Source organism: Nannobrachium achirus (genome assembly GCF_963921795.1).
Source record: "Nannobrachium achirus genome assembly, chromosome: 7".
Taxonomy (NCBI): domain Eukaryota; kingdom Metazoa; phylum Chordata; class Actinopteri; order Myctophiformes; family Myctophidae; genus Nannobrachium; species Nannobrachium achirus.
The window spans coordinates 25533430-25605518 of record NC_137816.1 but is presented as its reverse complement, the minus strand read 5'-3'; the positions used below and the strand labels follow the sequence as shown (position 1 = coordinate 25605518).

The following is a 72089-nucleotide window of genomic DNA, read 5'->3' as shown; positions in this document are numbered from 1 at the left end:
TGTGATCCATGTATTCAGGGAGTTTGTTCCAGATATGTTGTGTATAAAACCGCCTATCCAGGTTTAGTGACCTGTACCCAGTAGATCTGGATGGTTTGTAATGAAGAATATTTTGGCCCTAAACTGTTCAATGCTTTATAAACCAACATTAATATATTCTTTTATAAATTATTTGATAGAGTAAAGACCTGTAAAATGATCCACTTTCTTGGTCTTGTGAGTACTTGAGCAGAAGTGATCTGACTGACGTTTTCCTCCCAAAATAGTGGTGGGACGGTTACTTGCAGACAATGAGTGTGTTGAGGCATTGACATTGGCGAATGTGTGAGAAACGACCGTGGAACTTTTTGTACAGAGGACAGTCAACAAGGAAACATAAGGTAAAAGAAAGCAAAAGGGTAAAAACAAGAGCTGCAGACCTCCTCCAAAGTGACAGTTTATCTACACAGTGTTGTTGTGCTTCTGACACCATCCCATTTTGGACAATATAACTTCATGATGCATTAGCCAACACTGTGGGCTGACATTCAGTGGCTTCTGGAGGTTGACAACAAAAAGCATCCATCCAATATCCATCATTACTCCTTTTCAGGATGACGAGAATTAGCTCTAATTTTGATGTCCCTAAAAAAATCTAATCGAAGCAAACCACTGATTTTGACATACAAAATTAACATTAATGACAAGACCCTGGATTGAATATAGTTGTAACTGCAAAATATGCACACATTCCCATTGATTATAAACTAGCAATCAGGCCCCAAGATGGGACTTTCTTGATTTTTGTACTGTCTGGGTGAAACATCCTATAATTAACCGCTTTCACGTTAGCCTACCCTGATTTATATTGATGGTGCAACTGTGTCGCTTGCCAAAAAAAAGAGAGATGTAAGCGCACAAAGTGTCACCCTTGTAGACCCACACTGAGCTTGTAGACCTGCTATTTTATTGGTAGGCTACGCGGCATCATTGCACAACAGAGCATGAATTAAGGATTACTGCAACATTTTGCGGAGTTCAAAATTGCCTCTAGTGCTGAAGCAGTGGGCTAACAGAAGGGGGAGGGGGACAACAATAGTTAGCTTGACAAAAGCCAAACCTCATGTGTTTTAGTTTAGAGTCTGCCAAGCCTGTTGTTTACAATGGAGAGGAGAGAGAGGCACGCTCTGCTGTGGTTCTGTCTAGCAGGCTTTGACAGCTCTGCCATGTGGCCTGAATGTAGCACACATGCTGATAAAAAAAGAGAAAATATGAAAATATTAACGTTTTTTTTTCTTCTTCTTCCATTTAATCCAGGGATACCTTTTTACTGTAAATGACCTGTTTAAAAGTTAAACATTTTCACACATTCATTCACAACTGGGTATTTGCCCGTACAACTATTTGCCACTCAGGGGTTGAAAAAAAGAAACCCTCACAAAAATGTGTCATAATCACTTTAGAAAAACCCACTTTAATTATTAGCGGCTCAGGATGTGCTCTGTTTCCAGCCTGCTTGGGTTTACTGGGTCCAGCTGTAGTGTCGTGAGAACTAGAAGTCTGTTGATGTGTTTACATGCTTTGTGTGCGTGATCCTCCGCCCTTTACAGACAAACACACGCGCCCAGCGGGCCTGACCGCCCCTCTCGTCTACTCTGATCCTGCAGCCGTTTGATCCGCTAACCACCAAGGTCGAGCCCCTGTGACCAGGCCCAGGCTCCTTCTATGATGTCGGGGCGCTGCTTGGAACCCGAGCCGACTAGGTTTAGACGTTTGGGACGGGCTGGAGGGTGACATGGGAGCTGGTGTGGCCGTGTCTGAGCATTCATTAATCTTTGTTAGGCTGGTTTCTCGTAAAGGAGAAGGGACTGGGTGGGTGAGCTATGTGGCGTTGGCTCGGTCCAACTGCTGTGTTCCTCTGCATGCAAGAGCCTCCTCCTAGACTCTCCTAGCTCAGCACCAGATGTTGAGAGCGGGCTGACAAGTGGGAAAGTTGGGGTGTGCAATGCATGCGAGTATGGACAGGGGACATACATAGGGACGGGCATACTACACACACACACACACACCCACCCACACACACACACACACACACACACACACACACACACACACACACACACACACACACACACACACACACACACACACACACACACACACACACACACACACACACACACAGTCAGTTTCTCAGATAATTCTAAGGCACATGAGGGAGGCACTCAGCGGAATCAAAAGCAGGATTTTGCCTCCAAAGCCCAGAGAGGCAGAGTGTATTTGTTTTGACACGACACAAACTATATCATTATTGTAATGGAAACCTGCACGCTTCAGGACAGAGAGGAGATAAGCTGTCGGAGGCACCTGGCAGCGCTTACGTACCACAACAGTGTAATAGGAATGAGGTGCAGCATACAGTACATACTCGCTGCACCCAAATGAACCGGCTCAAGGGTATGGCGCTTTTACTTTGTGATTCATCAAAAGACAGATCTAAACAACAGCATTCTGCTCCACAATATTGAATGTGATATGCAGACAAACAATGCTTCAACTGCACTTGGCCACATTTGTTACATTGACCCCATGACCTGTGATTCGGACCTCTTCTGCTTCACTTGTTCGTTCGTTCTTTCTTTTGTATCAGGTGTTGCCTACACTGATATTTTCACCTGACTGATGATTTATTGCAGGTGTGATCATGCATCACTGGTATTATATATCGTTGTTTTCTTGTGATTTTCAGAAATTATTTTATTAGTGGAATGTGTTTATTGCATTGGGTGTAGGCTGAATCCTTCTGGTACATTGCATCAGTGTAGTGCGTCATTTTGTAATCATCAAACATTTGTTTGTGAGGCACATTCAATTATGTGGAACAACATTCTGTTTCTGGTCCTCTCCATGTTCCTTCTCCTTCGTTTCCCCTCCTTGTTGTTGTTGTTGTTGTTGTTGTTGTTGTTGTTGTTGTTCTTCTTCTTCACCAATTTGCTCTCCTCCTACATCTGCCCCTCTACCATCTCCTCCACCTTCTTTCTTTTTTCACTTTCCCATCATCATTGCCTTTATTTATCTCCCTCTCTCTGGTCATCAACACCCACAAACAAATTCCATATTTGATATACATTTTATTAATTTATACAACACAATAACTTTCGAGAAACATGCTCATTGCAATGTGTTTTGATGGTATAAAATCTAAACACATATGTTTTGTTCATCCCTAATCCTGACCTTATCAGTCATGCAAGTCATGTGTGGAAATTCACCCTGTTCATGAAGTCACAAACAGAAAATCTGAAAAACAGGAGAAAACATGAAAGGCTGCCAATTACCTCTCAAAAGCAAAACGTGTAAGCAATATTTCATGCTATCGAGATATGCGAGATTGTGAAAGTCGTCGTGGTATGGGGTAATTGACTCTGGGAGAGGGCTGGACCTCAGCTTGATTGGTGGAGACTGACAGGCAGGTCTTTGAAGCTCCACGAGTACATCCATCAGAGAAAGCTGCGGTGTCTGGCAGGGTGACGCGAGCGTGGATTGGTGCTCAGCAGAGGTGAGGGCCCTGGGGAGACACCGGAGCCCTGTGTTTCCTCCTGGCAGCACAGCAGGAGCCTAGAGATCCACTGAGGGCTTCATTTCACACAGTGTGGCTGTCGGGGCAGAAACCCCTGATCTCCATACTCTGACTTTATGTGTTTTTTCGTAAATGAACGCCCTACTTGGTCATACTACAGCGTCACACAAAGGCATCAAAAGTAGCAGATCCACAAGTTCGAAGCACGGCGTGAATCGACGTCTTTTGAGATTGTAGATCTGCTACTAGCCTATCCTGAAAGGAACAGTTTTGGACATATGAGGTTTCCACTCGACAGAGACGATAGTCAGACACATGCACACAATCTCACACACATCTGCACCGTATAGATACATGCACACACGCACACGCGCGCTCTCTCACACACACACACACACACACACACACACACACACACACACACACACACACACACACACACACACGCACACACGCACACACACGCACGCACGCACGCACATGCACGCACATGCACACACATGTTCAACCGATCTCTGGTCTGTTTCTGGTCTCTAAATCCACCTGATGACAAAATACACTGTGAATTGAGCCCAACTTGTAGGAGTTCAAGGTCTCTGTAACAGCAGAATGACTGTCTACTGTTACAGTGAGCTGCAGGTGAGCCGGCATGGACGCTTTTAACTCGTGGAACCACAAGAGGGCAGCGGTCAAATGTTTTTAATTGCATCAGATTCAGGGTCAAGGTTTTGCTGTTCCCACAGTCCAGCCAGGATGTTACCTTTTCCCAAATCTGAGGTTATATTTTGCTGCAATGAAATATAGAAATTACAGTTCATTCAGAAGTCCAACAGAGTTAAGACCTAAAATATGATATCCATCATTTTGGGGAAAAAAAGGGGGGGGGTGGGGGGTGGGGGAAGAAAAAGAATCAGGTTATATTAAACCAAATCATGACAGTTTTTTAGGACATAGTAGACTTGTGTAACTCATGTTCGTGATCCAAACAGTAGTGCTTTTATAGGCTGGGGCTGCTATTTTATTAATATATTGAATGATAAATTGTTGATCGTATGTGAACTCTTCTTGAGTATATAGTCTGTGATTACAGCCGAAGGGAATTCATTTAAAGTACTTTGTCCTATATTTTAACAATTCTGGTCTATTCTAAAACTACAGCATTTCTCCCATAATACAATAAAATAAGACATTTACGAGTAATTTCTCAGTTGTGTGTCAGGAATGCGTGCTGGGCCGCTAAGTCAACCCCACACTATCTCCCTTGCGCTAAATTTTACTTACTTCTCCTGGCATAAAAAAGGCTATTATTTATTGTGCTTATTATTATTGCTGTCACAGAAAGTCAAGTGATCTATGGGCCGTCTGTAAGAAGGCTATGAAACGTACCCCCAGCCCATTCCTCACTTACTGCTTTCTCTGTATGCCTATACAGCAACCATCTCAATTATATTTCAGTTCACACTGTAAAATCATAATTTACAGTCTGATACACTCCCTGAGTTAAAATCAGAGAGTTTACAATGGATCCAAATGGACCCGCATGTGTCTGAGGATTTTACTGAGCAGCTATTACCACTCTGACGCACAATGCAAAGTGTAGACCAGTGTTTTTGTATAACATGAGTAGGAGTAGTGTCACTCACAACTGATGTTACTCATTGTCATTACAACACATATGTTCTTTCCAGGCTCATACAAATTAGTCTGCCTCTGTAATTTATGTTTGCGTATCTGTCTTTTGTTATGCTGCATTCACACTTAGAGAAGCCAAGCTAATGGTTGGCTTGGTAATTCAATGTAATGTCTATTAGCTGCAAACCAGCTTTTAATATTTCCAAGTTTTTTTTCGAGCATGGAAATTTTAAAAGCTGGTTTGCATAGAGATTACATTGAATTACCAAGCCAACCATTAGCTTGGCTTCTCTCAGTGTGAATGCAGCATTACTCCTTTGTTTTGATGTGAGATGTTTTGTTGTTGTTTTTTAAGTCTCATTGGCAAAAAGTAGAAAGGCATTCTTTCATTCAGGGTGTTTAATGTGTAGTTCTCCCCAAAATTTTCCATCACTTTCACAATGTATTGTTTAACCTTGTGTAATTTGTACATAAATCTAAACATGGTTTATACTGTGGCTATGGCGGTATTACTTAGTCGATTAGTCCTTTCTTTTATGAGTCATAATTAATTCTGCCTGTGAGACATCCAGCCAATTCCTTCTCCTAGAGAAAGAGCCTGGGAGCAACAGCTCAGTTTATTATTAAGGTATTTATGCCTTTTACATGGAGCAACAAGGGCCATTAGCAATGATATGTGTGGCTTATTAACTCGAGGAGCCACTCGGGCACCCCAGCCAATAGCCATTTGAACTTCTCCATCCACCTTGCTTGTTCGCCAGTAGCTTTCATCTTTCTTTAGTATCGAACGTCCAGATTATGTTGGTGTGGGGCCACATTATTGATGCTCATGTGTTAGCTGATTAATGCTCATGTGTCATACTGTACCAGCCATTCTGTTTGCTGGCTGGGAGATGATGGTGCCAGTGGCAGAGACTGACCAGCATCCTTCTCCCCACTAAAGTACCATGCATAGTCGTACATAAGGACCGCAGGAATACACAAGAAACGGAGGGGGAGAGAACTTTACTCCGTTTGGTCCGGTTTGACTCCCAGTACGTAACACTCCGGATGATTTATCTCCGTATACGGACGCTTATGGACAGCACCCAACTGAACGGACTGAACGGACTGAAGATGTATCCGTAGCAAGAAGTACCCACGGCCACCGTTGTCAAACATAGGCGGAGTAGTGAGGAAAATTACTTTTCCTCTGCTCTATGACAGCGGTTCTCAAACTATGTGTCCCAATGATAAATATATTGTATCAAGAAACGGTAAAAAGAAAAAAAAGGAACGTCGCAACTCGCAACAGGACGGCTTGAACCACACACACACACACACACACACACACACACACACACACACACACACAGCTCACACTCTGCTCTAACGGCGGTTCTCAAACTGTGTGTCCCAATAATAAATTTTATCATGAAACGGAAAAAAGGTCGTTACACAACCACTTGAAGAGGACGCCTCGACTCCTCACTCATCACGCATCAACAGTCATCAGCTGAGCACAGACAGCGAGGCACACAAGTCACAAGAAGAGATGATGATGCGGCTCATTTATTACTTGGGAATTATGTTCAATAGGCCTATATGAGCGGTTGTGTGTACGTGTGTTTTGTTATAATTAGCCTACTCCGGGTCCGCATCCATGTGGTTAAATGTGTACCCTCGCGGAGTTGCATTTACCGCGATAATGTTGCCGACAGCAGATCCAGTCCAGACTGTTACCACGTATTTATACTGTACCAAACATCACGGCGGGTCAAAAATCTGTGGTTCTACATATTTTGGCTAAATGCTTCGGTTTTTACACGTGTGAGAACCACCTTCATGTGGCGCGCGGACGCAAACGGGAGCAGAATTGGAGCGGAGAGCGGGTCGACACATAAATAGCGTGCAAGTCTACTATGAATGGCGACGCAGTAACCGTACGTAGTTCCTCACCCAAAACGTACACAAAATCAACCATAGCCTACGTAACTATAAATGGCCTTGGTAACCCCCCCATACAGATGCTTGTTGGTAACATATTCGTTCTGGTTGATGTTTAGTTCTGCACACAGAATTCTGGTGTAGAATCCATTCGGGTCCAGCATTCACAGCCATATAAGTCATTGACTACGTGACACGTCTAGGACAGTGCCTCCTGTTATTGTTGGAGGTGAATAGCCAAAGACCAACATTGGCACGCTCAATCAATATTTGAAATTTGTATTTATTTATTATCAATGCAATCTATTTCATCACGCTAACCTTCCAGGAAGAAAAAGTCTATAATTTCTATTAGTTTGTAATCCCCATTGTAGGCACTAGGCAGGTTTCTGAACTGTCATAGCCCACCAATGAGATGCAGAGTGAGTTTGGTGCAATCTTATAATGACCATACTGAGACCCACTGTTGTAATATTACAACATTTGTATTTTATCCAAAATTAGTTTTGCTCCCCCTACCACCTAAACATCACCATTGGATTCTATTGCTTAGTATTACAATGCCATATTGGCCACAATATTTGCATATAAATACCCCCCACAGAGGCTGACATTCACATCTCCCACGGAGGCTGACATTCCAGAGTCTGGACGAATAACGTTTATGATTTATGGCTATAAAATCATAAAAAACATTACATTTTCCTATTTTCTATTTTTGGGTCTTTATAGATTTAAGGCCAAGATCAGGGCTACGTTGGATCTCCACTCTCAAAAGCCATTTTTTGGTTCTCTCTCAAAAGTGTGGGTTGATGGCGCCACTGTATGCTGTTTAGTATCAAGTGGTTAATGATACATGATACATCATGACGCCACCACAGTTATTTGGTTTTGAGAGATCTCCAGATTTAGGCACTGGGATTATGTTTGAGAGAGACCATATATCAGGCTTGTTGTTTTTCATCAGAGCAAGGTTGCAGATATCCAGGATGATGTCGTCGAGATCATAGTTCTATAAGACCTCTGGAGGAATTCCGCCCAGCCCAGCAGTTTTCCCCTGCTTCTTTGCCTGAGCCCATTTTCATTTGGCAGCTGGTTATCGCACGATAAATGCAAGAACCGCTAGCTAGTAAACACGCATTGTCTGGAGCCAATTCATGAAATCATTCGTATTAAAATGGGCTGTGCCGTCAAAAGTCAACAGACCGATTCAGTCCCTTGCATTTTTTTCTAATTGGGCCACCCATTAAAGGGCAAGCATGTTTGGTTTAGGAATTAGGATAATGAGTATAGGCCTACACCACTGGAATTTAGGCCTCACTTCTTAATATAGACTCATCACATGATTTGATTAATGCTAAGGTTCAAGGGTTTTATTGCCATGCACTTACAAATTAATACAGGTGTAAACATTGCATTGAGTGTTTTGTAATTAGAGCTTTTCTTTATATTTTTTGGGGGTCTTTTTCTGCCTTTATTGATAGATATACAGTAGGCTGACAGGAAATGGGGAGAGAGATGGGGGGAGACACGCAGCAAATGTCGCCAGGATCGGGACTCGAACCCTCGACGCTGCCAGGCTTTTAAAAACATGGTTAGGCTATAAAAATGAGTAAATATATACAGTATACTGTATATATATAGCTCAGTCACATGTGACCTCCTCCTCCATTATAATAGGGTATGCGATGGGATGCCCTCCGCTAAGTGAGGGTCATAAAAGCATGTTGCATGTTGCTCGACAAGGACCCAACTGACAGGTCAAATGACTTCAACCTGTAAATACCTGATGATGATCATTCAGCTCAGTCATGTCATTGTCCACCTCAGTGAAGCTCAACTCTACCAGCCCTGGGCAGTTAGGAGAGGTTGGCAATGGCAAGCAAAACTGTTGCAGTGGCATTACTGGAGACATTGTCAGAGTAAAGTTGACACAGGGCCTGGCCCCCTGATGGCGCCACTTGAACAGTCCCATCGATTCACACAAGGAGGAGGGAGAGGGAGGATGAACAATCAATATACTGCAGCCCTTAGTGAGGTGGGTATGACATGAGACAAGTGATTCAGCTTGAAGGTGGAAGAAACTTTATGGAAAAGGTGGAAGACTGCCAATACCCCCCCCCCCCCTCTCCCGACACACACACACACTCACACAAACTCTCTCTCTCTCTCTCTCTCTCTCTCTCTCTCTCTCTCTCTCTCTGATGCCAGGTTGAAAAGAATTAAACTTGATCGCAGTGAGTGAGTCATAGATGTGCAGTACCTTGCAGTGCAGTGTGAAAGATGTGGGGACACTGTTATGCCGCTTGGGTGATCATTGCTTCCCCCACACTCCCACAACCACAACACGAACAGAGAAATTAATGGCTGCAGCATCACTGTTCACATTGGCAGCTCAATACACCAGCCCAGACAAGATGTATTATACTTAAAAGCCCAGAATTGTGGACATGTTTATGTGAACTTCTGCCCCTAAAACAAATTTTATTTTTAATAAATGACTGAGATTAAGTAGTGCTGGCATCTTGTGGGACTGTTTGGTGTTGGCAAAGCCAATTTCATAAACTGTCAGGGTATGAGTGTGGAGTAGGACCCAAATGCAGGATGACCAACAACGATGTCCCAAACATCAGGGCTTACAAAACGTGAACTTTTGTGTCCCAGCCTTATTACTTACTCCCTATTAACACACACTAACAGTAAGAATTAGGAATTGATATATAAAGGTACAGGGGAGTTTCAATAGACACTGCACTAACAAGACACATAGGCTGGGGTGAACAAGGAATAGCTGGGGCGAACAGGACACAGGTGACTAGGGACTAGACAAATCAGGGTGGAGAAAAGACAGGCGACAGCAAACATGGGTAAACAGGAAGCACAAGAACACTACCACAAAATAACATATGCAAGAGCACCTTTGGAATTAACAGACTAACTAAAGTCAGACCTAAAACAGAATGACTGGGGTTAAATAGTGCTGGCATTGTGTCTTTGGGTTTTGAATTGTGGCATAGTTAATTTCATACTTTCACCTATCATTTCCTGGCAGGCAAATCTATATCGCCATAGTTGGAGTTAAATTGAACAATCTCCAGCTTGTCCACCCAGGGAGTAGACGATTAACTAGAACACTGAGGATGGACCCCAAGCAGAGATGACAGAGGCAGAGCAGGTGCAGTTCAATAGGTTTATTATTAATATTAATCAAATAACAGGATGTATCATTTGTTGCAGAATAATATGTTGGTGCAGGCAGAGGTTAAGAAACTGTTGTCCATGAAGGCAAACAAGTCCATAACAAGGAACAAGCACATGGGAATAAAGAGTAAAGACTATACAGTCTTGCTGGAGAGTGATGAACACAGTGTAGAACAAATACAATCTGGTGGTCAGACCTGGAGTCAAATGGGCTGGTATTTATACAGGGGCAGTGCATGGTCACACATTCATCATACAGATTCTCTATCTGCAGCGCTTTACTCAGGTGATAAATTATGTGTTGGTTCCTAAGCCACATAGGCCACATAAGCCCATAGTAGGGCAGTTTCTGGAGCGTGAGGCGGCTTGATGTAGTGCATACCCCAACCATCTATACATACATTTAAGAACTGCAGCCAGCGGTTTTTGTTTGGTAGGACCAACAGACCAAATGCAGCACTCCAATTGGCTAGGACTGATCACGTGGCACACGGAGTTCCTAACCGGAAGTGCGTCCGGCGGTCAAATATGTCCAACCGGAAACGTGCGCTGCAGCACAATAGTTCCGCCACAATAGTCCCCCCCCCAATTTTTTTTTTTTTAACTTTTTTTTTAACCCCCCCGAAGGTAATGTACAATTACACCCCCTGGACATGACTGCCAACAGTATGTAACAGGGACTTGAGTGCCATGCAGGGAGGCATTATGTCCATTTGGCATGGTATATGACCCGGCCGAGGGATTGAACCCGGACCAATGGATGGACAGGGCACTTTAACCACAAGGTCACAGAGCATGTTTCTCTACTTATCAAAGTACAAACTGAACAGTGCTTCCTTTGCTTGATGTTTTTCACATTAAATTGCCAATTGTTGAAATATGATATACAAATACAATAGTATTGCCTTGCCTTTGCCTTACAAACTACCAGCTGTCTAATGTGTTCTTGTTTGTTCTTCATGGATTACTTGTTCTTAAAAACCACACTGGAGTATATCACATCGCTTTGACCAACTGGCACAGAGCTTGGCAGGTTGGTACAGCTTGTCCCAGAGATATTGGTAGATGAGGACAGAGGTTTATGGTCTGGGTTCGGGGCTGCTAGATGTGGATTCTGAATAGAATGTGTATTCTGTTGTCCTGCCCTCAGCTCCAGGCAGTTGACATAGATGCTTTCTGTCTCGCCACAAACCTGAAATCCACAGCATACATGTCTTTACCTACAGATAATGTCTTCTGATTTTAGTATATGATTGATAATGCATGAATAATAGTACCTCATTTGAGTCATTTCCTTCCCCAGCTGTCAGGAATGGTCTCCTATCAACATTACTGCTCATCCCTGTGACTTGATTGGGTGGATTGTTACGCTGCATCTGATGAGCCCTGGGAAATAATACCGAAATTCTAATCAGGGTAATCAATCAAACAATCAATCATGGTAGAATTCATCGGAACTAGAATTGTGGATGTTGTGAGAAAGCCACAGCAACATGTGGCTGTTACCTTACCTTTTAACAAACACCAGAGCACACACCAGTAATACTGTCATAACAGCAATAACGATGAAGAACAGCAGTGTTGTTGGTTGACCTACAGTGAAACTGGACAAGATACTTTCTCTTTCTGTTTCTGGAAAAAAAAGGAAAATTATGGAGCTTGCACAAAAACGAATTTCACAATCTTCACAAGATAATACAGATTCTGATTCAATGAGTAATGCAAGATTATTCCCTGCTTTACAGAATACCAAGAATGTCTAATGGCTTTTAAAGGCCTTAAAGATAATATTCATATTAACCTTGAACCTCCAAGCACTGAACACAGAAGTGATGACTGGCAGATCCCAAAGAGTTGCTGCTGAGGCAGACCACAGTGGGTGACCCCTTCTCCTGTGGTTGAGACGGGGAGATGCTGATGATGCTCCTCAGGCCTGTGTTGTTCAGAGGTTCCTGCCTGATGGTAAACTCTGATTGGTTTACAGGCCGCCCATCCAGTTTCCACAGTGTTGTGGGAGAAGGTTCCCCCACACTGTCACAGAAACAGCTGATCTGGTCTCCAGTTCTGGTGCAACCAGAGGAGGACAGGATGTCAGGAGCGACTGTAAATAATATAAAATCTGTAAGGGCACTGGGACTGATGCCTTTTATTTCTACTACAAAAAAACTTTTATATTTCACACTTGCCTGCAAATGTGAATATCATTCCCCTAATTTACCATTATAACATCCAGCTTGTTACTTCTACACTAAGTTGGCTTCACTGTTACAATTCAAGTCACTTCCTGTAGTTGTATCAAAGGGATTAGCTGACATGTAAGCTGATCAAATCGACCAGAGACAGAGTTGCCTAGCCGGGGAGCCACTGTGCCAAAAGACCTGTGATGTCATGACATACTCCAAATTTTAGTTTTTCCTATTAATTTGGTCAATAAGGTACACAGAATGAGAGGCCTGCTCTGCCGGAAACACTGCGAAAAAAAGTTTCCCATTGACTTCACTATACTGGAAAAAAACACACCAAAAGAAGTAGCATGTGAGGGGTCAAACTAAGGGTTCTTCATGATTCTGAATCCATTGCAAGCATTTGTTTTGCATGAAAAACATTCCTTGGGCTAGATTTCAGCCTCTCAAACCTGTGAAAAGTGATGAGTCATCACTTTTCACCGTTATTTTGGTCCGTTTTCTAGCCCAAGGGATGTTTTTCATGCAAAACAAATGCTTGCAATGGATTCAGAATCATCAAGAACCCCTAGTTTGACCCCTCACATGCTACTTAAAGCATATTTTTTTTGGTGTGTTTCTTTCCTGTATATTGAAGTCAATGGAGTGAATATACAAATGGCCATAACTTTTTTTCGCAGAGTTTCCGGCAGAGCAGGCCTCTCATTCTGTGTACCTTAATGACCAAATGAATAGAAACTAGACCAGGTCAACCTGGTTGTGCCAGACCCCGGTTCTGCCAACCCCCTGTCTGTCATCATCATTTATGACATCATGCCTTTTGTAGGCATGTCATCATCATGTCATCATCATATATACCCTTTATATAGAAAAGGGACAGACCGACATTTGCTTATGTAGGCCTACCCATTTCATGGGTCTGGCAAAAACTAAAAAAAAAAGTATGTCATGACGTCACAGGTAAAACCCTATTCTTTGAGCTTTTGGGCATGTGGCTCCCCGGCTAAACATATAACACCAGCTTCTATGGATGACATGCAGTAGATTACTTACATTCAATGTTAAGCATGGCTGTTGCGTTAGATATTCCATGTGTGTTCTTCACTTCACAGTAGTACAGCCCTCTCTTTTCCCTATGAGTCTGGCTGAAGGTGAGGATGCTTCCAAAACCAACTACAGTTTTATTCCCTTTAATAAATCTATACCAAGTATATTCATTTACAGCTGGGTTGGCTTTACTGCTACAGGTCAGATTCACAGTTCTGCCTTCCTGTACTGTAGCAGAGGGACTGACTGACACTGTGGTGTTCTTTGGAGGATCTAGGAAAAATAAAATACATTGATTAACTCTTATACCGCTTTGGACGTTCCTGTTCGCCCCAATTCCCAAGAGACCTCTGTGCCAATACGGCGCTCGTTCGGTTCGTTCGTCTGATGACTGTAAGCTGATGAGGGGTCGCGCGGCCGTGTACTGTAAACACATTTTCCGCGGTGATGGTGTAAAAAATCCATTATGCGTTAACATCAACGGAGAACAATTCACTTCCTTGTTGATTTCCTCTGGCTGTAAGGCTCTGTGGCCAGTGACTGGTCTTCTTCTTCTTCAACACATAACAGGCAAATTCACATTCATTCTCGCATGATGCCGCCCTCTGCTGCCTGGCAGACCAAAGTGCACTATTGCACAATAAAAAAAATAAAAAAAAAATGTCTGTCTATCTACTATAACGTCGCAAAGGTAAGCCGCTTTTTGATGGCACCAGACCCAATAAATAAATAAATAATCTGGCAGTAGGAGAGTTAATCATGTAGTGTATACATTCAACACTATAACCATGATTTCATTCATAATATTGTATACAATGAAATGTGTATGTGAAAGAATTGCACGCTTGCATGCATGTTGACAAACTGTACCCTGTCACCTGACCTCCATTAACTCTACCAGAAGTATGCATTTATTGTTGCATTTATTGTTGCAGGTCAGAGTTAGTGCTGCTCTTGTACTGAATCAGTGTCATGCATATTATTGGTAAGGAATATGTTGGAGGGTTGTAGGCTATCCTGTATGCCACATTGCTCATACAGGTCTAAAATCGGCTGAGTCAACCTTCTATTGATACAGAAATACAATATGGATATGCTAAATCTTTTCTGGTCATTTTAAATATTTCATCCTTTAATCTGGTTGTGTATAATGTTACGCACTATAAGACTTAATGTAACACATTTAAAGACATTGTAGTGTAATAAATGTACTAAATGAATACAGTACAGATTACTGTAACTCACATTGAACGTGGACAGTTTTTTTCTGTGTTTCAGATGTCAGAGTTGTGTCTCCTTGTTGTTTGTATGAAACAGCACAAGAGATCTCCTTTCCATGGTGAAGATGAGAAGCAGTGAAGGTCATACTAGATACCAATATTTTAGTTTTATCCCGATTTTCCACCAGTTTCTCTTCTGTGTCAGCCAGTTTGGGGGTCCATGTCAGAGTTGGTGGCAGAGAAGAACAGGGGGCTACGGCAGAGCATTCCAGTTTAACTATGGTGCCTTCATTCACATCCACTTGGTCTGGTGTTAATGTTGGTTTGGGTGGTGTTTCTGGTACGAAGACATATACGGTAAGTATTATAGATCAGCACATAATTCCCTAATTAGGGCCCGAGCACACACAGTGTGTGAGGACCCTATTGTATTTGCAAAGATTATTATTCTTCCGCCGAATGAATCGTGTTTTTGAGCCGCAAAACGTATTCCAAAAGTTGCGCAACTTTGCACACACATCACAAGTGGCGAAAAATTTAGTATTTAAAAATAATCAAAAGGGGGCGTGGCCTAATGGCTCAATAGCGCCCCCTACAAAACTTCGTGCCTCAAGCCCCACCATACGGTTTCACCTACACGTACGAAAATCGGTACACATCTGTATTGTGTCCGGACTCACAAAAAAGTCTCTCGGCGCCACGTCCGAAACCAAACAGGAAGTCAGCCATTTTGACTAATTAGTGGCGTTTTGGTGTATTTTTGGACGTTTTCACGTGTCGCACTTTAACGAACTCCTCCTAGGGGGTTAATCGGATCAACTTCAAGTTCGCTCGGCATACTCAAGACACCTTAACAATGAAAAGTTATCAAAATCGTGAGTTTTCGTAAAACGGCGTGCCCGTGGCGAAGGGTCAAACTTCCTTCACCAAACAGGAAGTGCCCCCTCTTCTGATTGGTCCATACTTGATTGTTCCTTTTTTTGGCTGTAAAGCCCTTTTAGTCCAGTCATTTTAGGCCAAAATTAGGCCAAACCTGGAACAAATTGCAATAGTAGCAAACTCAACTGATTTTGTATCCTCAATATGTCCTTAGTGAGGGAAAAAAAGTCCCAAGGAATCCCACCGGGGCAAAGTTTTGAAAACGACCTATCTACCTTCACTTACTATACACTACAATATAAAGGAAAAAATTACTGAAAAAAAATCTGCTTTAAGTGGGATATGAGGGGTCAAACTAGGGGTTTTTAATTATTCTGAATCCATTGCAATCATTTGTTTTGCACGAAAAACATTCCTTGGGCCAGAAATGGCCACTCAAAACGTCAATTTTCATCAATTTTCATCAATTTTCAGTCTTTTGGGGTCCGTTTTTAGCCCAAGGAATGTTTTTCATGCAAAACAAATGCTTGCAATGGATTCAGAATAATTAAAAACACCTAGTTTGACCCCTCATATCCCACTTAAAGCAGATTTTTTTTCAGTCATTTTTTCCGTTATATTGTAGTGTATAGTAATTGAAGGTAGGTAGGTCGTTTTCAAAACTTTGCCCCGGTGGGATTCCTTGGGACTTTTTTTCCCTCACTAAGGACATAATGAGGATACAAAATCAGTTGAGTTTGCTACTATTGCAATTTGTTCTAGGTCTAACCCTAAAATGACTGGACTATTTGCACACAGGCGCGTTTAACCGCACGGATAAAACGGACGATATCATTTTTTGAAAAGAAAACAATGATTCTCTACGACCTCATGCACACCGGCTCCGAATTAGCCGTGCGACGAGTGGCTGCCGCCGTGCGTTTTTTTCTCGATCGAACCCAGTTCGATTCATGCGTCTTGTCGCATGCGGTAAAAAACTCATCACTCCTTTTATGACTCATTTTTGGATCCGCAGCGCCGATTCCGCACAGCATTGCACACCAAATCCAATGCGTTTTATTCATGCCGCAAACGAAAAGAACGCAACTGTCCTGTGTGCAAAGGGCTTTAAGCCCTTTGCACACAGGCGCGTTTAACCGCACGGATAAAACGGACAATATAATTTTTTGAAAAGAAAACAATGATTGTCTATGACCTCATGCACACCGGCTCCGAATTAGCCGTGCGACGAGTGGCTGCCGCCGTGCGTTTTTTTCTCGATCGAACCCAGTTCGATTCGTGCGTCTTGTCGCATGCGGTAAAAAACTCATCACTCCTTTTATGACTCCTTTTTGGATCCGCAGCGCCGATTCCGCACAGCCTTGCACACCAAATCCAATGCGTTTTATTCATGCCGCAAACGAAAAAAAACGCAACTGTCCTGTGTGCAAAGGGCTTTACTCTTCAACCGTTTATCCTACAGAGTTGTGGCTGGTATCATATGACTTGATTAAGAGTCCTTAACCTTAATTGACGCTTCCTTCGCCAAACAGGAAGTGCCCTTCACCAAACAGGAAGTGCCTCTATAACTCATGAACCGTTTGTCGTACAGACTTGCGGCTGGTGTCATAATTTTTTTTTTCTCAAATTTTTTTTTTCTCAAAAATTTTTTTTTCTCAAAAAATTTTTTTTTCTCAAATTTTTTTTTTTCTCAAAATTTTTTTTTCTCAAAATTTTTTTTTCTCAATTTTTTTTTTCTACATTTTTTTTTCTCAAAAATTTTTTTTTCTCAAATTTTTTTTTCTCAATTTTTTTTTCTCAAAATTTTTTTTTTCTCAAATTTTTTTTTCTCAAAAAATTTTTTTTCTCAAATTTTTTTTTCTCAAATTTTTTTCTCAAAATTTTTTTTTTCTCAAAATTTTTTTTTTCTCAAATTTTTTTTTCTCAAGTTTTTTTTTCTCAAGTTTTTTTTTCTCAAAAATCTTTTTTCTCAAAAATTTTTTTTTCTCAAAAAAACGTTTTTCTCAAAAAAATTTTTTTCTCAAAATTTTTTTTTCTCAACATTTTTTTTTGAGAAAAACTTTAAACTATCGTTAAAGTGCGACCCGTGATAACGGCCAAAAATGCGCCAAAACGCCACTAATTAGTCGAAATGGTTGACTTCCTGTTTGGTTTCTGATTGCCTGCTGGCCTTGTGACGTGGGTAGAGCTGCGAGGGCCCGGTCATTGCTGCTTGCAGCTTTAATTTGATTTACAATTCAGTATATCCATAATAAATGCAGTCAAAATATAGGTTAACAATTTTAATTATACTGTATGCTTACCTTTAACCGACACCGTCAAGTGTTGTTTGCCAAAATTATATTTAAGAGCGTTTTGGCATTCTAATCTGAAGTAATAATCACCACTGTAACTGGAATTCATGTTGTCCATGATTGTGGTGCAGTTCTTATCATTTAAGTTTCCAGTCAGAGTTCCAGTTACCTCTTTGCCATTTGGAGCACCTATTTTCCATATCCCTTTACAAGTGTGATCTAAATGTTTATTGTGTTTCTGTTCGATTGTAAAGGAACAAGGGATCGTCAGACAGGATCCACTCAGAACCTCCATACTCTGAGGCATAAAGGCTCCAAACTCTTGGCACAGCGCATCTGAAACATAAAACACAAAGTATTTCAATAGGGACTGGTGATGAATACATGATAGATTGACAGTTATTTACATAACACTGATTGCATCTAACCTTTTACTTCATGGTACATCTAGCTATAGGTCCTTCCGAAGTTATGTTTTGTATATGCTCAATGAAAATGTACCAGGCACTATAAGCAGATCCCTCATTATACTGTATCTAGAATAATTTCCAAGTCAGGTTATAATGCCGTCAGTCATTATGGTCATACTCTATGGATCTCTCTAGTCTCTACCTCTTGAATTAGCTGCTACAACAGTATCTTTTTTTAAAAGAAATTACATACTACCTATTTTCATACCATACCATATTATATATTTAACATATCAATTTTCACAGATTTTTGACAGCTGCAACCAATGATTGTCAACCGGCCTGGTCATATACTGTACAATATGTAGTTGTTGTTCTCATTTTCAACCGTCATTTCATGCAAAGCATTTCTGAGAATAACTTGTGGGTTGCCTGACCTAGATGTCATGAATGTATTTTTCAAAGACAACACTTCCCTCTGCTACGGCCAACACTCCTCAATTCAAAAACCTGTGCAATTATCACTCACTACATTTGTACGCATTGTGTCTTGCATGTTTAAGTATTTTTAAGGTTACTAGTGCTAAGGTTACTAACTACACTGCAAATGTGGAGTGTTAATTTCTGACAGCAATCCCAGAAAGCAGTAACCATCTAACATATAATTTAGCGAATGTCTGTCTGAGTGTCTGAGTGTCTGAGTGTCTGTCTGTCTGTCTGTCACAGCGTTTCTCCTCAGTGGCTGGAGCAATTGATCTGAAATCGCATCACCATTAGCATATGAACACACCTGACACAACTGTGAAGCCCTTTTTTCACTTTCACAAATCGTTTAATTGATATTAATTTATTAGTGAATTAATTTTTCCCATTGACTTATAATGGGAATCGCAAAAACTCACATTCAATATCTTTTTTTTCGCAAACCATAGGGGCTACAGTTACAAAACTCTGAGAGGAGATTTATAATGATATCAAGGATTAAATAAAAAATAACTTTGTCAGTTGGCCTCATGGTGGCGCTATAACAGTCCACTTTACGTTTCGGCCTGTAACTCTTGAACCGTAGGTCGGAAAATTAAAATTATTTTTTCCCTGGATTCCGTGGGTCGAGACGCATCTCCCGATATAGGCCACGCCCATTTGCGCCAGGCTAGATTTTCCGCCATCTTGAATTTTCTCCAAAACACACTTTTTGCTCCTTTTCCTACATATTTTCTTCAAATGTCGCAAAAAGCGGTATACATGATCTATGAACCCATGCAATGAATATACTCAAGGGATATGTCGATAGTCTGTACCGTTCGTTCGTAACGGGCTTCCAAAGTTATTAGCAGGATGGGACCGCAAACAATAGCCGTAAAGCACAAACAAATTGTCGAGTCAACACTGAATTTTAACCAAGGGTCGCGGGTGGCATACTCAACGAATCCCCAAAAGCATTTCCACTCTGCCTCATGGTGGCGCTATAACGGCCTACTTGCCTTGTAACTCTTGAACCGTAGGTCGAAAAATTAAAATTCTTTTTTTCCTGGATTCCTTGGGTCAATACGCATCTCCCCATATAGGCCCCGCCCATTTGCGTCAGGATAGATTTTCCGCCATTTTGAATTTTCTCCAAAACACACTTTTTGCTCCTTTTCCTACATATTTTCTTCAAATGTCACGAAAATGGGTACACATGATCTCTGAACCCATGCAATGAACATAGTCAAGGGATATTTTGATAGTCCATACCGTTCGTTCGTAACGGGCTTCCAAAGTTAGCGGGAGGGGCCCGTTTTGCAAACAATAGCCATAAATCACAAACAAAACGTCGAGTCAACACTGAATTTCTGCCACAGGTTGCGGGTGGCTTACTCAACGAATCCCCAGAAGCATTTCCAATTCCACCCGTAGAGGGCGTCACAAACGCGCAAAACGTAACCGTTTCGTTCCAAAACGCGTTTTTCAGGCGGACCGACCCTCTCAAAAAGAAACACAGACTACTCTGCGGATGGTCTCACGGTCCAAACCGCTGCACACACACACACACACACACACACACACACACACACACACACACACACACACACACACATAGCCATTAAACGAAACGGGTATTTCTTACATTGATGCTCCTACATATTATCATGCAAGTACCAGTTAAAGTTACTTTCCATCCCTCATATACCGTGTGCACAGTGCACATCCCATAACCCACACACTGCACATCATTTCGGAGCTCATATCTTTGAACGGGTAAGGACTAGTATAGTATATACAGTAACTTACCATGCAGCAGGCATCCAACAAGGAAACATATCAGAACTCCAGACATGTTTATCTGTCACAAACAACTGAAGCTTGAGTTTTTGAACAATTCTGGAAAGAGCAGATAGATGAGGTTACATTTAACACACGGTTATTATGATGATGTCATCTCTCTGAAAAGGAGGAGCTGAGAGTAAAGAAAACAGATTTAGACTATCACTTTGACTCAGAGGAAGGGGCTGATCTGTGCGAAAAAGTAAAACATGTATATTTTATTAAAGTTATCAAATCTTTTTTATTTTGCACAAGAAAAGACATGAATGTACACAAATACAATATGAATAAAATAGGAAAAATAAAAAACACAGGATGAAATAACGAACATACAACACAAACAACAATGACAAGACAAGAAAAGAAAGAAAAACAAACCCATCCACCCCCTTACCCCTGGACCAACATGAAATTTATTAAAAAGTGCGTGCTTGTGCTAGGCTGTCACGACTCACCACTATGTAGTGATTTCTTGGATTATATCCTTGAGTTTATCTGCAATATCTGACCATATATTAATGTTTCCCTCTTTCGCTCCGTGCAATCTTGCTATGGACTGCTCTAAATATACTATATCAAGGAAGGTTAGAGCCCACTGACAAAATGATAAGGTATGAGGAGGTTTCCACCGCGTGGCAACCATCTTCTTAGCCGCTGTTAATCTAATTATACGCCTTTACATATTATTAATGTTGCATAATTTAAATGTCTATAGATTGTCTTTTGTTAGTCTTTAGTTCTGCTATGTATGGATAATCCAGATACAATTGTGTCCAATTTTGAACAGTTATAACAAAACAAAAGAAACCTATATTGTAAAGCATAATTTTGTATCATTGTTAGTTTTCTGTGTAAGTGATGGTGTGTTTAAAAACGGGATCAATACCGTTTTCACAAACAAGGGAAAACCAACAAATTCTACAGTAGCTTACCGGTATACCATGTGTAACTTTGTAAACCGTTAAAAGGGTTGAGCAGTGAAAACATTAGAGAACTTTTAGAGAACAGTGCCTCTGACCTCTGACCAGGGAAGCCAAAGTCGCTAGATAAACAAATAAAGAAGAATACATCAGGCCAACAGGAAATACTTATTGGTACTATTTGAGTATAAGAGGAACAAATGCTAACCTTAGTGTCTTAAAGGAGCTAGAGTCTCAATACTGATCTCAATACTGTCCAAGGTGTAGAGTGGAGATTGGCTCTCTGATGTTCTGGTCATGCTCGAAATTGTCTGGATATTGGAAGGGGGTTCTGGGGGCACTGTCCAGGATCGTAAGAATAAACATTCCATATGATCCTAGGCTCACCCTTCTAGGAGACACGTCATTGATGCCAGGATGTACGAACCACATTAAGACTCGTAAAAATAGCACTGGCAACAGCCAACAAATGCATTGCTCTTAAATGGAAGGACGAGACCCCACCACAAACCTCTTTGTGGTTCAGGGAACTAACCTCATGTATTCCCAGTGAACGAATAATGTATAATCTCAAAGAAAAGCCAGAAGACTTTGAGGGAATCTGGCGCAAATTAATTGACTTTAATGAGGCTAATGACGTGGAGGACTGGCTGACTGGTCAACCTATCTAGGAGGGTGTGCTAGGGGCCCTGCATATCCTAGGGGGGAGGGTGGCGAGAGGGAGGGAGAGAGAGAGAGAGAGAGAGAGAGAGAGAGAGAGAGAGAACCTAATAACGAACGTTCATTACTATTTGTGAAAATATTTATTGTTTTGTATTTGTCATTTTCTTTTTGGTCCATTATTTTTTTTCTTCTATTATGTTTTTTTAGTTGCTTTCTGCTTGTACTGCATTTGTATTTATGTACTTATTTTGCTTTATGTACCAGTAAATAAGGGGGGGGGGGGGGGGGGGATATATATACATATGTAAGCTGATGCCATGCCATGCTCTACAAGATGTTCAAGCTTAATAAATATAACATTATAGTAATAATACATTAAAGGAGCTATAGTCAACTTTTTCTTGAAAAATGGATGCTAAAATAAAAATAATGTTTTGAAAATATTTTATAAAAAAAATAAGCTTCATATGTGTTTCTATTGAAGAATTACCACAAAAAGCGTAAAATAAAGATAAAATAATCATTTTGGCCATTGTCAGACCGACACTTTGTTTACATTCTAGTCTATAGACTAGGATGTAAACAAAGTGTCGGCCCTACAATGAAAAAGTTGACTATAGCTCCTTTAAGACACTAAGGTTAGCATTTGTTCCTCTTATACTCAAATAGTACCAATAAGTATTTCCTGTTGGCCTGATGTATTCTTCTTTATTTGTTTATCTAGCGACTTTGGCTTCCCTGGTCAGAGGCACTGTTCTCTAAAAGTTCTCTAATGTTTTCAGTGCTCAACCCTTTTAACGTTTACAAAGTTACACATGGTATACCGGTAAGCTACTGTCGAATTTGTTGGTTTTCCCTTGTTTGTGAAAACGGTATTGATCCCGATTTTAAACACACCATCACTTACACAGAAAACTAACAATGATACATTATATGCTTTACAATACAGGTTTCTTTTGTTTTGTTGTAACTGTTCAAAAATTGGACACAATTGTATTATGGATTATCCATACATAGCAGAACTGAAGACTAACAAAAGAGAATCTATAGACATTTCAATTATGCAACATTAATAATATGTAAAGGCGTATAATTCAAGCACAGTTCACTTTTATAACAGGTTCACTTTATTTTGATTTAAATATATATGTGATCTTAAATAATGAATTTCCATCATGTTGAAGTATTATATTTTGTACTTACGTTAGTTCTGTCGAGTAGATGAGTGGTTGAATTGAGAAATGAAGTTCCTTAGAAATGAAGGTGCCTTTTCAACTCCCATGTGTGACACAGAATGAGGAACTCAGAAATGTCATCATCAGCATTCGATTTGTAGCCTATACACATCACCATATGACAAATAACGAAACTAAGATGCAATTGGAAATTGCAAGTGTGGTTGCTGTGACCCGAATCACACCTGCAGTTGCAACCACACTAAATAGCTGATCTGCAAGCTCACACGTCGCATTGTAAGGCATTATGAGCTTGTACTGTAGATCTGCTATTTTAAATATTTCTGAAAATAGCCTAGGGGAGAGTGGGGTAAACTGAGACACCGGGTAATGTGAGACACCCCCTGTATCTAGGCAATGGAACACATGTTGTCATGTGACCATCATATTTTCAAGCCCCTTGAATGTCCCCCTTGACATGAAGGAGAGGATAGTGCTGTGGAAAACATGCTTCTTTTCACAAAAATATGTTTTTTGCCTGTAAAAGTACATTTTCTTGGGGGCACGGTGGCGCTGTGGGTAGCACTGTCGCCTCACAGCTAGAAGGTCCTGGGTTTGATTCCCGCTGGGGGACGCTGTGGGCACTGGGGGCGTGTTCTCTCCTCCACGTCATCAGCGCCCACACCCTAGGTGGGGTTGGCGAAAGGACCTTACTGTGTGGAGTTTGCATGTTCTCCCTGTGTCTCCTATTAGGGTAGATACCCTCACAAAAATATGCAGTAATCCTGGTCTCTATACTGCCTCCCCCTGGCCAGTCGGGGCGCCTGATGGAGGGGAAAGGAACTGGTTGGAATAACGTGTTCCTTCCACGCGCTACCGGGGAAATCCCCACTGTCAGGTGAAAAGAAGCAACTTGGACTCCTCATGCATAGAAGGAAGCATGAAGTCAGTCCATTTTCTCCCCAGGCGCGGCAGAGGGAGAGCAGAGCCCATAGGCAATTGGCACTGGGTGAAAAAATTGGTTACAAAATCGTGGGATAAAAATGATAAAGAAGCAAAAGTACATTTTCTTGCTGTCAACATAATCAGCTGTTGTGTCAAAGCAAATTGATTCGGGAGAACATTTTATATCATACATGTTGATGAACTACATATTACTAGCATATTTGACTAAATATGCTAATTAGTTTGGAAAATGGATTGGAAAAACTACATAAGGATCAAATGAGAAAAGTGTGGTAAACCCTTTTATATTTTTTATTTATATTTTTCTGCCCGTGACACATGGGTGGAAATGACAGTACAAACCCTATTAAATTTTTTTTTTGCAAACCATACAGTATGGCAGAACACAGTCTTATGAAACAGCTTTTTTCACTATAAGGGAGAAAACTGAAGACAAAAGATAAAAAAGAGAATAGAGAAGTATGACTAAGTTCAATTTTATCACCAACTTCATGTCATGGGTGGAGCTGGAATTTAAACAAAAGTCAGCCTGGGAATTAATTACAGCGGCCCTCATATTTGTTATTTAACAAATAATAAAAATAAGTAGTGAAAGTTAATCTGTCAAACAAATAATACAAATAAATACAGTAAAATAAATACAAATTAAAGGGCCCCAGCACAATAATCTATTGGGTAAGATGTTATGGGAGGAATGGCTGCAAAAAGATAAAATAAGAGAGAAGTGACCAAGTTACAGAAGTGGTCAATTTCATCATCAACTTTATGTTGAAATTTGTGGTGGTCCAGTAGATCATATCTCACACTTGATTAATGTCATGTCCACATATGCAGAAACAACAAGATACATACAGTAGGAGGAAGTATTGTTTAAACATGTTTGGTGTTTAAAGTTGTTTAAAATGTATTTAAGACATTTTATAGGTGGCTTTGGCCAAATCCTTTATTATTACAAAGTCTATTTACTATAACTGTAAAAGTTATCAGCCAAAATGTCAGAATTATATCACCTTTTGCGAATTGTCATGGGTCATTTCTGGCATCCATTTTAAAAAGCCTTTATGCGTCTAAATTTGTGGGTACCCCTTCTGAATGGTTAGATATAACCCTACTATATCTAACCCCCATGTAACGGTGACCAAAGTTGAGCTTAATTACCCTACCAGCAGTTTTGTTTCATTATTGAATTTTAGTTGACCTGACTCACAAGGACTCACAAGGACCCCCTTCTGATTTCGCTCTACACTAAATATATATTTCGCAAAAAGCCAATCTTGTAGATCTACTATGTTCGCTGAATGTTAATCCCAGTAGTGATGCTTTCATGTGGGCATGTGTTTGGTGTAGTTATGGTTAGGGTACAGTCAGGGAGTGTCCTCAGACTCCATTCAAAAGTTGACCAGTGTGTTCCAGAGGGCTAGCTAGCACAGCCAGGGACCGAATTGTACTGAATCAGCAAGTGAAATATACTGGTATAGGCTATACAACATGAGCAAAATAAACACAAACGGCTTCCCTGTTTGGCCTTTCATTGTTAGTCAGATACAATGAGTGCAATTAAGCTGCTCTGTGTTATATATAACATTAGTGTATAATACAGTAACATAAATACAGACACCATTGAAATTATATTTGATATTATATTTTGCTTGCTTGTTTTCCATGCATAGAATTTCAACTGTGACCCAACGTTCCCGCTCCAGGTTTCGCAGTTACTTCAGGCTTTTGTGTCTCTCTGGAGGAGGTGCGTTTGTTGTGTGAGGTCATGCACAGCATGAGCTGTGATTGGTCTACTCTTAGGGGGACATAATGCATGTACATAGTAGGCTACGTAATACAGGCCTACACATGAACCATGTTCTAGACAACTTGGCCTATGGCCACGCTGTAAAAAGGATTAACCTAGGAGCCAACCCTATAATGAAAAAAATAAGTTGCCATAAATCACTTTATTTCAAATTCACATGACATCTGCGAAACTGTTTTGCTTAAAAGCAAAGGCACACATCTACAAATTGGACAATATAACCACCAGCAGGCAATAAATAAAACAGAGCCTCATGTCACAATATCTGTACTAGAGATCTTTTTAAGATACATTTTACAAGCAATTGTCTTTGCTCTCTCTGCATAGCTACAGTATACTGTACCATATTGTGAGAATACACTTAGCTGATGTTCATTGGTCAGTGAAAAAGGCTCACATTTGGATGCTGTATTCAAGGCCATATAGCAACCATTTTCCTCAAGTCATTGGGTAAAGGAGTTCATGTTGATTGACATACCCTAATGAAGGTGAAAGGCCTAACCCAGTATTGGAACAGAGTACCCATGTCATCTTCATATTTGCAAACCATGTCTATACAACAGGGAAAGCTATTTTCTGTTATATACTGTATAGGCTACAGTACCCGGAATAAGTAGTGCACTGATAGCTTTCATTGTTCAGCCAAAAGTTCAGTACAATATTACACTGTCAGCACAGCTGGTCATGTTCTAGCCTAAACTGAATCCCACCAGAGCCTCTTCCCAGTGCCTAATATCAGTCTGTCTCAAAAACAGAAAAGTGCCAAGGAGGATTCTTAAAATCAACACAATAATGGGGTTTGCATTTAACAATATACAATACCCAGGGAACAACAGTAAATGGTTAATGCAAGATAGAGCATCGCACTTTGCAGTCATGTGACAAACACAGACCACAAGAGCACAACACAAAAAGCACAGCCTACAAGTGAAAAGCTGGTAAGGGATGTTCACATGAACACATACCGTACTTGCACACAAGTAAATCACAAGCCATCACACAAACAGAAGGACACTGACATCAGAGTCTATGTCCTGTACCAGTGCATCTCAAATGATATTACACTCGTAAACAAAAAGTACATTGATCAGGACCCAATATAATTCCTTACATAATACCATTGATCTGATGTACAGTAGTTGTTTGTCAGCAACCGTGTTCAGGTGATTCTACAACCCAAATTCAGGTCTTGAATCAATGGTTGAGAAACCTTTTTTGCAGCACAATACTTATAACACCACCACAATCCTTAACACAAGTTCATGTACATGGAATGATGCAGTCTCGGGATTTATGTTTTGGAGTCAGTGAGAAATGCAGTGAAGTATAATGGCATTAGTGTAACGTCTTCCTCCTCCACATAATCAGTTCCAGTGTTAATTTACGGTAAGCCCTGTTTCAGAAATTGCAGAAATGGCAGCTCTAGAAGCTCACAACACATTGCAACACGTGTGAGCTTGTACTTCTGCTATTTGTGCTACTTTAAAAAACATTTTACCTATAAAGCCAGGCCCAAAATAGAGATGCAGGTGAAAGTGGTTAAAGGTCCAAATGCTTTTATGGGCCATTAGGGCACCTTGTGAGTTGTGAATATTACAACTAACTAAATGCTTGCTCTGTTTATGCTGGTCAATAATTGGCAAATAGGTAAACATGGTCATCATAGAGCTAACAAAACAGATTGTTATTTTCAACATATCCTAGATCAAAAAATACTTTTCACCAATAACAGTGAGTCTGTGTCACCAAAACAAATACATAGGTAATATCTCTGAAGTCATAAAACTCAACATAGTACTGTACTTGCTTTTAGTGCTTTGTGATAAACCTAGACATTGTAATCTTTCCCAAGCAAACTTTATGTAGCAAGGTCAAAGCTTTTTCCATCTCTGTGTCTGTGCATCATGTGCATTGCCTTGTTTACATGGTCAAAAGACATGCCTGCTTGGTACTGGCATTACAACTGGAGCTGGTCCTCACTGATGAAATACACTGACCAAAACAACAGTACTGGTTTGGTACTTGTTGTATCACTTGTATTGTATTTGTTTTGTTAAGATGGACCACGTTTAAACAATTCCAAGCTGATCTCTATCCCACCCAAAAAAAGAAGAAATAATAAATATTTAAATAAATAAAATTATCTACAAAAAATGTAATAATCTTTCAAAAGAAAGCTGACAACACATACTGTAGCTCACAAACGCCACAGTGAGATGCATTGTGAGCTTGTAAAATCTGAGAGTTTCACAGGACACTATTTTTAGAAATAGGACTTTAGTGGGTAAGTAGGTACAGTACAAGATTTTGTATTTATTGATTTTTTGGGTGTTGTTTGTACTTCTCGTTGGCTATGTTGAAAATAACAAAAACATGTATTTATTCTGTCATAGCACCTTGGTAGCACTTTAAATCTTTAGAAAAAGATTATAGTTTGGATGGGAATTTGATGATGTATCCGCTAACATATCGTCACTGTCGGGCAGAAAGCTTGTATCTCCAAGTTTCAAATTTGTATGTTTTTTTTTTCTCGCAAAGTAAAGCCGTGTTTCATCATACAAGGCCGTCGCACAAAAGTAGTGAAAACAGCAGATCGGCTGTTTTCACTAGTTTAAATCATTTCTAAAATGATAAATACAAAATGAACGGTTTTGGACATACAAGGTTTCCACCCAACAACGATGATACCGGTATTTTTTATCATGCTTTGCCCCACCTCTCCATGCATATCTATACAGCATACTGTCGCCAGCCTGCCTTGGACACTCCTTTGGAGGAGAGACATTGAACGAGTCCCTACAGTCTGTTGATGAGCGCTACAGGACGGCTGATTGGATGGTGTGCCAGCGCGCTGTCTCCATCTGCCCTCTACTGCACATGTCCTTCCAGTGTCCCTGTCCTGCTTCCGGGGCCTCGCCGCCAATCAGCACACGGCCCAGCACGCTGCTCATTGTGTAGAGACGCCCCTGTTGGCACAAAGACATCTGACTCAGTGGATTGAAGTGAAAAATGTAATAATAATGGAATGGTTCTTTACTTGATTCAGTCTGGCACCCATATTGAAAATAACAAAAACAACATATATCCATCATACATTTAAACTTTGACTTGTCTCAGGTAGTTTTCCCAGGGCCTGGAAGACTGCCCAAGTGACTCCAATACATAAAGGAGGCACCATTCCTCTCATGTAATTACATTCTTAGTCTTCAATCTGGTTTGAGATCAAATCATAGTACAATATCACTGCTGTCAACTTTGTTACAAATTACATCTTAAATGCTTTAGATAGGAAGAAGGATTGTGTTGCCCTGTTTGTTGTATTTTCTAAAGCATTTGATACAGTAGAATAGATTAGATTAGAGTAGAGCATCACTCTTACAAACACTTTTTAATATTGGTACTGCATGGATAATATTGCTTGTTAATTCTTTCAGAATTATCTATGGAAGAGGTGTCAGTGTGTGAAGGCATAAAGACTATTAATGTGAGCTATGTAATCTCAAAATGTGTATTGCGGGCTTAGATTTTTGGTCCGATACTTTTCACTTTGTACATTAATGATTTTGCCTCGGCTCTAAAAACGGTCATGCCCATTTTTATGCTGCCAATATTGTCTATGGTGTAGCAGATTGTACAACTGTACAACTAACTGATATATTGCAGATTGGGTTTATTGCTCTGCAAGAAGCACTCTTCAATCTTAAATTACCGGTAGTTCCAAATGCAAGTAAGACAAATGTTATTTAATGGGCTAATGGGCAAATGCTTTCAAGTTAGAGTATACCAGACCAGTACTGTTGTTTTGGTCAGTGTATTTCATCACTGTTATGGACGTTGTACAGTAATTTTACTTGATTTGATGTTTTCTAGTGGATGGTTTCTCATTGTCCAAACTCTTAATTTAAGATTTATTACTGTATGTATTATGGATGTTTTTATTTGAAAACTGACTATGATGACTTGACTATGACGGTTTATGGCATAATGATGCTGAATTTCTTTGTTGATGCTGCAATTAGATTTTAAGTGGCTGCACTAAACAGAATTTCATTGTATGTTATGCCGGGACAATAAACATCACTGATTAATCAATGGGATGGAGAGATCATAAAATATTTCAAATAGCCTATTGATAACCTTGCCATTCAGTAGGTTGGCTTCTTACAGAATCAAATCCTGCTTTTCCTGCTTGTTTTACTGAAAGATTATTTTGGAAACAACTTTCTTGTCTGTTTTGGATTATGGTAATGTCATTTACAGTACAGTTATGCTGCACCCTCAACATTAAAGCAGTGGCATCAGTTCAGCAAAAGCTAGGGTATGGCAAAGATGGGAGTCCTATGCGCAAGCCCGCAAAAACAGGGTTTGACTGTTTTTTACCCGGGTTTCCATGGTTTCTCGGGCTGGATATGGCAGCCTGAAACGGTTGTTCAAGTGCAGCTAAACTTGGCATGTTAGTAAACGTGCCACAATAACCAATAATGCATTGCACCTGTGCAGCTGACCTGTGGAACCTGGGAATATACCATTTTGTCAAGATGGGGAGAATACAAGTGTGGAGAATATCATTAAAATACCTTGTTAAAGTGACCATTTTGTAAAATGTTGCAATTGTAGTTATTTTTCTGCAATTTAACAACATAATAACCAGCACAGATAGACAAAGAGACATTCATGAATTTACCCCCCCTGGTCCCAGGTTATGGCAGCTGCATACCCCTGCCATACCCAATTGACGCTACTGCATTAAAGCTACTTGCCGTTTATCACGCCACCCTCAGTAATCAGTATGTTAATCCTTATCCTTCTCAATCAAATGATTGGCTTTGTTCTTGAGGTCAGTTGTAGTAGGTCAGAACTTGACAAAACTGGCATTTCATTTGCAGCTACAAGTTCCTGGAACTTGCTTCAAAGCACTTTCAAATTGGAGTCTCTCCCATCTCTTAATCAGTTTAAGACCAAGACCAGAGACTTCTGTGTATCTTCATGTGTCTGTTTAATTTGATTTCTACTGTGATTCACTGCTTTGTAATGACCTTTTTTTATTATTATCAGTTGTATTTATTTATGTTGTGCACTCTGTCCCATTGGAATGAGGGCCTCCCTCAATGGTCTCAGAGTTTAAAGAAAGAAAGAATAAAGAAAGCGATGCACAGGGCAACAATGTTTTGGTATAATCTATTGGACAGTTACCCAAACACTTGCCACGTGGCCAAGTTAGTGTTTCTCTCACAATCAATCATATGCTGCTCATGCACTTCACTCACTCACTCACTCACTCACTCACTCACTCACTCCAAGCGGCTTGGTGAGCCCACTCGCTCTCCGGTCTTGGTTCCTTCCAAAGCAAATGATCATTTGGGACACAAACTATTTCCGGATTAAGCAGGACCGAATGTGTAGCAAGTGAGCAGAGAATTGGGTATTGGAATTTGGCTACTCACTCACTCACTCACTGGTGATGCATGAATAGCCTGAATAATAGTTACAGTATGCGATCTTATTGATGCCATTAATCAGTCCCAAACTATATTCTATCGTAAGCCTAAAGATATACTGTAGGTTTGACATTGAATATTAACATGGCCACATCTCACGTCTAGGCAAATAAGTGAAATTGGCCCATTCACTCAGCCATTAGGCGCAGTACAGACATTTGCGTGAAACATCTTCTCCGTATCGTCTGAGAATGGCCACTGGGAGCGCCGTACTATTATCAATGGAAGGTTGTTTGGTGTTCTGTTGTTGCCGTGTCTCTTGGCCAAAAGACAGGCTGCGGTTGAGCTTGAGACACGGCAACGACAAAAAACCAAACAACCTTCCATTGACAATGCATTAGTACGGCGCCCCCAGTGGCCATTCTCAGACGATACGGAGAAGATGTTTCACGCATATGTGTCCAGCCTAATGCCTCATTCACACTACAGATATATAGTTGAACGTTTTGCTTGGTAATTCAATGTAATCTCAATGGAAACCAGCTTTAAAGGCTGGGCGTGTCGGCTGTCCTTGGAATCCAGCCTTTAAAGCTGGTTTCCATTGAGATTACATTGAATTACCAAGCAAAACGTTCAACTATATATCTGTAGTGTGAATGAGGCATTAGACAGATGACCTTTGAAGCTCATAATGTACCTGCATGACAATAAACTCCAGGACCAATGGCAGCTGAGTTATGTCACCAGAGGGCAGGTCGAAGAGGAAGGGGGCGTTCCATACAGGGTTGGGGCTCCCTGCTCCTTTTGTCTCCTTGGTGCCAATCACCTTATCACCCTGACGCAGGTTGATGATAACATAATGGTCTGTGGGAAAGAAATATCAGACATTATTATCAACCCTCATATGTGTATATATTTGTATATTTAAATGTATTTATTGTAAATAATGATCCTCTATATTTGAAACAGCTTTTAGTTACGTTGAGATCAATATATCCACAAAGACTCAACAACCATTTTGTATTGTACCTAGAATTCACAAAGAAATTGAGAGATGTTCGTTTAAAGTCATCCCCAAAATTACTTTTTTTCTATTGATTACTCTGTCCATGGATACTTGAATTTATGGATATTTTTTAGTTTTTGTCGCATTACTATGCCAATAATTTGATGACCAGCAATGGTTTCCTACTGAGACACTGCTTACGAATTAAAAAGTAAGTAAAGACAAACAGAAAAGACTTTGATTTAAAAGAACTGAGAATGACAGTTTTGTAGTTCGTTTGGAGTTTGTTCCAAATGTGTGGTGCATAAAACAGCTTCTTCATGTTTTGACTCTAGGGACAGAAAGCAGACCTGTCCCAGATGAGCTGAGCAGTCTGGTGGGTTCATGGTGTATAGCTTTAGTACAAGATCAAAAATGAATTTTGGCCCAGAAACCATTCATTGCTTTATACTGTTTAGACCGACAGCAGTACTTTGGAAAAACATTATTTGACAGACAGACATCAGGAATAATGGTGATGTTTCGAATGTTTTGGAATCTTGGAGCTGGTGGATGAGCTCCTTACTGTAGCAACTGCATGGAACTTGGAGACAAAAAGAGTAGTTGTCGTCCCGAGTGTGCCAGTTTACAGCCCTCACTAGAGGATTAACCACATGAACCCTGGTAGGCTCCTCCTATCCCTATTCTGGGGATGTCAAAATAGACAAACGTTAAGCAAAATTTAAACGCTCTGCGAAAAATAAGACAATTTACAAGCTGGTAGAACGTCTATTTTAGCTAATGATGTAAAACAAAGTACCAGTTTAAGTATCAGGTGGCATGCTGTTCCTTTCACCCAACAAGACTAAAGTGGTTACTTAGGACAGATCAACCAACCTAGAAATCCTTAGATCCCACACGCTCATTAGCAGGGATAAAAACTGCCTCCAATCAGGCAGGGCCCCGCATTTTGTCAACATTTGGACTGCGGATTGGGCATGTGTGGAAGAAAAGGATAAGTAAGTGAGGAAAAGAAAAAGAAGGTTTGAGTGCCACAGGCATGTTAGTCTTCCAATAGGAATTCATATGCACAACACATTAACTGCACAACAGCACACAAAAGCAGCCAAAGGTACGGCTCCTCCATACCTCCAAACCTGATCAATCCCTACAACCCCACCCGTTCACTCAGATCAGCCAACACAGGGATGCTGACAGAATCCTCGCTAAAAACCCCAGGACAAAAATCCACTCGTCCTAGACAATTTGCCCTCCTGGCCCCCAAACTGTGGAATAAACTCCCTACTTCGAACTACAGACTCACTCCCTAGCTTCCGCCGTGGACTGAAGACTCACCTCTTCAGACTCCACCTAAACTCTCCTTCCCTCGATGACCACACGTGAAGCTAGATAGCATTTTTAGGTTTTAGAAAAGTTTTTGTATTGATTAGGTGTGTGGTCTACCTATGTTATTGTTTTTCTATATTGATATTCCTATGCATTTGTTGTTTTGTTGTTGATGTACTGACATATTATCTTGCTTATTATATTGATGTATTACCTGCTTATTGTAAACCGCTTTGGATTAAAAGCATCTGCTAAATGCCTAAATAGTAAATTGCACAACAAGTCTTGAATAGGATGTTATGTAATCCCTTCTGAAGCAAGACTCTTATCTTCACTGCATGAAAAGGGCTTACCAGGGGTCATGCGGTGGAAAGTAACTAAGTACATTAATAAAGAATTGGACTTATAAGTACAAGTTTCTTGAGGTACTTAACAGTTTTACTGCCAGATGTTGTTATTTATTTATTGGGTTTTGTGCCAGCAAAAGCACCTTACCTTTGCGATGTTATAGACAAAGATGTATTCATTTTTTTTTTCATCATTATTATTTTCTTTTCTCCTTAAATAGGTGTACCTTGGCTATACGAGCAGTAGAGGGCAGCCTCATGCAAGAATGAATGTGAAAATGGCCGCGGTAGGCTCCCTTCCGTCAAGACAGCTCAATCGCTACAGAGCAATAGATCGAGAGAAAATAACAAGGAAGAGTGTTGTTACTCCATTGATGCTAACGTCCAGTGGGTTTTTGAGAGCACTTTTACGGGAGCTGTCTCTATGGTACACACCCGCGCGACCCCTCATCAGTTTACAGACATCAAAACAAGGTACAAAAGAACAAGCAAAAGAACGTACTATTGGCGGCGCGCCGCCGGGCAAAATGGGGCGAACGGGAACGTTCAAAGCGGTAAAAGAGTTAAGGACTTCCCAAGAACTGTGAGCTTGTAGATCTGCTATTTTTGAATAACCAACATACAAAATATGGAAAATGTATTAACATATTTGGCTTGGGACCCCCTGGAACCCCCTCAAGGAACCCCTTTGAGAACCAAAGAGAAAGCGATGGATGAGGCTGTGAGGGGAAAGAGGCGCACCACCCACGTAGTATATTTTGATGGCCTAACTTTTGTACTTTTACTCAAGAAACATTTTGAACACAGGACTTTTACTTGTAACAGAGCATTTCTACATTACTTATTTTTACCACTGCCGGGGGGAAATGCGATTTATACCTGGAATGAACTAGCCATTGGAACCACATTGCTCTCGTAAACCTCACCCAATGTCCTCCTTGATGACCTCCATTCTTTAGACCTTTCTCATATATTCTCATTATATTCCGACTTAAATCCTTTTGAATACCCAAATAAAAAAGGCAATTCACGGTTGTTGCACAAATGCCATGAATCTGCAAAAAGGATGTGTTTCCATATTGCAGCAGTTTCCAGGTTTCACTCAACACCATTTAGTACTTTCAACCCTAAATAAACAGAACAGCCAACGTTTCTTTGATGTTCTGTTTCCTGGATCTCCAACGGCATGATAGGAGCAGAGCTGTATTACACATATGGTGAGATATGATACAGGGTGTAAGGGAAATGATGCCCGGCTGTTCAGTTCCTAATCACATTATGCTGTACAATGCAATGAGGAAACCAGCCTCTGATTAATGACAGAAAAAATGGACATGGTGGCTGTAAGCCTCATGACAATGGATTTCTATTGATTGCTTTAGGAACAATTCTGCTTGAATGTACAGGACATCTAGGAGTGACAGAACAGAGAGAGTAGAGAAAGGGAGCGGATGGCATGTTACATACTGTCATGGACATAATGTCATGTGACATAGTGCCATCATGGACATTCGGATGCATAACATAACAAATGTGCGCTGGAGCTGATCAAGCATAATGGAGAGGATTGATGTGAGCATCAACACAGAGTAGATTTTGAGAATAATACTGTCAAAAATAAGTTTTTTGTATTGTTTTCCTTAATGTAATTCATAATACATTCCTGTTATTGAAGCAGTACCATCAGTAGTACCATCAGTAAAGCAATTTGCAAATATTGTCAATCATCTTCATCTGTCAGTGCTCAGTGAGTGAGAAACAAAAAGTATTCCATTCACTCTGATTGAATGTCTATATTGTATTGTCAAAATCATACTTTTAGCACTCAAATGAACACATACAAAGTGGCTTCTGCAAATCGTTTCTCTATATAAATTAGTTGAAGTTCTCTGTGTGGTTGTGTCTCTGTCTGTGTATATGTACATATACCGGTAGGCCCAATAATACTCCATAGACCGCCCTCCAAGAACTTGGGTACAATTATTTATAGGCAGCCACACACAGTGACAGTGCTAACATCATAGACAGGCCTCCAAGTACTCTGATGCATGCTAAGTGGCTGTTCCACCTATTCAACTTACTGCAGGCAGTGGAGGCGGTTCTGTTGCGCAAGAGAACTTCCATCAAGCGTAATATGAAGCCAGAGTTATACTGTGCAGAGCCAAGCTGTGGTTCATGGCTCATTAAACTATTGGAGCTATAATGAGCCACGAGGCACGCAGTATAAATTATTCTTGAGTACATGAATCCTGAATACAGAAACAACCCCAATAAATTGTTGTCATCACATGCTCCAGACAGAAAGATGGAGGGAGCTACAGTATTGCATGCCTCCTGGTGGAGAGTTTTATTTTACCGAGTGCACCTTGGCTACTGTAACTCTCTCCTTTCTTGCATCCTGGTGTACACTCCAAATGATCCAGAATGCTGCAGCAAACCAGCCAAACGTTTCACATCTCGCCCCTCCTCTATCCCTCCATTAGTTTAGTTGCTGCTGAGTACAGAACACTGAACACTGACCAAAGGCAAGGCACCCCCATACCTTCAGAGCCTGATCCAACCCTACACACCCTCCCTCTCCCTTATACCCCGGCTCCAAATAACACAGGGAGGCTGCCTGAACCTTCCTTAAAACACCCTGAACAACGCTCCACTCGTCCTCGACTCTTCTCCCCCAGGCTCCTAAACAGTGGAACAAACTCGCCATTGCAGTTTACAGATTCAATCCCAATTTTCCAGCGTAACCTGATGACTCACCTCTTCAGCCTCACCTTAGCCTGTAGCACTTGGCCTACAGTTATAACAAGCATGTAGACTTATGCAAAGGTTAAAATGTAATTTATATTTAGACAAATGCTAGGTAATTATTTATTTATTTATACCTAGTTTCAATGCACAGACAGATTAGTATTTTAGTATATTGTTATGCTAAGTTCTTGGTTTACTCAGGCACTATACTGTGCCATTTGATGTATGTATGTGTGTACCTTGCTTATTGTAAGTCGCTCTGGATAAGAGCATGATTTGCTAAATGCCTAAATTGTAAATTGTAGTTACTATTACTATTTACAGTAGCCTATCTTTATTTGATTTGTATTTTTATTGTATATTGTTTTACTGTCGAGGAAGGTTGAAGAACAATAGTTTCACTTCATACTATATACCTGCTCCTGACTGTATTGCATGTGTGTGTGACAATAAACACCACTGAACCTTGCATCTAGAGCGAGTGTGTCATATTACTCGAGTGGCACCACTTGGGGTTGTCAGATCTTCCACTGCTCTGGCATCCAACTGGCATAGATGTAAAACACCTCAGAGACTGTGGTAGATACAGTGAATCTGTGTCCTTGTTACGCTCCCTCTGTGATACTCCTCACTTTCAGGTGAAAAGAAGCACCTAGTGAGATGTACCTGTAGACCGTATAGTGCGTATACTATATTAGAGGAGACGTGGTTGTCTATTCTAAACCCTCCTCTGGCCAATGGTGGAGGTGCAGTGACAGTACAATACACACAAGGGGAAAAATATGAGAAAAAAAGAGAAGAAAACTAGACATAATCACTTTTGAATATTTGAATTGAGATATTTGAATTCATGGCTTAGCCACCAGGGCTGTACTGTATATGTATAGCACTGTTTATGTCTTTATTTGTTTTATTTAACCTGTTTCTATCTCTTTCCCTATGCTCTCACTCCACCTCTGTCCTATCTCTTCTCACGGAATTCAACAGTGCATGGAAAAAATAATAATAATAATAATCACCCACTTCTTTACACCTGTCATCCTGTGATGTGACAAACAAAACTGATTCTAATTCAGTTACGAGCGTGTAGAGATTCACACATTTTTGCCTGCAAAGTGCGTTTGTGACTTCCAAGGCCCACTGCCTTACCTGGCACCCCCGGCATCCGTGTGAGCTTGACCAGGTTCTCTGCCTTTCGCACCATCACCTTGATGCGCTGGGCCAGGGTCTGGTATTGGAGAAGGATGAACAGCTGGCCCAGGGTCCGTGGAGTACATATGGAACTCCTCCTTTGACCCAGTGAATCCTGTGAGCTCAGACTCTGAAAGGAGGAAACATGGACAAATGTTGAGAGAATGGCTGAGAAGCAGGGTTCTCCATTTGACAAATTTGTATTAATGTTAAATATATTTTTTGGGGCATTTATACTATTGGGTCACCCAGAGGGCTTAACATAAATTGTGATATCTTCAAACATAAATCTCAAACATATCAGACAGTCTACATTTCCCCAAAGGAAATGCATGTATTTAATATAGTCTAACCAGAAGCAGTGATATCAAAAGCAGAGGCATGGATTCCCCCCAAGCAAATCCAACCCTGTGGAGAAATGTTGGGGATGGAGGAGGAGGGAAAGAAAGAGTTGAGCAAGAGGATGTGTCCTGCAGTTAGACAAATGTTCCCTCATGGGGAGACTGGCAATGAAGCGGAACTCGAGGTAAGACAGAAACATGTTAAAGTACATCTTTTATCCTCTACAATCTACATCTACAGTATGAAAGACGTACTTTAAAATGTCTTTGCTTTTCTTTCAGTGTAGATCCATGCTACATAGCCCTCCCTGATATTTAGCTTTTGTGTAGCTCAGTATCAGTGTTGGACAGTAACAAGGTGCCTTTACTTGAGCACTGTATTTAAGTACATTTTTGTAGTATCAGTACTGTTCTTGAGAATTTGCGTTTGTTGATACTTTCACTCAACTACATTTCAATGACAAAAAGGTTTTGACTCTTTTCTAGGAAGGTAGAAAATGTACACTATTTTGAAAATGCTTTGAATTTTGGGGGGAAATAAATGTTAATTGAAAATGAAAAATAAACTGTACAAAAGTATGTGCAAAAAAATAGGCAGACAGAAGTTCCACATTTATAGTTGGCTCAAAAGCATATTGTCTCTGTCGGGTGTCCAAAAGTATAGATTTTCAGGATTCAAATTCAAAAGTAGCAAAAGTAGTAGCTCTATAAGCTCAAAATGCGTGCTTCACGCCACGTTTCGACCTTGTGGATTTACTACTTTTGATGCTTTTGTGTGACGCTGCAGTATGATCACGTAGGGCGTTAATTTACGAAAACAAAAAGTTCAAATATGGAGATAGGAGGTTTCTGCGACAACAGCGATATCCAACTGTGGGTCATTGAAATGAAAAAGGTTGAGAACTTCTGCAGTAGAGGATGGAAGGAAGTAGTTCACAGTGGGGAGTGGGAGACTGGGGTGAGGGGGACATGGAACTTTTCTTGCCAGGCCACTACAATATGTGTAGGAAAATATCTCCAGCAAGCATGCTTCATTTCACTCTTTCATTTCTGTCTGCCGCTTACAATTTGCCTGTGCAACCATCACTCACACTATAGGCACTGTGGTTTAAGAGGAGAAACAGTGCCCCGCCTAAACACTTTGCCAAACAAAACTCATTTAGCTCAATACCATTTCCCATTGTAGTGGAAGATTTATTTTTCAGAGAATGTGGGAAGAACATATTTTCTCTCTCTCTCTCTCCTTACAGTTTAAGATTTATTTTTCAAGGAAATTGTGGATTTTGGGGAATATCTATATAAAGTTCAAGTTGCGTGACTCTTAAGCAGCGTTTGACATCAGCAAAAGGCGGCGTTGTGAGGCAACAGTTACATGCATGAGAGGAGGGGAGAAGGATAGGAACAGGGGAAACATTGTCTAATGGTAATCTTAATAAAATTGTAATCTTATATTAAATTGTCTAATCCTACTACTAATGTAATAATGCACTGCTGTTTTCTCAGTGTATGTGCAAGATAGCAATATGCCAAACTACACACCATTTTAAGACTAACACGCCTGTGAGCACAAATATATTTGGTAATTATACAACATAACTATACAACGGGCGTTAAAATGACACCTGCACTGTGCTTAATCCTACATTACACGACTAGGGGGCTGGCAGCATCAATTCCGTTGCATGTCAGGTCTTATTGATTCTGACATTTGCATTCTCACATACAGGCCCTCCTAAAAGATTGGAGCAGCTAAAAGATTGGAGATTGGCCTAGCGGGTAGATAGAATGGACAATGTATTTTCATTGCAGCTACTATAGCTACCTATAGGCTACTTCCATAAAAGTTACCTAATTTTGGCCTGCACCACAGGGTAGTGGTCCAGGCACCTAGGCTGGTAATCCAGCCCTTGCAGTGTCACAGGTTCAAGTCCCAATCATGACAACCTTTGCTGTGTGTCACCCCCCCCATCTCTCTCCCTGTCTCCTGTTTTACTGTACACCTATCAATAAAGGCAGAAAAAGGCCAAAACATAGCTTTAAAAAAAGGTTACATCATTTTTACACTGTTATTTGCACATTTAAGCCAGGTTAATGTAATCATATTTAGGGAAGAAAAAGGCAATCTCAGATTCAGAAGTCTTAAAGAAATGTAAGACGTCTAGGCAAGGTCAACCATTATCAAGTGAGTGTGCATGTACAGTATAAAACTGTCTACAGTTTGGCTCAGAACTTCACCAAAATCTCCTGGCTGTTTTTCTTTGGGCCGTGGCTGCTTTGTAGAACATTGTTATTGAGTAATGCAGCCAGGTCTCTGTGGATGTAACCCAAGCTAAATGACTGACTGTGACAGAGGGTCACCCAGGAGAAAAGTCAGTGTCATGCTTATTGTGCAAGCCAAGTGTATTCACACATTGAGCCGATGGTACTCAATCAGACATTAAACAGACTTTGTAACAGGGAGTGGACAGTGTCAAGTCTGTTGCATGTCAGGTCCTACTCCCCATAAGGTCAGTGGCTGTGAACACACAAATACTGAAGGGGGCGCTAATGACCTGTCTATACTTATTATTATACTTCCATTATACTGCAAAAACAAAATCAATCAATATTAACATGTTTTTTGAATTTTATAATTCAATAGAGTTAATCCAATCCAAACTACTAAGCATAACTTCTTGGCATCATTAACAGTTATGCTATTAACTACTAATATTTTCGCTTTGATATTATATTGCCATTATAATGAATAAATCCAGCCGTAAGAATCATAAGCCATTGGCAACTGCAGACCTCTATTCCAAACAACCATTCTTTGCTGATTCTCTAGAAAAACCTGTCTCGTGTTTATTATTATGTATTCGTTTATTGATCAATAACAACAGCACCTGTAACAATGTTCAAATTGCAGTCCAAAGCACAGTGAGTGCATTCTGGAGTAGTTAAAGTTAAAGATGTTAAGCATGACTGCTTCATCTTAATCCTTCTGGATCTCAGTACTGTCTGTGTTTGATACATACCCAGGCCAGTCATTTGTTTTCTTTGTTCACAGTTACATTTATGTTGCTATTTTTATGACTCTTCTTGCTCTTTCTTTGTTATAACTTTATTGTATTTAATACTTTTATTGATTCTGGAAAGCATTAACTGGATTTCTTTTTTTAAAAGCACTCAAATGTAGTATCATTATAATTTTACTGTCATGTGGTTAATGGTAGAAGATTTTAGTACTTGGCAGTGTTGTACTTGGCACTGTTATAGGCCTACACAGTGGGTACGTCTGTATGAAATGTGATGCAAGATATAAAGAGCATGCACACTCAGCAGAATCCTTCACTACAAATAAAAGGTAAAGTAGTATAGCTGCTACAGTGTGTTGAATATCTATCTAGGTCGTCCTCAGACGAGCCCTCCATCGTTGTTTCCAGTCATCTCGGTTCTCCATACATCTGGCCAGCTCATTGGTGTTCTGTGTCCCTACGTCTTCCTTGAGTACGTCCACGTATGTTTTTGTGGGACGTCCTTGCGACCGGTGCCCATGTGTTGGCTCCCACAGTACCAATTTGCTGGCTGGAAGCTCCTGGTGTCTTTGGCAGTGTCCTGCTAGTCTCATTCTTCTGGTGGCAATTTTCTCGCTTACCTTTGGTATTCCCTCATACAGGCTCCTGTTGGTAACATGTGCACTCCTGTTGATGTTGAGTACTGCACGCAACATTCTAGTGTAGCACCCGTCTAGAGACTTCTGCAGGGTTGGCTTCAGGGTCCAGCATTCACTGCCATAGAGGAGAACAGACTCCACCGTTGCAAAGAAGAAGCTAAGTTTGATTTGGCGGGGGAGGTTAGAGTTCCATACACTGTTCATGCCGTTCAGGGCCCTCCACGCGAGTGCCTTCCTTACTTTAAGGTCTTTCTCAGTTGAGTCGACCCATGCGCCCAGGTACTTGAAGTCCTTGACTTCCTTCAACACAGCTCCTTCTGTTGTTGTCAGAGGTGAGTGATCAGGTAGGTTATAGGTGATAACCTCAGTTTTCTTAGCATTTAGCCTGAGACCAACTTTGGCACACTCTATCTCCACCCTGTTCAGGAGTTCTTGTGCTTGTTCCATGCTGTCGGAGAGCAGGCTGATGTCGTCCGCATAGTCCAGGTCTGTCAGAACTACTGCGGGATGCCGCCTTGACCTCCTTGGTGTTAGCGTGAAGCCAAGCTCTTGTTCTCGTCCCCCTATGGCTTTCCTGAGCGCGTAATCTAGAACTATGATGAAGAGGTAGGGGGCTAGGGTGTCTCCTTGCATTACACCAGCTCGGATGTCAAACACCTCACTGCTGCCATCCGGGGTCACCACTTTGGCCCTTGTTTTTGCGTACATGGTCTCGATAGCCCGGAGAATGTTGGGAGGGACATTGTAGGCCTCAAGGATCTTCACCATCTTGCTTCTGTGGATAGAATCAAAAGCTTTTTTGAAGTCAATGAAGCACAGTACAGCTGCTAGGTTGTCCTTTTTCACCTGCTCTATTAATCTCCTTAATGCCAGGATCTGTGCTACGGTTGTTCTCTCCTCTCGAAAACCATTTTGGTTCTCTCTCAGGTGAGGGTCGATGGCATGCCGTATCCTGTTCAGTATCATTCGGTTGAAGACCTTAGCAGTGATACATGTCAGGCTGATGCCTCTGTAGTTGTCTGGCTTTGAGAGGTCTCCAGCTTTAGGCACCGGGATGATGTTAGACAGAGACCATATTTCAGGTTGCTTGTTGTGCTGTAGAGCATTGTTGCAAAAGTCTAGGATGAGGTTGTCTAGGTCGCAGTTCTTCAAGACCTCTGGGGGTATGCCATCAGGCCCAGCACTTTTTCCCTCTCTCAGGGTGGATTTTGCCCTGGCGAGCTCGCTGGTTGTGAAGGGTCCGTCGTCGATGTTCAGGCCCTGGAGGACTGTCGGTATATTTTCCTCCTCTCCCTCTTCCACTGATGTTCCCAGGAGCCTCTGGAAGTGGTCGAACCATGTTGCCACCCTCTCCTCTGGGCTGTGTCCTTCCACCTGGCCCTCCTTGGCCCTCTTCCGCCCTGTCATCTCATTTATTACCTTCCAGGCCTCCCCGTATTGCCTTTCACCTTGCGCTGCCTGCACTCTTCGCACACTTTCCATCACTTCCTCCCCTTTGATGGTGTCGTAGGTGCTGAAGAGAGACTGTTTGGCTTCGTTCAGTGTCTCGCGACCCTCCTCTGTTGGTTCACGCTCAAAGTTGAGTCGTGCTTCCTCCATCCTGCCTCGTGCTGCTACAACCTTCGGGTGTCTGGACCGTGGTGGTGCTCTTACTCTGTTCAGCACTGGCACGCACAGTCTGGTCGCCTCCTCATTCGCTGTGATGAATCTCCCATATTCACGGCTGGGCTCTCCTCCCCTATCCAGCTGCCGAAAGCGCTTCCTGACTTCCTCCGTGTACCTGGTTTGGAGGCCCGGATTGGTCGTGAGTGCCTTCCAGTCATGCCGAATCTTGGGGCTTGGCTTGGGGACCCTGAGGCTCAGTCGCACCCTCATGGAGACCACACGGTGATCAGAGCCTACAGAGCTGAACGTGCTGTATGGCTCAGCATTCAGGATGGAATTCCTCCACTTTTGCCTCACTAGGATATAGTCCAACTGATATAGCCTGGGTAGCTCCCCAGGCCTTGTGGCTCGGTCTCGGAAGGTCCATCTCTTCCCTGTTCTCTTCCTGAACATGGTGTTCGCTGCCAGGAGCTGGTGTTCCATGAGAAGGGCTGTGAGGTATGTGCCGTTGCGGTTGGTAGACTCATGGTATGGGAATGGTGCATCCTCCTGTCCGATCCTGGCGTTGAAGTCGCCAAGGATTGCCAGGAAGTTGTGCGCTGGGACACCTCGGACTGCTGTTGTGAGGTCCTCATAGAACTTCTCAACATCCTCAGGTGTTGCCGTGTTAGTGGGCGAGTACACCACTATGACTGTTGTCACTGGGTTACCTGCGAACTCAGCCATGAGGATCCTTTCGGTGTGCTTGTGAACCCGTCGGAGGGCCCTGCGCGCTAGAGAGCCTAGCATTAGTCCTACGCCTCCTGTTGCAGCCTGGGCCTTGTTTCGCCACGCAGATGCAGTGATGAACGTGCGTTTCTCCACTTGGCAGTAAACTATCTGGTCGTTAGTGTTAGTGTGGACTCTTCTGTGTTCCTGGACTCCCAGGATCTCTACCCCCTGTTCTTCAGCACAATGTGCCAATTCCACCAGTCTAGCTTCTTCTCTCACTGTGCATGCGTTGAAGGTCCCCATTACAAATGGTCTCCGACAACGCATGAGTGCATTGGACGGGATGCTGTGGTCAGACAGAACCCTCCCTCGTTCCCGTGGGTTTGAGGTCCTGTCGTCATGATGCCCTCCGGAAGGGGGACCAGCACCACCATCCGCCGCGGTGCTCCTGCGGACTCCCGCCGCTGGAAGTATAGGATTTGAAATGACTTTGTTCTTCATGGTTGGCTTTTCAATGCTAGTTTAAGGGCTGTGGGGTCGCAAATTCTCACAGTCCTGGTTTTTACCTCAGAGTGACCTTCTCCTAGGTGGGTTGCCTACCATGGCTAAGAGCCCCACCCGCCCTGACTGATTGCTCAGATTGCTGGATCTGAATGGTCCACTTGCTGATGTTTTAACTCACTGGATGGTTCTAATTCAAAGCAACTAGCTCCATACAATTGTAAATGTCCCCCACAGGGACCTACATCACTAAAGTAGTTTCTAATTCAGTACAAGTTAGAAATGTTAAAGTAATCACCTGAGTGTTCCCAGCTGTGTGCCACGTTTTCCTCCTGAGCCCATGAGTGAGTTTGCCATTCCAATGCCTTCCCTTATAAGCAGAGCTTAGGGGGAAGAATTGAGAACAAGGCAGCCAATCACAGAGTCAGATCTGAAAACAATGGGTTTACAGCTAAGAGCCCCCCATAGAAACCAAGCAACTAGCTCCATACAATTGTAAATGTCCCCCACAGGGACCTACATCACTAAAGTAGTTTCTAATTCAGTACAAGTTAGAAATGTTAAAGTAATCACCTGAGTGTTCCCAGCTGTGTGCCACGTTTTCCTCCTGAGCCCATGAGTGAGTTTGCCATTCCAATGCCTTCCCTTATAAGCAGAGCTTAGGGGGAAGAATTGAGAACAAGGCAGCCAATCACAGAGTCAGATCTGAAAACAATGGGTTTACAGCTAAGAGCCCCCCATAGAAACCAAGCAACTAGCTCCATACAATTGTAAATGTCCCCCACAGGGACCTACATCACTAAAGTAGTTTCTAATTCAGTACAAGTTAGAAATGTTAAAGTAATCACCTGAGTGTTCCCAGCTGTGTGCCACGTTTTCCTCCTGAGCCCATGAGTGAAAAACAAGCTGACATAAAAAACAAGCTGACTCACTCCAACCGAAGAGAACTTAATACACCATCTACTCTGACTGTATGACTCTTACTAAATTGCACGATGGCAGAGTGAGAGAGAGGGAGAGAGTGGGGTCTAGCCAACACCAACTCGGGACTCCTGAATCGCTGCACTCCACACTCTCCTATATCTCCTATACCCTGTATATCAGGTTTTGAGCTCTACAATGTTTTTAGCTAAGCTGTCGCGCAGCAGTGCGTCATAGGTGGTGCGCTTCTTGCCTTCCCTGGCTTTGCCGAGTTGGCTCCTATAGTGTCAGGTGCTTGACGAAGGGACCTGCCAGCCTCATCCTTCTCTCTCTGACTTTGTCTGTGACCCGTGGTAGGTCCCTAGGTCCGTCCATGTGACACACCTATAGCATTCTTATACAGACTCCATCCAGGACCCTTTCCTGTTGTGCTGTGAAGGCTCATGTCTCAGCCCCATACAGCAGTACCCATGTCCCATCCTCTTCTCATCCCATTAAAGCAGTCCAGGGCCAGGCCCCGAAATATTTGCAGTCCTCGGCTTCTTACTCAGTTACTTCTATCTGATCTTAAAACCTTCTCATTCGTATTATTCACGTCACATATCATCCACATCACCTTGTATGTTGGAAATGGAAAAAAATAAACCTATGTTCCAATTGATCCAATGTAGTTATTGTTCATACTTTTCATTGGTTCAATATTTATAAAAACTCACAGAAAGACTTAACCACTTTCAAGCTGCCATCCCTATTCTGGGTATGTCATTATAGGCAAAAGATAAACTAAAAAATAACAAAAAATACATATTTCTAAATGTATCAAAAGGTGTCAGATCGGGGCGTCCGGTGGCCTGCTGATCAGGGCGCATACCGCATGGGTACCGCCACATAGGCATGGTTTCCGCGGCGTCGCCGGTTCGATTCCCAATCCGGACGACCTTTGCCGCGTGTCACTCCCCATCTCTCTCTCTCCCCATTTCCTGTCAGTTTACTGTGCTATCAATAAAGGCATAAAAGCCCCAAAAAATACAAAAAATCATTAATGAATCTACCTGCTCTAGCACTGACACAAGCCTCATAACTCTTCCCCCTATACGGTCACAACAACCACTCTAATACAGGGAGAAAGCATTGATGCAGAGAATTGCAACTGATGTTATTACATTAAAACTAAATGTATTACCATAACAGGAGTTAGGAGAATATGCACACACACAGAACGTATCTTACCTAATTTCTGCCCATCCAGCACACCTAACCTACATACAGTGCCCAATTACATTAAGTACCAAACAGAGCGTAATCCTTTTTTGCTAATGTGTCTCCTCCTTGCAATGTCCTCCATCTTGACTTTCTCTGTCTCTGTACTCTGTGAGCTATAAAACATTCCCAGGACATTTTTTACACACCCTCATCCCTAATGGCAAATTATTTTGTCAAAAAACCAAAAATATCCACAGAGTATTTCCTGGTATCCTCCAATAAACCAGTGTTAATTTTGTTGACTAAGTTTAAAAAAATATTTTGTCAAATATCCAAAACCAAAAATATCCACAGAGTATTTCCTGGTATCCTCCTATAAACCAGTGTTAATTTTGTTGACTAAGTTTAAGACTAAAAGACTAAAAGATTACAAGATTTTGATATTTTGTCGATAAGACTAGACAATTTCAGAAGACTAAGACTAATAAATAAATGTCTGTTATTCAAAAGTCTAAGACTATTGGCTGTAAAAAAAAAACTCTGGTATGCAACTCTGCAATGGAATTAAAGTCAAATACATCTTTACATTTGAGAATGGCACTTAACTGTTCTTTTCAAATCTTGTTGATTTTTCACAGAGAGTAGCAGACTGTTACTATATTATCTGCAGATCAGAGATTGTGTACCTAAAACTAATCCCAAAAGACTAAGAATAAATATTTTTGATATTTAGACTAGACTAGAACAATTTCAGAAGACTAAAACAGGACTAAGGCTAAATGGTGTGTTATTCAATAGACTAAGACTAAGACTAAATCAAACTTTGCTGAAAAATTTAACACTGCTATAATGTCTTAATATTAATACATTTTGGCTTGTCTATGTGTCCACTGATGAAAGAAGTGGAATGTCTGATAATTGATATCAGCCCCACTGCTACAGTACTTGCCTGACTGCGAGCGCCAGACATCTCACACTATGTTTCACTTCGGGAGAGAGTCTGAGATTACGGACGGAGATTCTACTTCGGCGTGGGCGGGCTAAAGCCTATTGAGGTCACACACACACACACACACACACATACACACACACACACACACACGACGGCGACGTGGCATGACATTGCAAAAATACGTTATTTCTCATAACATATTATATGTCTGCATGTTAACGTTAGTGCAAAATGGTATTAAAACGTGATTAAACGGCACTATTTCATAGTTTATTAAAATAATACGAGTCGAGTCTGACTCCGCCATGACAGTTTTCACGGACCAATCAGAGTCCACTAGACTCTCACGTGGGCAGAGGACACCAATCAGAGTCCACGAGCGAGTCTCACGTGAGCTCAAGAGCTCTGTTTGGAGGGGGCTGGGACCGGAGCAGCCAAACCACGTGCCCCAAGCATACAACCCTGATTGGCCCATTCAATGCGCCCGCTCTTCAGGCGCGCTCGAAATAAAATAAAATATGTGCAGCTTCAGTCCACACTACAAACCACCCACCAACAGGGGGTGGTGATGTGCGGACTGAAGTATCAGGCTACTACAGTACCAGCCCAAGGGGCTGATATGGCAGTAATTCAGGGGTCTTCAACGTTTTCAGGCCAAGGACCCCTTAGTTAAGAGAGAGATGAAGTGGGGACCCCCACAACCTTTTCATAGATTCCATATAGTTTGATAGCACAATCATCAGTGTATTTTGGATAATAACTTGACTTTTCACTCTGTACTTACTACTTAGTCTGCTCTTTTTCCCCTCTACACCAAAGCTCTTTGCCAAAAACAGCCGATCTATAAGCTCACAAAGCCTCGCAGCGCTTTCTTTCACTCAAAGATTTGGAGGACCCCCTGTAGTAACTCTGAGGAAGCCCTAGGAGTCACGGACCCCCTGTTGAAGACCCATGCAGTAGCTAAATCAGCTAAAGTGCCACCGCATGTTGCACTGTCACAAGCAACCTCACGGCTCACAGTGGGAGGACATACTGACACTGATGCACATACCGTAAATGCTGCACTGATAAAATGCACTAGAAGGCTAGAAGTTTACAAGGACATATCAAATGCAGGACACAACAAGCTGTAATAAATACAACATTAACTTTGTTCATGGCATGGAAGGTTGTCATGTGACAATGAGAATATGTATACATTATAGGACCCAGGAGCGAAGACAAACTCTAGTAGTTGTTCAGTTGCAAGCAGACTTGAGCGCAAATGATGATAAAGCGAAGAGGGTAAATATAAAGTGAGGTGGCTACAACTTGACTTGATAGGTATAGGGACTATAATGCTACTCTAATGTAGCATGTGAGCTAAACCCAACAAATAAGCACAGACAAATACTATGAGAGAGACCAATACACTAGTTATAATTCAAGTTAGAGAATGCCCCTTGGCCATATACAATAGCAGACAAGAGGAGAAACCTTGGTTTTGCAAGTGACAATGCACCACTATCATCCAATTGCAACCTGTGTGAAAAGACTGTGAAGTTAACAGAAGAAGCAGTCACAGCGGGACTAAAACTGAATGTTGGAAATGGTGAATGCAAATACATGCCAAGGAATACAATGTTTACCTCACCATCGGTTTTAGTAAAGACATCAAGAAGGCAACAAGTCCATTCCAAAGACTCCCCGATGAAAAGCCTGACGAATAGTGAGGAGAACTAAGATATGCTTATTCAAGATACTAGTTCGAGCTGTCCTAGTCCTTCTCTATGGCTGCAAAACATGGAAGACCACGAAGACGTTGAAACGATCAACTATTGAACTATAGGGCAACACTAAGGTGATCTCCAGAGGGCCTACATAAGTGCAAGAGAGAGGCTGAAAATGATAATGACATGGCAGAATGGAATAGCCAAAGCAACATATCTTCTGGCATGGAGAATATAAGAGAAGTAGTAAATATAAATAAATATAGTACATGTATTTGTCTGCATATTAGTGCTGTATCCATTACATGCACAAACTCAACTAGTTAAATTACTCCTTTGGTTGACTTCGACTAATATCCGGATTTAAATACTGATATAATACAGATCAGCACAAGTGACTTTTTCTGTTGTGGAAATGAAGGGATTTAATATCAACCAAGGGCAGTGTCCTGGGCAGTGTCTAACAGACACTGATTGAACGTGTGCTAACTTTAAGTATTTTGTCCTGGTTGAGCCACTTACAGTATCTGCGAAGAGCAAAGCCTCCAGAGAGTGATTAACCAGGGAATCAAAATGACACCCAGCTCCCAGACTGTCCCAGAGCTATGAACAGAATGATAACATCCTGGATGACACATTCCATCCTCTTTAAATGTATCTCTTTTGACATGATGCCCTCTGGCCGAATGTTCAGAGAGCCCTGTGCACAGAAGTGCTGTTTAAAAATAAAAACTGCCATTGCCATTGCCCAGCTCAACAACAATTGAAGCAGGAACCTTATTATTAACCTAGGATTTACTGAGCTGAACTAGCTCATTGGACTAAATGACCTTAGTTACATTCTATTCTTAATTATCTTACAATTTTACCTGTCACTCGTCCGTTTAACCTTTAATTCTGTACTGCTTTGACTCTTTATGGGGACTATGCATTTTGCTATCGCCATAGACACATTTTCGATTATTGCATTGTTGGACAATAATTAATTCATTGTTTGTTTATTTCATTTTGAATCTTAGAATTTGTGTTAGTTTGACCTATTGTGTTTAGCTAAAGCAGGGATTTGCTTTAGAACTCTCCTCAACAAAGCCTGGGCTGACTGACTAAAGTCCATTACATCACACAGAATATAGCATGTCACCAGCGCGTCATTGATGCCCTTGCTCTCCAGCATCACGAGCACAGAGCGTAGGCGAGCTGCCAGATCGCTGCACTCAACATGTTTGCTCTGCAGTCGTTAACTACAATGTCACCATGTCCAACAACAGTGGAAAAAAGGCTAATGGGGGCCCTGATTAGACATTACATTCCTTCATAAGATAAGACATGATAGGGACTGTTCATATGTTATGCTGTTATGATTAAGGTTGCTATGGTGAGTTCACCGATTCAAAGTGACAGAATCAGTGGTCCGCAATTATATTTTCATAATTTGAAATTGTAATTACTTTGTAGTGCAAACAACAATACTTGTATGTGGTATCCACACACACATACACACACACACACACACACACACATACACACACACACACACACACACACACACACACACACACACACACACAATTGTATGTACACCAATATGCACATAAACAAAGACACATGTACATGCGTTAATAATTACTAGTTGTACAGTCCCTGTCACTGCCAGCCCACTACTGCTTGGTCTGGCGAGGATGTAGACAACCACATATCTCCTATGATACACATGGATATGCCAGCCGCTGCTTGTGCTGTATAGTGAGATTAGCGACTCACCGGGAGGTTGTAAGTAACACATGCAGAGGAACACACCAACCATCCCAGTTCCCCTCCCTGTTGAACAGGCACCCTGACCAACCTGTAGGAGTCTAGAACAACGTCAGAAAGAGCACACACCCCACTCCGCCGGCTTCCCACCATACCCAATTGCCACTTGTTGACCAAGCCATTGAACACCAGTGTCCACAGTGGTGAGCAGGATCTTTAATCCTGCACCAGTCGGATGCTCATTTTTTTGCCATAATTTTTAGTTTTGTTTTGTTATTTATGCATTTTAACCAATTTTAAAAAGGAATCAACGCCATCACATCACATCAAAACATGCTTCATGATATACCTTCTTCAGTCTGTTCTTGAGCGGACTGAGCTCCTTGGTGTAAGAGAGAGCAGTGTCTGGCTCCCAGTCCATCTCCCCGCAGGGCATCTCCACCAACCCCAGAGCTGCCTCTCTCAGGCCCGAGAAGTCCCTGCTGTACACCTCCAGTCTGAGGGTACAGCCACGGAGCTCATCCACAGAGCCCACCTGCAGCACAATGCTCTGGCCCTGAAGCTCCGGGCTGAGACTTCGCCGACGTGGTGCCGTTCCCTGCGGAGAGGGGCAGAGAGGGGGCAGGCTAGCCCTAACGAATACCCCGCTGCGCCTCCGCATGCCCCCCGACAGCCCCAGGATGTTGACACACAGAGTGCTGGCAGAAGGAGAAAAGAGGAGAGAAAAGTGCAGGAGGGGCACTGGCTTGGAGGGGATGGAGAGGGAGCTAGAACCATACTGTGGTTGATACAGATCCACCTGGTGTCCAGGAGGACTCATGGTGACGACAGGGGTTAGACGACTGCTCTCGTTGAACAGGATGCTGTCTCCACACACAGTGCTGCGGCGGTCCAGCGCACGGCGGGTTTTAGACACTAGGCTCATCTTGGGGATGGAGGGCAGGGAGGCACGGCCATGGTTGGGGGGGTTGGGGGGTTTGTTGGGGTTGCAGGGCACAGCGGGGGTGCTGAGGCGCCTCATGGGGAAACAAGACCTCGGGGAGGGCTCCCGCATCGGGGAGCTGGGGTCAAAGTGCAAAGTGGTGAGGTCATCCTCGGAGGGGTAAGAAGAGCTACTTTTGGGAGTGGGAAACTCCAGCACATCGCCCTCCAGTGGCTCATACTGATGCTTTATGGGTAGAGAGCACACAGACGGCGTCAGGGTCACAGTGACTTGTTCAACGGGGGTTCCGCTGGGGTAGGGCACGAGCACAGCCTCCTTGTCCTGGGGAGAAGAACACTTTTTTTTGCCTCTGCGCCAGCACAGGATGCAGCCCAGAACCAGGCAGAAGCAGAACACAGCCAGCCCCACAGCAAGCAGCATCTGCATGTGGACTGGACACAACAGAAAGCAACAGGTTAGGGGCTAATAGGGTTCAGTGGTATTCATGTTTAAAATGAGAGTGGGAGAGAGGGGTTGTTTTTGTGAGAGAAAAAGGGAACATGTAGAGACCTTTAGGGAAAACGTGGGAGGAAAAGTGTGAGAAAGACAACTGACAAAGAGAGGAGGTGACAGAGAAATGTGACGGCCCTAGGCATTATAACATCTTATGTGTTCGCCTACTTCTGCTTCACTCTTTCCTGGTTTTCCCTGACGGTCTGGCCTCTCAATTTCGTTTTATTTGGGGTTTGATTGTGTTTAGATGAGCTTTGATTCATGTTACAAATAGTTTCGGTTAGCACCTACAAGTTCATAGGACCCAACACCCTGATGCATCCTTCACTACCGACTTCACACCTCATAGTTGGCTTATGTTGAGTTGTCTTTAATAAATTATTAATTTACTTAATCTGTTACTGTGTCTGCCTCCCTTCTTTGTTATGCTTCTGAACAAGCCGGGCTTACTTAACAAGTGTGAGCTCCTGCAATTTTTGAGAGGGGTCAGGAGGCCCACAGTGACAATTTCCCTTATGTTTAAGTTAAGCTGCATATAACCATGTATGCAAGCAGAATGGTCAGTGTGGGTTATGAACTATACAACTAGCTGTGCCGTTTGTGCTGCCTGGCAGGATGGATGCCCATCATCAGCAGTCATCTCACAAGAAGACGTTTTGTGTATATATTTGTGTGTTGTCTGGTTGCTCTTTAGGCTTGGACTGGTTCTGCACCAATAGCAAACCAAAGGTCCACTCTACAATCCCCTCAATTCTACCGACTCCTAGAAGAAAGACTGAGCAGTTAAATTTTTTCATCAACGGGTCCCGATGGCTTGCCGATAAGCTCCTGATGCATGGCTCCCTGTCGGCAGCAGATGTTTTCCGCCTTCTTCCGTTGCCGATGTCGGCGTGCTTAAGAGCTGCCTTTAGAGGCATTTGGCTCAGGAACACCGTAAGCAGGATTTGATCACATCGCCATGCGTTGTGAGCTTGTCAGCTATTTTCACTACTTGTCATGCAAAGAATTATATAGTGGTTTCGATATTATATAATTTTATTATAAATGGCTGGGGCAATTTGTCTTCCCCAATAGAGAATGTTTGGGGGTAAATAAATCAACACCTTGTGTATTGCTTTTGTTGTTTTGGATTAATACTTAATGACTGGCTTTGTAGCCATATCTTATAGTGTTAAATGTGGATACTACTGAGCATGATACTTTGGTCTCTGAGCTTCTAAAAAAGACAGACTGGTAGTAACTCAATTTACAAAGGCGGATTTGAAAGCCACAGTTGGGCTAGTGAAAACAGAATACGTGCCAAGAAAGGCTGATGTATATGGGGCATTAGCTAAATTAAATATCGCCCCAAATGACCCCAAAAGAACATTTTTTACACTCTCTCGTCTCTCTGAGTCAAGCCAATGCTGAGGATTTTACTGTGTAGAGCTGACTCGCACCAAACCTTGTGTTGTTTGGACTCTTTATTGATTAATGAAATTAAACAGAAAATGTCTCTGTGTTCACTCTCTAATCATAATAATATATTTTTCATAAGCACAGTTTGGTGCAATAGCTTGATCCAAACCAGAGCCAGTCTCAGATTTACTGCTGACAAGTCATGCAGATTTCACTGATTACTCATTTATATTACGCAGTATGATTTAAAACATGAAAACCACTCGCCCATTTAAGATTAACAGCCAGAGAGACTGTTGTGTGATGTGTGCTGGTGACTCATGCATGCATCACAACACATCTGCTCTAATAGGGGGGAGCCTTGTTTTGTCAGTAGGCATATGTAAAGTCTCCTGAAGCACTTTAATCATCCTACAGCTGACATTAAGACCTTAGGCTGATTCTACAAATGCCTTCTAAATCAGTGGTTCTCACACTTTTCTTAGATGTTAAAAAATAGCAGATGTACAGTAACAGGGTACAGGCTCTGAGCTTGGATATCTGCTATTTTTGAATAGCCAACATTAAAATCTAAAATGACACAGACGCTGTCCCGGTTTGAATGGGTTTTTAAGACAATAAAAACCTCCCTGAGGATGATCTTTGCAAAGGATGTGCAATAATGTGATCCTGACCTTACATCATCATCATTTTCATCATCATCATCATCATCATCATCATCATCATCATCATCATCTTCATCATGAGCTCGCATTGAATCAATAATGCTTGAAACAATACAGTAATAAAATATTATTAAATGTTTTAAGCAGCTTCCATTTGGGGAATGACAATGCATGAGGTCTGATAAACACATATCCTCTTGCAAAAAAAAAGGGGGGGGGGAAGGGGGGGAGGGAAAAAAGAAAAGAAAAATAGTGGTAGGCAATATTGTGACTTGTGTGACTGTCTGATCATGACAAACACAGCATCCTAAATTAGAACGGATGACTCATACAGGTTAGCCTTGGGGATAGGCAGCAAAGTCAACACAAGGTCATTTATGCCAAACTAAATTATTAATATTGTAATGCACTTCAGAATTATGTAGACGAATATCGTTTCTGTAGGTAAACAATTAAATGTGGCCTAATAATGATCTGTTGATGAGCTTTAAAACTTAGACGTTCGTTTAGGCCTACTTGGTTATTAAGTGACAAAAAGCTGTCCTTTCCCATTATTTAAAACATATTTGGATCTTTTGTTATTGCAGCCTATGTAACCTGTTGATCTATTTTGATGGGTGCCAAATAATTGGTCCTCCACTATTTGCACAACATAAAGTGTTTGAAGAACACTTTCACTAATATAATTAATAATATAAATGAGTGATGAAACAACTTAACTTGTAAGAAGAAGAAAAAAGTAGTCTCGCTACTTTGAAATAAATAAGGTTTCTTACCTTCGAAAGCATTCGGTGACATTTTCTTATGTTGTTAGGATGCTTGTAGAGTCAGATCAGCAGCGGTGCTCAGAGGACTGGAGCTCCATTCCTCTCCTCACTTTCTCTTTGGCACCAAATCGCTGTCTGCGGCACTGCGGCAAAAGTGTGACCTAACCAAACCTGTTACCCCTAGAGGACGCTGTTACATTCACTTTGAAAATATAAAATAATTTATAACAGCAGTTGTAGGAAAAATCCCTTTGTTGTAATAGCCTATGCAAGTAAATCTTCTACAAATGCGGTCAATGCTATGTTCTGCTTTTGTTAATAATAATAATACAGCAAACCTGGTTGATTGAGGCTGTATAGTAGCATAGGCCTATATCATCATGGACTGACCATAATAAAGGAAATAAGGCAGTAAAATAAGGAAATAAAATAGCCTACAACACAAAGCAATTTCTCAACTATTGCTTAATATAGCCTATTTAATGGACAACCCAGCAGTCAATGTTTTTATAAGCTTTTGACTGTTTTCAAAAGGCAAAACCTTGTAGGCTACTGATCCCCATATAAAGGCAGGTGCGATTATGTGTGAAGAGAGAGATTACTATATCTCTATTCTTTACCTCCCCTTATCTCAGCTCTCCCGCACTCTCCAACACACACACACACACACACACACACACACACACACACACACACACACACACACACACACACACACACACACATGGATGATACATAGGTTGCACATACACACGGGGACAGGTGGCTTGCTCATTTGAAGAAAGAGCCAAGACAATGGTTTGAATACTCTTTAATACTTTAAAACACAGTTCCAAGGCAAACACCTTAACGCACATGTTAAGGCCTGTCCATACTTTGACTGAAACCGCCCTATTCAGTCAAAAGTTCCGGTTCGACTACAAAATGGCGTCACTCACAACTTCTGAAAAGCATTAGACCGAATGAGAGTTCGGAAATTTGCACCTTTCAAACATTTTGGAGAAAGTATGGACAGGCCTTTACTCTGTGTAGAAAATGGAACAAATGGAGTGTACAAATGACCCTTATACAGGTCCATTTGGTTCGATTTGTATACTCTCAGAGTTAAGGCCTGTCCATATCTCCGAAACCTCCGAAATGTTCAGTGAGTTGCGATTTCCAACGTGCAAATTTCTGAACTCTCATTCGGTATAATGCTTTTCAGAAGTCACGAGTGACGTCATTTTGTAGTTGAACCGGACCTTTTGACCGAAAAGTTCGGTTTCGGTCAAAGTATGGACAGGCCTTTATGGGGGTCAAATTAAACATTTTGATATCTAATGCTCTATATAAAAAGACCTGGACCTGGGGACTTTGTTTACTGCCAGTATACCTCATCTCAAAGTTGTCACAGAGCCTTCATGGCGATCTTGAAATGGACCACCCTCACCAAGCCATGGACCACCTGGAGCGCCTTATAATGGAACGGAGGCAGTTGAATCTCACCCCCTTCCAAGGTGCACTACTGTGGACCATTTGGTGCGTCGTCCGGCTTGGTGTAGAATCAGATTGTACTGATTGTAATACTCCGTCTTGGAGTATTCCTATCATCATCGGTGTTGGTTTTCACGTCTGGCAGGACATCTGTGATGTCAAGCCCAACTGAGTGGACCCACACTGTACCAAGTAGCACTCTGCACGGACTGGCTGGATCTTTTTAACAATGTCTTGGCAGGCTGCTGTTGTGGGTGACTGCGCCTGCGGTATTGGTAGAATGATGACATTGCAATCTAGCTCTAGACTAGAGCTGCTGTATTGTTATCAAACATATAAGGAGGTGGGCCCAAGCAATATGTCCACCACCGCCCCGTTATTCTAGTAGAAGATGCTTTGTCCTGGATGTCTTCCAGCCTGAACTTGAATTCTTAGTGCAGCTAAGGGTTTGAGTCCTGCCCCCATATGTTCATAGCCCACTGATTTCTTAGAGGTGTCTAACGCTGGACTGCAACGCAAAAAGACAAACTTTAAAGAATAGGAATGATATTAATAAAAAAAAAGGTTGTTCTTTTTTTTTTAAACATTACAAAACTATCACAAAAGAATCATGAATGAACACAGCAAATACTAAACATGAAGTATATAGTAGGCCTAATGCAGTATAGAAAGGAAAAGATATACCAACAACTTGGCTTTGAATATAATGTCAATAATAATGACCATGATTCCGAAAACAAAACAACAAAATTAGGAAACAGATTGTTTTCTGCAATACAAATTTGCTTGCCAGGAAGTGTCCACCCCCCTTTTCTCAGACCAGTGAGTGGTAAATGAATGGAAATGGCTATGCTAACTCCAAACAGCCCCAAAGACATGATGCCAGCTAACTATTTGACCCTATTGATTCCAAAGGAGGCAGACTTTTTTTTCGCTGCCAGGAGGAAGTGTCAGCCCCTACCTGCAGACAATGAGCATCCTCCTGGAGAATTTCCTCCAGCACTGTGTCAGTCTTTTATTTGAGGGCACTTTCAGCAGCTTGAGTTTGTACCTTTGCCTGGCGATGGGCAGTCCCACAGTGGCATCTTTTCTGCCCCCTGTAATGACAGTAGTTTGCTCATCCAAAGAAAGGGCCAAGACAAAGGCTTTTGTAGGAATACTTTTTATTAGGTAACACAGTGCCAACCCAAACAACTCAAGTCACATGGGGATAGGGACATAAATACCTGTTAAGTGACCCAAAACATCAAACTAAACAACATCAATCACACATAAATTCCCCCCAACACATTCCTACAGAAAAGAATGAAAGCAGGTTCAGGTTTGAGGCATTTTGTTCCAAAAATGTGTTTTGCAAAAGTCGATCTGGCGCTAACAGGTCAACGTGAAAAGGGTGGCATTTGTGCGTGTCGATTTTCACAGAAATCACACGCTGTGTTCATGATTTGAGGCATTTTGTTCAAAACGGAGAACCCCTGCAAACTTTGGAAGCCAATCTTAGCCAATCAGGATGGAATATGAAACATCTAAAAGACCTCCTGGTGGCGCTATAACAGGCCCATGTGAAACATTTGGAGCAGAGGTACTGCTGCCATCGCTAAACGGTGCCGGAGATTAGCTGTTTACAGACAGACGGACGGACGGACGGACGGAGGGAGGGACAGGGTGCAAAACATAGTCTCGGCCATGCCTTTTGGCCTGGCGGAGACAATAAGCACAATAAAACAATAATACAACTGAACGTGCCCTGGAGCTTATGGGAAATCATCCCTCAGCTCACATAGCCTGGGATGCTACAATATGCAGATGTCTGGCAACTTACTTCAAAGAAGTTGCAAGTCAAAATATACAGTGCATGCTATATTTTCTTTCAAGAAGTCTAATCCTTCCAATAAGGTATTATCCTGTGACTTGAACCCTGGCAGCCTGGTAATCCAAGAAGAATAAAATAAACATCATAGATTATTATAACAAATGCTATTTGACCTGGGGTCTGATTTAATCAGAGAAGGCTAAGCATATTTTGAAACTTCCTTGTGCTCTTTAAGATAACATTTCCTTATGCTGTATAGAATTTATACGCCTCATGGCAAAACATATCACACAAGAGAATGATTCTCCATGAAGCATGTACATTGTTGTTGCTATAAATATCCCCTTCACATGCGAAATGGACTGACAGTGGATGGGTTATGTCGCCCCACATCAAAGCAATTGAATGCCCTGCCTGGAGGAGTGTTTATTTGGGAGGAGCAATGAGCTTATTTGCATACAGATGAATAGGTTGCTATGAAATTATACACATTTCTCATAGTGTGCAACAATGACTGACAATGTGCATATCCTCATGCAACCATACAGAAGACAGTAAGATACATTGTATCTACCTTTTTGAGAGGACATGACATGACATGACATGACATGACATGACATGACATGACATGACATGACATGACATGACGCTTTATTTAAAGCTTCAATAGGCCTAATCCATAACTTTTTACGTCTTATGCAGGATTTCATTGATTGCCTGCAACTGAAAATGTCACTGTTGAGCTATAACAGAAAGCTCATTTGAGTTATTTCCAAATGTTGCTTGTGCCACTGCCAATCAACATGTTATAACAATATGATATCTGATACACAAGTTTAGCCGGTGTCATGTCACACAGCGAAGTTTTACATTATGATACAGTAGAGTAGGTCATGTGGTCTCTCTGTAAACGCTCTGAAACAGGCAGAGAGCAGAGAGAGCAGAGAGAACAGCGCCTCTCGCAGCCTCGCACTGAGACATCAAGGATGTGAACTCAAAATGTATTAATTGTAATTCTGCGCATATAAAATATACTGTATGTACCCAATCGAATATTGAATATTGTTACATAGATATCGTTCATGTGAACTAGTGTGTTTATATATATATATATATATATATATATATATATATATATATATATATTAGGGGTGCAACAATACATGTATCGATATCGAACCGTTCAATACGAGGGTGTACCGAACTGAATGACCCTGTACAGAACAATACAATTCAATACAATACCACTCCACATCCACATTCCCCTGGAACCCCCTCAAGGACCCCTAGGGGTCCGCAGAGCCCACTTAGAGAACCACTACCCTAGAGGTTGGGTACCGTATTGTTCAAAGTTAAAACCAAAAAATACGTAGTTATAAAAATACATTATAAATCAAGGAAATTTCTGTTTATTTTTTGTATCGAAAAAGTATCGAACCGTGACACCAAAATATCAAACCGAACCGAACTGTGAATTTTGTAAACCGTTGCACCCCTAATATATATATATATACCTATATACCTATATATATATATATATATATATATATATATATATATATATATATATATATATATATATACACACACACACACACACACACACACACACACACACACACACACACACACACAGTAGGCTATATTTATCTATTTTATTTTCTTCGATCTCACATAAGGGGTCCTTTGAAGACCCCTACAGCCTATGTGGAGACATTGAAAAAGTTTGCATTTAAGCTTTTTGTGAGATTTCTGAACCTCAAGCTTTAGCTACACTGCCATCTGGTGGTAAGATTAGATAAGTGGATAGACTGAGACAATAGCCTACAGAAAGCAGAGAGAGAGAGAGAGGAATGAGAGAAAAATATTAATGATGTAGCTGGAATAATATAATCCTCTCAAATACGTTTTCATTGAGATAGAGAGAGTGAGGTGTGGTTATGGTGGTGGGATAAATTACTTGCTATCCTGGAGGAAATGGGTCATAGCTCATGTGATAGGCCTACTGTTGGTCTCCAAAATAACATGTGACTTCCCACAACAAACTATCAAAGGCTGCATTTATACAAACTGTGTTTCTAAAATAACTAGGCCTATAGATCAGGTTATCTGCTGAGTAATAGAGTAAACCATTACGTGGCAAGCCAACAAATCGGTGTGTAACCTTATATTTGGCTCCAAAAGAACAACATATTAGGTTGTACATAAATAGGCCTAAGCAAACAAGTCTTGCAGCAGTATAATTTACAGCTGTTGCTCAAGAGAATGCAGAATGTGGTTGCTTCACACTAACTGGTTTGACACATTTGTCTCAGCGCAAAACTTTCACTCATTTTATTGAATTCTTATCCAATCTGGGAACTGATGGGAACCCATCAGATCTTATATTTGCATGGCTTTTACTTGTCATATCCTTCAACAAATAAAGTCTAATATTTCTACAATTGCAAAAGACTGTAGGCTATGCCTATAGGCCTATAGCCTATCCAGTCATTGGGGCATAAACAAGAAGTCAAAGGATAAAATCAAGTCTGATAAGGCTGTCCATGTTCACATCATGTACATTAGGCTACTTGAGACCATTTTCCAAATGCTTAATTTTCTAACATTTTGGACAAAATAGCCAATTTTTCATTGAGGTGACCAGTTGTCCATATAGTGCCCCACCTGACCTGTAGCCCTGAATACACGTTTGAGCAGAACATGTTCACAACTGCGCCTTCTACAGATGGGTTAATATAAATAATAGTAATCAACACAATAACAGTTGGTGTCCTCTCCTCCCAGTCCTCAACCAACCTAATCTCTCAAGAACAGAATAGTGCGAACCAGAGCACTGCTCTGGTGCGAACTAAACAGAGAGGGGCGCTGTTTTCCCTTTTCTTTGAGGCCAGATTGCAACCAATCTATTAAACTGTACTCTTTTACAAGCAAGCTGTCAGTTGTCATGCTGAAGAGGAACAATGCGGGTCGTTGTGTTACTTTTATGCCTAGGCAGTTTAAATGCGAATCCAACGCAGACTCCAAGGATGATATTCACAGACACAGACAAAGACACGAACGGTAGGCTGCCTATTTTTGTGAATTTAAATAGCCTATAACTTCTGTTAAACCTGTCACATATGAAGCAGAAAGAATCATTGAATCATCAAACGCTGCCATGAACGATTTTATGACTTGATCTGCCAATTGCCAATATGGGCTTAGACTAGGCCTACTTAATAATATAATATTATAATATAATTTCATAACTCACAAAAGAAAATTCCATGCAACAGTAGCCTACAGGAATTTAATCAACTGGATCTGCATACAGTCAAGCTGTCAGCTGTCAGCAAACATAGTTTCAGACAGGTTATATCATATGACATTGTGTTTAATGTGTTAAAGGTATCTTGTCCTTAAAAGTAAGTAGGCTAGTAATTAGCATAAGTATGCCATTATAGCCAGGCTAATTATTAAAGTAATTAAAGTAGCCTAAATGAATTAATTAATACATATTTAGATGTTATGTTGAGTTTGACCACAAAGCAACTTTCTAAAGGCTGTCGATCATGTCATTTAGGTAGGTTTCTGAACTGTCGATCATGTCATTTAGGTAGGTTTCTGAACTGTTAAGACCACAGACTGGGCACTTGAGGTGACTGGGAACTTTTCCCCAGGAAAATTGGTAATTCTTTGTGGAAACTTGGGTATTGAATCAGAATAGGCCTACTGCCACTATTCCTAAATTAAAATAAATGTTTCAAAAGCTTTAAAATAGTTTTGCAAGACTTTGCAAAAAAGAAAATATGCTATTTTTGACAGAACAAATGTGTTTTTCAAATATTTCTGGAAAGACATTTTACAGTGTTTTGCCAACACAGTTTCAGAGTTTCAAATTTGTCAAACACAGTTTCAGGATATGCATGTTGGCAATGGTCTCCCTGGGTAGACCTATTATTTAGTTTTTCATGTTTGAAACCTTGTAAATTGGGGCACCCGCTGCGCATACCACATAGGCATTGCCACATAGGCATTGATGCCTGACGGTGTTGCCGGTTCGATTCCCGATTCGGACGACCTTTGCCACATGTCACTCCCCGTCTCTCCCCCAATTCCTGTCATTCTGTCCTATCCTATCAAGGCATAAAAGCCCCCAAAAAAACTTAAAAAAAAAAGAATTGTGATAATTTTTGAAGCTTTTAACTTTGTTGTCATCGATGGCACTGCAAATGAGGGCAACCTCAATGTCTTTTCGAGAATAAATAAAGGTTGAATAATCGTCAGCATGGCAACATAGAGGGCCACTGCTAGACTAGGGCATTGTGGGCCGTTCTGAGGTCCTGGAGGTTAGTGCGGATGTAGCTTACTCTTGGGAGGACCATCTGCCTAGCAGTTGGCGGAGGTGGAGAAGGAACCAGCGGGTGGCTACTGTTCCGTTTTTGTCAGTGAACAATGGGTCTGATGGTTGGGCGTGTAGGGACTGTATGGCGTGGATGTGATTGACCAGGGGTTCGTATGGACTGACTGGGGAGTTGAGGCGGAACAGGTAGATGCGGGTCAGGCAGCACTGGGATGATTTGCTCCGTTTGATTGTGAAAACTTGAGTGTCGTTGTCGTGGGCAGCTAGATCGGACAGGCAGGGCAGGGGTGGATAGTGGGTAGCATCTGAGAAAGCCGTAGAAGGCTAGTAGGAACATGGATTCGAGGGTGGAGGTGATAATTTGGTTGGCGTGGCTCGAACGGTTGAAGTGGATGCACGCAACTAAGATGAGGTGGCGGGGAAGATCATGTGAAAATGGAGGTACCGGGACTGGATGAAGGTCTGAGTGTGGAGCCAGAGTCTTGAATTTCTGAAACAGAAAACGGGAGAGTGAGTCAGCTATTGCATTGTGGTAGCCATGGACATGAGCAGCTTAGATGATGAATTGGTGTGTTAACGGAGAGCCATGTGAGTCAGCGCAGGAGTGACATGATGGGGAGAGATGAGGAACGGCCTTTGTTAATTATGTGGACTATTGAAAGGTTGTCTGTGTGGATGAGGATGCTCTTGCTGGTCAATTTGGAACCACATAGTGCTGCGTAGATAACTATGGGGTATAGCTCGTGGCGGAGGATTGGGAATGTTCTGGGTCGAGGTGGTGAAATTCATCTGGTCAGGGGGATGAAAACCACCTCCTGGCATAGTAGCCTCTGAATTCTGCTGAGGAGGCGGCATTGGTGTACAGTTGGAGGTCTTCAGGGGAGGAGATGAAGTCATTGTAGAAGAAGGTCATTCTGTTCCAGTTGGTGAGGAGGAGGTGCCATAGACAGAGTTCCGTCTGAAATGAGGGGTTGATAGTGACTTGTTGGTGGAGGGAGGGGACCGAGGTGGATAGCTGGAGTACATTTTAAAAGAAGGAAGATTATGCGGGATTATGCGGATGGCGTAGTTGAGGTGGCAGCTCAAGGAGAGGACTTGTTGTTTGGTGCACAGCGGCATTGGAGATGTTACTGCAGATCATTTACGTATAAAAAAGTAAAGGTCTGTCTAAGATTGATCCTTGCGGTACACTATACAAGTGACCTCCATAGCTTATAGCATCATAGAGGGTATCACTGAATGCACCTGCCCAGTATGGAGCTGTACAGCCAGCGCTGCCTTAGGAAATCCCTGAGGGTCATCAAAGATCCCACACACCCCCATAACAGTTTGTTCCAACTGTTGCCATCAGGGAAGAGGTATCGGAGCCTCAAAGCTGGCACAAGCAGACTGAAGAACAGTTTCTTTTCCCAGGCAAAATAAGAAAAAAAAATCGAACCTCTGTTCGAAGTGGAGCTGTGTGTGTGTGTGTGTGTGTGTGTGTGTGTGTGTGTGTGTGTGTGTGTGTGTGTGTGTGTGTGTGTGTGTGTGTATTGCAGTTGATGCTCAGGGCAGGCTAGACTCAACAGCACCTCTCTGGTCACCCAGGATCATGTGTACCGATTTTTGTGACATTTGAAGAAAATATGTAGGAAAAGGAGCAAAAAGTGTGTTTTGGAGAAAATTCAAGATGGCGGAAAATCTATCCTGGCGCAAATGGGCGTGGCCTATGCCAGATGCGTCTTGACCCAAGGAATCCAGGGAAAAAAGAATTTTAATTTTCCGATCTACGGTTCAAGAGTTACGGGCAAAACGTAAAGTGGGCCGTTATAGCGCCACCATGAGGCCGAGTGATGTAATTATTTTTCGATTCATTCTTAAAATCATTATGAATCTCCTCTCCGAGGTTTGAAACTGTAGCTCCTATGGTTTACGAGAGAAAAATACTTGAAAGTGATTTCTTGCATTGTCCCATTATAAGTCAATGGGGACAATTAAGCGTCGTTTTTTGCCGATTACGTCGGCATGGTAAGGCGGATCGGAACGAAAGGTTATAGAACACCATTCCCGGCCGAGCCGCACATTTTGATGTATATATTGCGCGAGTGGCGTAAATGGTGCGGCACTAGTTACGCGCCGAAGTTTAGGCTACATACACGGACGGAGACAGACAGACAGACAGACAGACAGACCCACACACACGGCCACGTATAGGGAGCTTGTGTTCCACACAGCTCCAACAATGAACAACTTCTGTGGTATTACGGCCTTGTGGTATTACAGATAGTAACTATTGGCGTAACAGTTTGCTGTTAAAGTATGTTACATTTCGGCAGTGCCCGTGCTTATGGCATTTCCATTTCATTTCCATTTCCAGACACATTCAAAAGACTATCTCTAGATGGAAATCATGCACACATACAGCTTCTCCTTGCTCAACAAGATGTCGTCACAGCTGCAGGGAAAACTCACCTGTATTTTGCAAACTTCAAGAATCTCCAACCCCCGTCTCCCACGGTAATATTATGAGCTAAGTTTAATTATGTGATAAGGGTATGGGGTTACAACATGAAATGCAGATTAATTAAGAACAAATTATTGATTTATGTTGGTGGGTAGCAACAAATATGAAATATGAATACATCTGCAGCTCTTATCGGGATACGAATGATTTGATGAACGCTTACTTTTATTAATAAGTCTGTTATTAACGAATCACAGACTCCAGCTTTTGGAAGCGAATGCAGTGGCAGTGATCCTGCGTCCGTGAGTATTTTAAAACCACAGATTAATACTACAAATACTGAAATTGCATTTGATCCAGAAAGTTACGCTAACCTTTGAGGTTGCCCTTTTTGAGGTTGCTCTTTTTAAAATCTTTTCAGGATTGTCAATATAATATCACTGTAATTCACAAGAGGAAAGGTGACAACCAACTCTTCATGTGTGGAAATAATGGCAGAGAAACAACATGTTGTAATATGGTACGTATGAGACAAGACAAGCGATCTACAGTACATGGTGGGAATGAATGCCCAGCATACTGTATGTTTTCTATAAAGTGGCAGAGTTCTTGTACTAATTCAGTAATGGTGTGTGTGCCTGTAACTATTAAACACAGATAGTGTGTCAACTACATAGAAATAGAAATTGCGACCCAGCAGTTTCCGGTCTCTACGATCTAAATAAAGCACACACACAAAAAGCAAACAACAGCAACACACACACACACACACACACACACACACACACACGCACACAAAAGTTTCAGACTTTTGAAAGCGGAAAAAGCCCAGGTCAATAAGGAAGTATTCTTGTTAAAGAACAATGTTGTAATGGCAGAAGTAGGCAGTATGGCCACCAAAGGCTTGTGGTGAGTGCAGGTTTGGTTGACGTTTTTCATTGGAAATAGCAAATCTATTTCATTTCAGAATATGTCGGAGCCATCGGCTTTGTGCACGCCATCTGAACAATTTGCAAGCATAAAGCAAGTTCACATTAAGGAAGGAGAACCATCTGTACTCATTGGTGAGCTATTAGAAATCACATATTAAACAGCATAATGAAATCTCTCATCTATCATCTCTCTCTCTTTCAGATGCCAATTTGTTTTTATTGTTTGACCTATTTCCCCTGGTGTGATAGAAGGACTTCTAAACTAGATCCCAACTAGTGGCAGGGCTCTAAAGATGGTTATGTCTGTTGGTCAGTGTGCGTCCTTTTATATCTCAAAATAACTGCAACATTCTATGAAATCTACCATGAAGCTTTCCAGGACCCTGGAAGGTGACACCTGTGGTTTCAAGTGCCTGATTTTGATGAACCCGTGGCTGCCCACCCTTAGGCAAAATCTTCCATTTGTTACAGTAATGGTCACATTGATTGCTACCCCTTTTTCTCCCCAATTTAGTAGTTGTGCCAATTGATTCTCTTCCACACACATTTCTGTGTTGTCACTGCTGTTGTATCCTACTGACCGGATTTCATCCCCCGAACATGGGCCAATTGCGTTCAAGTAGACGCTTGACAAAGCCGGAGACCTGTGTCACCAAGTGATACCTAGTGTCACTCTCCGCCTAAAATATCAGCTTTGCACACAAGATATCCCAGACTCTAACAGGAAAATTCCGGGATGAACTCTACTAATTTTAGTGACCCATATATAGGCAGCATGGCCTATATAAGCATAAGGGCTGCTATTGGGGCTTTTACACTCCTTATAGTCTTGTTCCTTTACTATTTATTAACCGGAGAATGTAGCAAAGGGAGAATGCACTGTTACAGCACCTCCATGTTTAACATTTCAGTCAAACAACTTGTGTATGGAGATGATGGAAATTCACTATTTATCTTTGTCTTTATCACTTCCGTTCAAACATAAATGTAAATGCTAGCCAAATGAGAGCACAGAGAACGGTCATCTGGAGACCTTGGATGAAAAGAATGTGCATTGTATGCTTGGTTGAAGGAGGGGGCGCAGACAATAGCATACTGTTCACTTACAGCAGTTACATGAGCAGATGAACTCAGCAGAAGTTTCTTTCTGAGTTAGTTTCACCAGTTTACCTCCATTCTGGCAAATGGATGAATTGACATATGGATGCTACTAAGTAAAAACACAGTCTTCTACTGTCATTTAAGTGGCTTGCACAAGACCAAGGGCACCTTATTTTAATTTTTGAGGGAAGGAAGATAATTGCTTATTTAGTTTTTCCTAAATTAAGCTCTCACTGACACGCTATTGGACAAATAGGCGGATATTGGGTTATTCACTTGGTCACTGAAATGGACAATTGGAAGCTCTGTTTAACGAATTAATCATTATAGCTAACTGTTTTTTTACATTCTCAGAGTCATCAGGTGGTGAAGAGCTCTATGTCACTCATTCTGGAACAGAGGGATCTGTTGGCATCCATCGGTCTGGAATGTACAGAGTCGGACCTGACAACTACAGTAAAGGTAGTAGCAAGCTGCAGTATAATACAACAAGTTGTTTGATGTTTAGACCCATCACATGAGGGTGGACGTTTTATGAAAGCAATAGCCTTGTTGAGGTTTACTGTGAGCAGGGGTTCTTGATGGTAAATGGCTGTGGTGTGGCTATTGCATTGTCATCATTAATCTCTGTAATCACAGTAAAGGATGTCCTCTGTTGTACTATTGCTTTGATACAGTTATACATCTATTAATTATTTAGCCTTTCAAAGCTCATAGTGGTTGTACATGTAACATAATTAAAACAGAGAAATCCAAGGCAAAAATTGTACTGGTTAAAATGTTTGCACCATGTTTCGGGCTTGCAGATCTGCTACTTTTGATGCTTTTTGTGTAGTATGATCAAGTAGGTTGTTACTTTATGGAAAAAACAAAACACAAACAGCAACAAAATATTGCTTTATGTTAACCATTCACTTTATGGCAGCAGTTTTATTTTTTATTTTGATCAATTAAACTGTATAGGGGCTGATCAGGTGCTTGTTTCTCCAATCCTCAGAGCAGAAGTATGTGAGTTTGGTGGTCAGTAATAGAGCCACCGACCAGCAGAACAAGATATTTGCATTTTATAATGAGAAGAAGCCAGACCCAAGCATGGACAGCGATATGTGGCTACCCTTTGTTAGCCAGGTTTGCATGGTAAGGACTTCATACAGCTAACAAATAGCAAATAGCATGTGCAATTCCTCGACCACTTTGCCCTGTTGTTGGTTGACTAAGGTTTATGGCGGTGCTTACTCTGACCTTTGTAAATCGCTCTGAAGTAGAACATCTATGTATGTATGTAGAGACAGGGTTCGAAAAGAAAAAAAAAGTGGGGGCAACATTTTAGTTTCCAGTTTCCACATCAATGTAAATGTGCCAGAGTTTGCTTAGATCTCATCTGTAGTCACTTAAGCCCTATACACTTTTTTGTAGATTGTATATTGGCTATTATATAATTTGTTTGCGACAGCGTGTTGTTCAACCTTGACACGTCTGCTCTTACTATGGTATCCCGACTAGGCAGACCATGGTGGCTCTAAGGGCTACCGGCAGTTTGAATGGACATCCCAGCTTCAGGCCAGGCTCTACTGTGGGGACAGGAGCAGCAGAAAGCACTACCGTGAACTGGTGGATGTGGCTGTGCTCCATGCAGACCAGTGGCAGGACACCAGGGTCTATGCACTCTTCAAAAATGAATGGTACATGTATATTACTCATCATCTATATTAGACAAAGATGATAGGAACTTCCTGACTGGATGAGTTGTGGTTCATATTTTAGTTACCTTTTTTTAAATGACATATTTGTAAAGGTAGCCAGGCTTACTCATCTGCAAAGAGAAAAGCCTGGGCACAACATACCGATAAGGCAGAGAGTTCCTAGAAAGGTGCGACTTCCGCAGTGTGAATTTCCCTGGAAGTTCTACTTCTCCTTCTCCATCGGTTGTGCTTGCAATGAACAATATCCAAACAAAACATGGATTCTGACAAAGTTACAGCTATTAAGAGCGAGTTAAGAGCTAAAACACATTTTTGTTTGTTTCGCTGGAGGACCTGCACCGCATGACGTACAGTAACTTCCCTTAAATGCAGCACTTCCGCCAAATTCGAGCACTTCTGTTACAGTAAGACAACGCACAGCGCAGGTCTCGTCTCGCTCAGCGTGGCACAGCGGTGTCAGATTTCACTTACTGGCACGAGACAGAGAAAGAGAGACACACACACACACACACACACACACACACACGCACACGCACACACACACACACACACACACACACACACACACACACACACACACACACACACAAATAAAAAATAAAAAAAATCCCAAACAAGTTGGCCATGGAAATAGATTGGGATAACACTTGTTGTCTATGTAAGCATATATTTTACATCCCTACAGAGTTTAAAACGATCAATTCCAGTAGAGTTTGGGCTGTTTTGGGTGTGTCTGCTACTTGTAAAAATGAATAAAACCAAATGGACCCGAAGGGGCTTATTTCTCAGGGTACAAATATTGACATAGCTAAATTGCCACTAAAGATTTGCACACAAGCAGCCTAATTGTGACCACATAATGTCCACGCATTTTGGAGCTGTTGAGTATTGAATCAATATGATATTTCCTTCCAAAATGAATAATTAACATCCTGGATGTGGTTGCTTAATTTGTAACTCAACATAAAATTACTTTTACACACTCTTGGCAAAATTCCAATCAGTGTTGCATTAGTGATTCAGTGTTTGTGGGGGGACGCAATTTTTATGACATCACGTGCACGTCACTGAACACCTACTCTACAGGAGTTAACAGGTCAGACAATGGTCTTTTGATATGCATACATGCTCATCCCTTTGTTAAATCACCCTGCTGTGACACTACAGCGTTTGTAAACGTTGTCGAGGTGTGAACTTGGGGTTGTTTTGCATCGATGCATGTCCGTGTGCGTGCCGTGAATGGTGTGATATTGCCCACAAAGGGTGTCGCTCTCCATTCCGACATGTCGCCACCCCGAAATTGACTTCTGATTGTCGGAGTGGCGACACTTCCATAGAGGTTAAGTTTAGGGTTAGGGTTAGAGATAGGGTTAGTGTCGGAATGGAGACATGACGGAAAGGAGACATGTCGGAGTGGCGGGGTGTAACCGCCCATAAAAGATACGGGACGGCGTCTACACGCGTGACCGTCACCGGACCAATGCAACACTGATTCCACTGCATGGCCCACTTTCACTTCCTCTTCCTCTTCTCAGAGGTCCTCTTTGGTTGTTCAGCATGTCCCGCTTCCGGGTTGCTTTCCTCAACCAGAGAGCAGAAGCCTGCAAGACACTGAGAAACCTGGTTGTGTAAGGCTGCTGACTCTCTGTCTATGTTCACAGGGGCACGAGTGCTGTATGTGTGTACACAGTTGGTGACATCGAACATGTCTTCACGACATCCAAGTTCAAGGGCTTCACTGAGGCCATCCCAAATCCAAGACCTGGAACAGTAAGTGTCAGTGTATTATGATTCCAAAGGGACATGAGAGTCATGTGGAAATAATATGCTACCTACCTGGACACAATTATTACGAACGTGACAGTAAAACACTAGTATGTAACGTCATTAGTACCACAATGATGAAGTCACGAACGGCACTTGCGCTGGATTCTGTGACAATAATGACGGTAAAGCACGGCTTCCAATGTATTGTAATTTTACAACAGTTACAGGAGGTCAGAGTGGGAGGAGCTTCTAGTACACAGTTAAATCCACATCAAGACAGAACAATTGACTATATTTTTAATCAGTGGCAGATTTCACTTAATCAACACTGTCTCTATGTAAAATACCAACATGAACATATACAGCCATCAAATATTATTCACAATTAGCCAATAAAGAGTTCTTCCTCCAGTGTATTTCATAGATCCCTCGCGGGCAGCTCTGTCACGCTTAGTGAAAATATGCCCATACAGACCATGATTGATTTGTGACCTTGACCGTGGACATTTTCAATCCAACCTACTGATCATTCCCTCCAGGTTTCATAAAAATACAGTCATGTGTTCTTGAGTTATTTTGTTAACAGAAATGCCAGACAAAAAAAAAGAAGCGTTGTATTGTCTTCTCCACCAGTGTAGTGGAGACCGTGCCA

The 72089-nt window shown here is 41.6% G+C and overlaps 2 protein-coding genes across 2 annotated transcripts in view; one reads left to right on the top strand and one right to left on the bottom strand.

Moving 5' to 3' along the window:
- Window positions 1–29005: 29005 nt before the first annotated feature.
- LOC308288658 (synaptotagmin-5) lies at window positions 29006–55891 on the bottom strand (the record flags this gene model as incomplete). The annotated part of the gene is made up of 5 exons (XM_080730129.1): window positions 29006–29155; window positions 32325–32491; window positions 38204–38375; window positions 51945–52969; window positions 55870–55891. The coding sequence occupies 5 exons, from the start codon at window positions 55889–55891 to the stop codon at window positions 29006–29008; spliced, it is 1536 nt and encodes a 511-aa protein (XP_080586255.1).
- A 6209-nt stretch (window positions 55892–62100) lies between these two features.
- The window catches only part of LOC308288657 (semaphorin-7A), a 21869-nt gene continuing 11880 nt past the window's right edge, over window positions 62101–72089 (top strand). The window contains exons 1-10 of the mRNA XM_080730128.1: window positions 62101–62209; window positions 65848–65987; window positions 66192–66236; window positions 66356–66454; window positions 66902–66998; window positions 68322–68429; window positions 68965–69104; window positions 69471–69649; window positions 71332–71440; window positions 72071–72089. The exon at window positions 72071–72089 is cut by the window's right edge and continues 144 nt beyond it. Coding sequence (XP_080586254.1) covers window positions 62110–62209; window positions 65848–65987; window positions 66192–66236; window positions 66356–66454; window positions 66902–66998; window positions 68322–68429; window positions 68965–69104; window positions 69471–69649; window positions 71332–71440; window positions 72071–72089 — 1036 coding nt within the window. The 5' untranslated portion in view covers window positions 62101–62109. The remainder of the gene's footprint in view (window positions 62210–65847; window positions 65988–66191; window positions 66237–66355; window positions 66455–66901; window positions 66999–68321; window positions 68430–68964; window positions 69105–69470; window positions 69650–71331; window positions 71441–72070) is intronic.